This window comes from Diplotaxodon limnothrissa, linkage group LG5 (assembly GCF_057381915.1).
Source record: "Diplotaxodon limnothrissa isolate DT_005_m linkage group LG5, D_limnothrissa_male_GT1.1, whole genome shotgun sequence".
NCBI classification, from domain to species: domain Eukaryota; kingdom Metazoa; phylum Chordata; class Actinopteri; order Cichliformes; family Cichlidae; genus Diplotaxodon; species Diplotaxodon limnothrissa.
This window is the reverse complement of record NC_140600.1, coordinates 33,798,785-33,858,225: the sequence shown is the minus strand read 5'-3', so window position 1 is coordinate 33,858,225 and position 59,441 is coordinate 33,798,785. Positions and strand designations below refer to the sequence as shown.

Here is a 59,441-nt window from a genome sequence, read left to right as displayed (position 1 = left end):
GGAAGCCAGTGCATTTAGGTATGTTGAAATGGTCAAGACAACCAAGTGAAGTTCAAACTAAGCATCAGAATGGGGGGAAAAAGGGTGACTGAAGTGACTTTGAATATGGCACGATTGTTGGTACCAGACACGCTGGTCTGAGTGTTTCAGAAATTATTTACAGAGAATGGTTCAAAAAGAGAAAAGTGACCTTCGGTTTTCTAGGTGAAAATGCCTTTTGATGCTAGAGGTCAGAGGAGAATGGCCAGAGTGTTTCAAACAATTGAACATTGTATAAAAACACCCCATCCTTGCTGAGTATTGTCACTGAGCAAATCCAGCCATTTATGGCCACTGTGTACACATCTTTTGGAAGCTACTTCTAGCCAGGTGTCGTGTCACAAAGCTTAAATTATTTCAAACTGGTTTCTTAAACATGACAATGAGTTCACTGTACTTAAATAGCTTCCACAGTCACCATATCTCAATCCAGCAGAGCAGGTTTAGGATGTGCTGGAATAGGAGATTTGCATGGATTTGCACCAACTCTGTGATGCTATCGTGTCAACATGAGCCAAACTCAGTTCTAGCAAGATGTAACTAATGATGTAATGGGTGAGTGGATGTTATGTTTATGCATTTTATACAAATTTAGCCTTGAATAATAATGAAAGAAAATTGCTGCATGTTGACATGATAAAAAAGGTCCAGTTTTCAGTACTCATACTTCATATTGTCCATATATGACCAAATTCATCCTTTATGTATTTTATTATGTTTCCCTTATATCTACATAATCAGCAGTTTGCAGGAAACTTGAACAAAGTTTTTTTTATCAGTTATTTGTTTATCTATTTATTTTTTGCAGGTAAGTAGTTTCTTTAGCTGAGATTATTAAATACATTTCATAAAGGAAACATCTAGAAAAAAATATAGTATTTCTTTACTGCAGCAAAAATTATGAGAAGTCTTAATATTTTTTTTTCTTTTGCAGTCAGTTATAGTGAGTCTCACTTAACCATTCTTTTCTAGTAGCTGCTAGTGTTGCAAGAATCAAGGGCACCTAGAAACAGAGCCATGGGCAACTAGAGTTTGAGAAATCCTGCCTTCAAGCATCTTCTCATGTATCATTAAACTGGGAATTCCTTGACTTCCTTGACGCGTGACTTGTGCAGACAGTTGGAGACATGCTGGGACACTGTAAATGGGGAATGTGAAATCCCACCTAGTGACTCACTCCACCCAACTGCCCGTGGAGTCAGGTGGCTGTGCCAACAATTTAACTGCTCAGGATCCAAACATAGAAGAGAGCTCAGTGTGTTTATATCAAAGTGATAAGGCGATGAAGTAACCTGTATATCTTTTTTTTATGCCATCAATGCTTAAAACTGCTCTTTAGCTTTATAATACTCCTTAGGGATATCTCTATGTAGGCTCTTAGTCATCCAGGTCATAATAGCATCAAAAGAGGATGACTGCACTTCTTTAAGTCTAATTTAAAAATAAACTTCAGGTTCAGTACACTGAACTTTTCTTAAGTGAAAAGTGGAACCTTAAATAACAGTGGATAGTAAACCAAAGATATGTTTCGTATAGGTTATTTTTAATCTTTAAGTTAGTTAAGTAATTATTTTAATGGCTATAGAGCTGAGAGGCTTTTAATTAGAACAAAATGGACCTTATATCAAGATTATGGCCATAAGGCTTTTTTATGCAGTGTTTTATTTTTAGGACCATAAAAGAGACACTGAAAATGTGAGAAAAAAAAAGCATATCTGACCTTCATCTACAACCCAGAAAAAAAGCTTAAGCTTTGATGTGTCACAGTGTCTGTAGTTCAGACCTAGTTTATAGGTTCAGTCTTTTGTAAGTCATGGGAAGCCAAATGGGAAAGTCACACAGTTAAATGTCATTCATTGTTGAGATCTTAAATGTTTGGACTGATCTCAAAAGGTCAATTAATGTTTTTCCTTTTCATAGAATTGTTGTAGAAATTGATTTTTTGACTGTATTGCATTAAAGGTTGTACTACCACACAAGAAGATAACATTGCAGAAAGATATCACTTTGATATAGCAATTTTGGTAATATACAACCAAGTCATAAAATCTCCAGGATCTTTGTCTTCTGTTTTTCTGTTTTCAGTATTATTTGACTTCTATAGCAACTGAAAATGTCTTGATGATTTTCTTTATTAAATTATGTTTGGGAAATTATTATAGGTGTAAATTTACAGGATACTCATTTACTAGAACTAGACTGCACTTTCAGTCCTAATATAGGTCTTATCAAATAATACCTTTTTGGTGTGCCATTGTTATAAAATAGTACTAAAAGTCTTGCCGAATTTGCTTGGTTGTCAAAAGCACTGCATAAGAATTTCAGTCAAACCTCATGTTTAAAATATTAGTTTAGCAGTTCTTTTGGGACACTCATTAAAATTACTAACACACATTTTTTCTAATAACATAAGTTGTACTCACTTTTTGTTTTTTGTCGTCTCTGATCAGTTATCCGCCTTCAACTTGTGCTCTTCTCACTACCCAATATTTCAAAGGGGACACTCCTTTTTGTTCGGTGATAAACGTTTGGAGCACATAGAAACCCTTACATGGATAGTTGGTAAAAATCCATATTACAACGCTGGTAAAGGCTCGAGGCTCATCTTACGCATCTCTATGAAAGCGATCACTTTGCAGTTGTCACTGGAAATACATTATGACTGTTCATTCAATCTGGCATAGGAGATTCTGAGTCAACACTTTTCAAACATTACTGTTGAGAACATAAAAATCCCATCAGCACTGTATATTAATATGAAGATTTAAATTGCACCAGATTCAAATAAAACTAAGATGGATTCCAGCATATTCTCATTAATTACAATTACATTAGGAATGGTTATTACCATACTCCATGGTTCGAGGTTCAGACTTATAATGCCTATAATTTCATTTTATAGGCAAACTATCTAACTTAAAGGTTTTGACTGGCAGCTTCACGAGGTCTATAGTCATATGATCACTGTACTATGGACTTTATTGGTCAATAAACATTAACATGAGACATTTTATTTGGTAAAATAATCTCTAATTGAAATGAACAGATTGACTGTTCCAATAGACCGCTAAATGTATCAGCAGAAATTCTCACAGCATGCCTTTGGTATTTGGGAGGTCACACTGTGTCTGCTTTGGCATTATGGAAAGGTGGTTGCTCGTGGTGTTGGTGGTATGTTGGACTCTGTGTACTGAGCAGTGGTTAGCAGTCAGAGGTTAAACAAGCATGGCATATCAGCGCAGTTAGAATAGTTACTCTGACCTTTTTAAAGTAAATGACTCAACTGCAAGAAAACTCTGATGACATCAGGAATATCACCACTGAGCTGACAATGGAAGGAAATGCGGTAAGGACTTTTACATAATCTAGTAGACATTTACACAATTTCCTTAGGGATTAATACAGTATTCTGATTGTGAGACTGTGTTAATATAAGATCATTGCTGCATTATTTTACTCTATTCAGTAACTATACACTGCTAAATGAACAGGTTAGATCTAGTACAGTAACTATTCTGATTGTCAACATGGACTTCTTTCATAGTAGCTTTACAACACTAGATAAAATGCAAATCGATGTCTTTTTATTTAGATCTACATGAATAAGTATGTAAAGGAAATGGATATGTGGGAATGAAATAAAATGCACACTTGGATCATAGGTGCTTGATGTAGAACTGTGACGTGCATGTTGTCATGGGCTCATAAATTGGAGCCATGTGGTGCTTGAAACCCATGCAATGCTTTGTATCAGTGAAAAATAGAAAAAGTTCTCAATAAAACAAGAATAAGTGAGAAGGCAGAACACTGAGTACACATCAGTTTGTTGATTTATTGCGGTTACAATTTGACAGATGTTTTTATACTGAAGATTGCCACTTCACTCATTTTAATAGTTATTATTACCAGTGACAGGGTAACAATTGTAGATATTGCACTTCAGACACATCAAATGAGTTTGCATTAAAGCTCTTTTTTTTTCTTCCCACACTTTGTATTGAAAGTATACTATTTCTGTTATATAGCAAACCAAAAAATTCATTTTATTTCTGTATTTTCCACAGGATCTCAGTAAGAAGAAAAGCTCCACAAAGGTTTGTTGCCAATTAATCTGTTCAGGAAAAAAAGCAAAACAATTATAAGAATAAACCCTTCATCACAAACTACAAAAATATAATAATAATCTTAAATAAAGCTTACCTCTGACAAAAATTTTAGCGGAACACTCTGCCTTGCCAAAAGAGTTAACTGCGACTACCTTATATTCCCCACTGTCCTTTGGCCGAACTCGGAGAATATACAGGGAGCAGACACCAAAAGAGTTGGTGATGTAGTAATTATTGTCTGAGTTGATGCAGATGTCATTCAGGTACCAGGATACAGTTGGGGCGGGATATCCTCTAACGGCACATGTCATAAAGAGTTGGTAACCTTTAGGTGGTGTGTGGACTTTCAGAGGGACCAAGATAGATGGAGGTCTCTCAAAGGAGACCTCTGTGGAAATAATTCCATTTGAAGTTACTGGAACTTAAAGAGAAGGAGCGTTCAAAGTTAGTATTTAAAGTCAGATTTTAATAATGTCAATAAAGGTCCAAGAATATTTGCAAAATTCCTTCGTACTAATCACATTTCAAATAGCAGCATTATAACAGTTTTACATATCCAGTGCAACCCTGAACTTTTCTTGATATGTGGTAGAGCTCAATGTGAGAATACATATCCTGTCAGCTCCCTAATGCAGTCTGTGCCTGTTTGTCTGGGAAATGTCAGAGTGAGCGAATGTAAGAATAATAATAATCATCTGGAGAATCATCTGGAGACAACTTCTTCAGTGACGCTGAAGAAGTTGTCATAGTATGGCGTTCCACACATGATGCAGCTAAACAAAGCCTTTATATTGTGTGCTAAATTTGAGAAAGGACAACATCATAACTGTGATGACTCTGCCCAGTCTGCCTGATGTGTGCTTTTGAGGTTGGCAGGGAATGAGGTAAGGTAGTTTCTGAGCAGGAGCGCAACTGTTGGCTAATTGTTTTAAAGTGCATGGTAGGTATTGTTCTCTCTTGTCCCACCAGGTGAACATATGTTTTGCTTAAGTTTTATTTTGTTTTCTTTTTAAAGATGCAGGACTTTTTTTTTAAGTTTAGAAAAATTTATTTAATTAAATTAAACTCCTTTATCTATTAGGCTCAGGAAGCATAAGTATACATTGGCATATTTAATAAAATGTATCCCATTCTTTTAAGAAAACTGACAAAACACATCACACAAACAAATCAGAATAATGCAATCATTAACAAAGACATAGCAATAAAGAGAATGATGAGATGATTTCTGTTTTAAAAATGTATATACTGTACTTTTAGTTCTTAATACAGTGTATTGTCCACTTTTAACTTGCAGTCTTCAATCAATCAGAATCAGAATACTTTATTGATCCCTGGGGGAAATTATTTTTTGTTACAGTGCTCCATTTTAAACCAACATTAAGACAAGACAGACAATACGCTAACTAAGAATAGTACAATATATACATATATATACATACATACATAAGTCACTTATAAATAAATAGTTGGAAAAGAAACATGTGTAGTTGTAGCAGCAAACAGTGTGTTAAGTGGATGATATAATATAATACCCAGGCCAACATATAATATAATATGTTGGCCTGGGTTAGCCAGGCAGGTTTTAAATACACGAGGAAAACCTCAGAATCATTCTAACAGTTTGATTGTTCTTGATTGTTCAAATTATGGTACCTCTTACATTATTATTATTAATGTAGGGTGTGTCTTCAGTGATGACAATAGATTTTAAATGACACAAAATGTATTTCATGAAAATGTTTGTTTTCTGACAAATTAGCTGTTATGGTCACTGGAAAGCACCTAAATTATCAAACTAATGCACCCTATAGTTTAGTTCACCGTTATGGCATAATTAAAAATAACTAACCCACCTTTATTGATGTTGGTGCCCCATGTAGGTGACGGAGATGGATCGGACAGTCCCATATCATTCTTGGCATAGATTCGAAAATGATACTCTGTCCCAGGAAGGATGTTGCTAGCTGTGTATGTGTTAGTGAATAGACGGTCTGCTATAGTTTTCCAAACTCTGTTGAGGGAGTCATGTTGCGAAACCATGTAGTACAGGCGGTCATCAAGCTCCTGGTCTGGTGAGGGAGCCCATGATATCACTAGCTTTCCATGTACTGTTTGCTCTAGTTCCACAGGCCCTGGAACCTTGGGTTCATCTAGCAAAAAACAGAATAAGTTACAGAAAGTGGGATAATTATTTTGCTAATACTCTGGTTCAGTTCGGCAAATTGAATAACAATATAGTCTATTATATATTTCACAAAGTTCAGAAACTAGTAGCGATACAACCTGTTTTACATTAATCATAGGCTGATATCTATGTCCTTACCTGTGACTCTAAGGTCAATGTCAAATGAAGCCTCACCCACAGAGTTTTTGGCTTTAATAGTGTAGATGGCTGAATCCGAGCGCTTTGAATTGGGAATAACAAGCTGAGATGTTCCCTCTGTATTTATGATATTAATCCACGCAGATATTGTCTCGTCATCCTTCAGCCAAGTGATCTGAGGTGGAGGTTCAGCCTGAAGATATCAATATCAGATAAATTACCTTAAATGTGAGGCAAATCCTCCCTTGTCATGCTGTGGTGAACTTACAACTCAAAAAATATGACAAGGGAAGTAAATGCAGAAAATACTGGCATGACAGATTTAAGAGTTATTAAGGGATGAAAAAATACTTGGAAACCTGATTTTGGGTTCATTCATACCTCAAAGCAAATTTTGATACGAGCAGAATTTCCTGCTCTGACAACAATGAAGTCCTCTGGATCCTTAAAACAAGGTCTCACTGGATATAAAACACATAAAACATTCAAATTAATGCAGGAAAAAAAAATCACTGCTCTGGATAACTAAGGTAATCATTTATATTCACACTGAAGCATGTCAAGACTTACTGTTGGGATTCTTTGCACACACCATCGCAGATGGAGGGCTTGGATCTCCAGGTCCTGACTCATTGATTGCTGTAACCCTGAACTCGTACTCTGAACCCTCAGTGATATCTTTGACTGCGTACTTTATGTCTGGAAAAATATGATTAATGTCAAGATAAAAGAGTCAATTTTCTTTAATGAAAGGTGCTAATTGTTCTTTAGGAGTAGAAATTATTTTTGTTTAACAAACCTTCAATAGGTTCATTAACTGCATTTAGGGGAATCCACTGATTTGTGTCCTTCTTCTGTTTCTCTACTTGGTACCCAATGATCGGCACTCCTTTATCATCCTCTGGAGGGGTCCAGGTCAAGTTGATACAGGTTTTTGAGGCACTTACCACTTTAGGAGCACCAGGAGGGCCGGCGAGTACTATAAAATAGTGAGAAGTCTAATTAATTAAATACTCTCATCATTAATAATTAGGACATACTTAAATTAATCAAAGACATTTGCAAGCAGTTTCTCTTAAAGAGAGCATAAATTCCAGCAATGATAAAATGTTAGACTGCTATAGTAGCTGCAGTGATAAAGTATTTAACGCAATCACAAAAGCTACATGAAAGCATTTTCATTTGGATTTGCCGAGAAACACTAAACACGACTTCATTTTTCTACACTCACTCATTATGCCAGCCATTATGCTTTCAGCTGTCTCCAGGGCATCACTAATACCCTCAGGGTTTTCTGCATAGATGCGATAGTTGTATTTCTTTCCATGTGTCACATTCCTGTCCCTGAAGGAGGTCTTGTCCGCTGAGACATCTCCAAGTTTTGTCCACAGACTCTGTCCTGTCTGCTGCCGTTCTATAATGTAGTTGGTTACAGCAGAGCCGCCGTCGTCTTTGGGAGGGTTCCATTTAATCTCAATTATTGATGAGGTAGTTTCAACAGTCTTCACTGGACCCTCTGGTGGACCGGGTCGATCTAGGTATCATGTTAAATTTTAAACATAAGTATGGGAGTTAACAAATATTAGAAAGTTTATTGATTTACCCTTTAGAAAATCTCATTTTCACATATATTTATCTTTGTTTCCATACCAAGCACAATAAGCTTAGATGTGGCCTCTATGGCTCCAAATGGGTTTTTCAGCTGGATCTTTATTTCCCCTGTGTCTATCCGCAGGCAGTCTCTGAACAACAGGCGGCTGTGATTGCGCTCCCTCACAATCTTAACTCCTCCTCCATCTTTCAGCTCAGTGCCATCCTTGAACCAGTTGACCTCCAAAGACTCCTGAGGAGGAAAGGGCATCTTGAAAGCAGCATTTTGTCCCACTCTTACTATCACAGGTTTAGAGAACTTGTGAAGGTCATCTGGATCAAACTCAGGTACATCTATGAAACACAAAGCACAAGTCCATTTTAAAGATCTGTGACTGTTTTGCCATTTAATAGAAATGTAACAGCGAGAGAAAGTATATTATACCTCCAACTGTAACCTTCCCTTGTGTGCTGTGTTCCCCTGATGTAAACTGATAAATTCCAGAGCTGTCATCACTGCAGCTTTTAATTCTTAGCTCATGAGAATTTCCATCTTTGGTTATGGTGATCCCAGCACCTGAGTTTAACTAAAAAGGAAATTAAAAAAGCAAAGGGAAAGTACCTGATATGGCAATTTTGTTAACACAATTTGTTATATAAAATTAGTTAATGATAGAAACATACTGTAGGTAGAGTTTTCTTGTTTTTCATAATACTGACTTATTCCAAATGCTATCTAAAATTGAAAAATATAGATTTAATAATACTTATTCATTGGCTTTACCTGCTTTCCATCTTTGAACCAGGTGCCATCACTGTCAATGTTCATCTTCACTTGCAATTCAGCTGATTTTCCTCGAAGGGCATAAATATTAGAAAGTCCAGAGGTAATTCCAGGCTCTAGGAAACATAAATGCATTTAGAATCCTCTTGACATTCTTTGTGATGAAGCTTTGTCTTTAAAACTGCATGCATATTGAATAAAAACAGAAAACATACAATATTTAAACGTTTCGTTTTTATTAATTTCAGTAAATAGCTGTTCAAATAAAGGTGAGAACTTTCTAGATGTTTTGGAAGGTTTTTCTGTAATTCTTCAATAGTTTAACAAGTTTGTGAAACAAACAAGTGGCCACATCTGGGGATGGCTGCAGTTACTGGCTCTAAAGACAAGAAAGTCCCTATAGACTCCCAACTTAAAATCCACTTTAGGTCTGAGTCTGTATAAGTCTGTATAACACAGACTGAAAATCACCAGTGAACCCCTGGTAACCACCAGTTGTTAGGGAAAATGTGTATTCCCTGACCAGCTTGTGAATAGTTGCTGCTAGATGAAATCACTCACAAAAGGGCTGCTGTACCAGATACCTTTTTGGAAATACTTTGGTTGCTAAAAGATTCCTACGGTTTCCTATTGTTTATAGTAACTGTCTGCAAACACTAATGCTAAATAATCAGCAAGCGGTACTGAAAAACTTGAAAAAGTGCAACAGAAACTATAAGAAATATATGACCAGTGTACTTGTCAACAAGGGTTCCTCCACCAAGTTCTAAGTTTTTTTTTGTTTTATCAAATACTTATTTCACTCAATGAGTTCCAGACCGAGGGCGATTGGAGGCCATTTTTCTTCCATTTCCTAATAATTGCACCAACAGTTGTCACATTCTTACCAAGCTTCTTATTGATGGTCTCATGGCACATTCTAGCCTTTAGCAGGTTTTATTGATTCACTGATTGAGTTGTAAGGGACCAAATATTATTTCGCTCAATGACATGAAAATCAGTTTATAACTTTTATGTCATTCCTTTTGGTTTTTTGGTTTTTTGTGTGGTTTTTTTTTTCCCCCTCTGGATTTTTGGTTGATATTCCGTCTAATTAAAATCTATCTGCATTAAAAAAGTAAGCAGGGTTTCGAATAAAACATACATTGATGTTAATGTGTTATTTTTTACACTTCTGTTAAAGTCATGTAAGCTACTATATAGATATTTTATTAGTCTTTCTATATTGTTAGTACTGTAGTGCTTTTTCAGTTTTAAATATCTGGCATGCCTGCATATGCAAGTGGTTGATTTAGCATTTCACTACCACTGGTTTCTTCAGGTGAGTGGCCTGATGGCAATAACAACAATAAGTGATTTAAACTTGCCTGTGGCAGCTTCTCGTTTTGATGTTTCACCTATGTGCGATCAGAGACAGTATGACAATGCTATTATTATTATTCTGTGTTTGTTGATAATTTCAATGACTTGCAACTCAGTTTCAGTACTTTTATTTTGTCATAATAAAAATAATGATTTTACAACATCAAAAAAAGGTAAAGTCAGCTAAAATCTATCCTTGAAGAGGTAGTTACATAATGAACTGATTACATTATGAAGTTCAGCCAAAATATTACTGTGACCTCACTAGCAGTTTTATATTTATATTTTGGCAAATGTTTACATAAATAATACTTTTAAATAGTTAGACGTAAGAAGGACTTTAGGTCTCAAAGTAATTTTAGGATCTTACCAGTGGTTGTTGCCTCCACAACTGGTGGATGTGAACCTGTCATTGTTGGTTCATTTACCACTCCTCATCAACCATAAAAAAAACAAGTCAGAGGTTGATAGATTAACACATTATAATTACCCACATAATAACAAAAGTTGACTAACCACATAAACAACATAATATTCATATGAAAAGGTGCATCACACTTATCTAAAATGACATTTTCTCTCTTGGTTAATGTGGTTAATGTTCATTTAAAACCACTTCTGGGCATTCTTACTTGGTTTGGAAGCTGCAGATCCAGCCACAACTGGAGTGTCAGTGGGTGCAGCAGGTGGAGGTGCAGCCTCTTCAGAAGCTTTCATTTGCTCTTTTCTTTCCTCTTTCTCCTTTTCTAGTTTTGCTTGTTGCTCTTTGGCAATTTTCTGTAAATCCTGCCCAGATCCCCCTGCCCTTGTTGTTTTCCTTGCTGTCTTTTTACCCTTTTGTGCATCTTTATCAGCTGAATTGGGAAAGACAATTAGATTTGTGACAGTGTGCACTTAAAAAAATGTATTTTATGTCATGAACTCAATAATAGATTAAATTAATCTAATCTTTCAAAAAATATTGTCAGTTAATTATATCATATATTATAAAATAGCCTTTTGGTGGGAGATGATATACCTTCAATGACAAGCCAAGCACTGCAAGATTTTATCCCTGCACAGGCACAATAAATTCCTTTATCTGCCACCATGCAGTCTTTAACCAGCAGCCTGTGAATGAGCTTGTCTTCTGAAACCTCAATGTCATATTTATCTCCCTGTTCCAGTGGCATATTTTTGCCAAACCACAAAATCTTGGCAAAGGGGTTTGACAAGACACACTCAAATATGGCATCTTCTCTCTCTTTTGCCTTTACTTCCTGAATCTTCACCAAGAAATCCACCATGGGGACTAAAAAATAAGACATTTGTTTATTATACTACATTATACATGAATTTATTTCAACATCCTTCATTTTGTTGTGTCATGTGCAATTGTAAAAATGCTTACTTTTAAAATCAGTGGAAAACATATTGACATCCTCGACATCCAACTGGTACAGCCCGGCATCCTCTGGCATTAGGTCTCTCATGCTGAAAATGTACTTTTTTCCAATTTTCTTAAGGCTGTGCTTGAGCTTATCACCCAGTTCTTTTGTGTAAGGGATCATTTTACCATCCTGTGGAGTGTGTGTATATACATAGATTGTTATTTTCATATGTTTTTGTACTTGCATAGCACAATGTAGCTGCAAGACAATAACAAAACAAAAAAGTCTTATTTGATTAAATATTGATAACATTATAACAGGATTTCATCAAAAAAAAAGTAAAAACTCATTAACAAAGCTGCATAAAACCCCCCCCCCAAAAAAACCAAAAACAAAAACAAAGCTGCATATCTAATGTTTAAACATAAAAAATTAATTCAAAGGTTGTTATCTGGTATATATCATCTAATTATCTTGATGTATCTTTGCAAGCACTGGTCATATTATGGCTGTGGTATTTTGGGGTGGTCCTAGATAATGACTCTATTCATTGTTTTCTACTATTATGGTTTAGTAGCGTTACGACTTCATTCTATAACTTACCTTGTACAGGAATATAGAGCTGCTTTGTTCAATGAGGTCCATGTCTATCTCAAAGGATGCAGTGCCATCTGCATTGACCTGAATAGGTCTCAGATTAGAGAGGCTTTTGACGAACTGGGACAAAAACAGAGGAAGTAATAAAAGGAAAGCAAACAGACATTTTTTTTGCAACTAAATAGCTTTATTTATTTTTTCAAGAATAAACTTATAAACAAATTTAAGCTTGTATAGTCAACATCAAGCCTCATAAAGGAAGTTAAAAAAAAAATCATGAACCGAATCACTGACCTGTGCTTGTTCTTCCTCCCTTTCTTTCTTCATTTCGTTTAATTTCTTGAGCATCCAACGATAGTCAGTTACCCCAAACTCTGCACAGATTCTCTCATAATCTTTCTTGTCAGCGCTAAGTAAAAGCTCCCAAAATTTTGGATCCATTTCTCCCTCTTTTTTCTCAGGTTGCTCAGATTTGGGATGAACCTTGCTGGAAATGGATATAGTAAACAATTTGTAAATCTATATATGACGCATGGTGATCAGTAGACTACCTCAATCCTACCTTTTCCTTTTTAGAACAGTCTTAAAATCCCCTTCTATTGCATCAGCTGCTTGCTTTTGGGCTTTGTTTTTTTTAAAACCCACTAGAAAGTAAAAAAAGGATAATACATTATCAACTATGTAGGAAAAAGTGAAATGACAGAAATAGCCTTAAGCGGAGAAGTAACAAAGTATCAAATTTGGCAGAATCTGCATGCAGACTCAAATACGTGCAGATTTAATAACTCTATGATTGCTTTCATCACACTATCTCCATATCTATACCTTCATAACCTTACCTTCAATCACATTTAAAACAACTGTGACCATGGCTTGTCCATATTCATTTGTGGCGAAGCATTTGTAGGTATCTGCTTGATCTGGGGCAACATTTGGCATCTGGACAGTAAAAGATATACTGAGTGTAATGGACCTAGATAATTAACAACCATCCATCCATTCGCTTATCCTTTTCAGGGTCGCGGGGGGCGCTGGAGCCTATCCCAGCTGTCATAGGGCGAAAGGCGGGGTACACCCTGGACAGGTCGCCAGTCTGTCGCAGGGCCAACACACAGGGACAGACAACCATTCACACTCACATTCACTCGCACATTCACACCTAGTGGCAATTTGGATTATCCAATTAACCTATCCCCACAAGCTGCATGTCTTTGGACGGTGGGAGGAAGCCGGAGTACCCGGAGAGAACCCACGCAAACACGGTGAGAACATGCAAACTCCACACAGAAAGACCCCGGCCTGATGGTGGAATTGAACTCAGGACCTTCTTGCTGTGCGGCAACAGTGCTAACCACCGTGCCACCGTGCTGCCCCTTTACAATTTACAATTAACAACCAAATGTGTTAAATTTCATTTTGATCTAATTTATCACAATTCGTGGTGTGGAAGTCAATAATGTGGTTATTATTGAAATTTGTATAACTGTACTTTTTGTAACAAATATTATTTACCTTTGATGTAATCAAATATCTTTGTCTTCTAGATTGTCTTTACATTATCTGCTTCTCCTTTATGTGAACATGTTGCTTTAGTTTTACTGTATCACTTGCCTCAAATGTATGCTCATTGGAAGGGGAATCGTATTTACTCTGGTACCGGGAAGTATCAGACACATCTCCGTTATTTCTGCTCCATGTTACAGTTGGTGTTGGGTCTCCAATGACAATAGCTTTAAAGAAAGCAAATTTCCCTGTAAAAAAAGAAAAGAAAAAGACAGGTCACTCCCTGGAGACAGTGAAGAGATCCAAATATATACGGTGACATTTAGTATGGATATTAAATTGAAATGGGTGAACAGTACCTGTTAATGCATTCACATTACAGAGGCAAAAAGATCATTTGTGTTATGCAGAGTAGATTTGGTAACATTGTCACTTCTGCAGATGTTTAGTCACGGTTTTGCAATTCTACTGACACAGGCTTCTTGCTTTTGAAAGGCAGAGACTTTTTCTTTGGGCAAATTGAATTGATCTAATCCATTTAGCAGAATCACATATTTCCTTGGGATGTTTTTCCCCTGAATATTAATGTTTAAAATTATTATTTTTTTTGCTATGAAACATACCCTCTTGGATGGTCAAAGCAATTGGCTTGCGGGTGAAGTCTGGATGGCTCTTTCCCTCTGGCAGCGTCTCGATAAACTGTGTAATCATCACTCCTGGGACCTTAGATTTTTTCTTGATCCCAACTGTCAAGAATTGGAAAATGAAATGTCAGTGGCAATACATGTGACACTTGGAGCAAGGAAAAGGATGAAAATCATAGCCGTAATTGTATTCACTGTCAAAATCTGTTGTTTTGTAAGCAAGCCCCCTTAAACCATTGCTGAAAACACATTCTATTACTTGATATTTTAAAATGTTAATGTTACTCACCTTATCACCACTCTGAGTTATATACTAAATGTAGCGTTTGCGTTTCAGTCAGATTTACCTCTTTTACATCTTCTGTATGAATCCATATTTAAAATTCAGCCTGAGAACAGATATTTAGTAATACATACATATTCACACAAATTACATGCGTATCAAGAAATTCATTGCATATGAGTTTTTGATGCCTTCATGAGCAGTAGGTAGATAAATGGCTAACATTTTTTTTCTGTTGCTTTCTTTACCTTCTTTACCACTGTAGTTCTCTGCAGCAGGAGCTCATAAGGCATATGTTAAGAAGAATGTACTGCATGGATCAGCATAGTAGTAACATTGGATTCGACTTAAAAGTTTAACTGACCCAAAAAACAAACAAGCAAGCAAACAAAATAAATAAATTGACCTGCAGAATATTTAATGAATAGTTATGCTATATAACTATTTAAAAAGTAGTAACAATATATAATCTGCACTGTAATGGTTACAGCACACATTTCCTATTCTATATTGCTACAGCTTATCAATGAACGTGTGCTTGCTTAAACCTGTAATATTGTCTGCCTGATGTATGGTATAGTCTTAGTAATAGGAGGAATGTAATAGACAATGTACATTCATGACTAGCAGATAAATTCAGAATTATGCAAATATACCTAATTTAATAATTTTCTCTCTAGAGTCATAGTACTTATTTAATTTGGTTAACACTTGCATGTTGCAGATTGATGTTAAAATTAGAATAATAAAGCAAAAATCATTCGTTTAAATTTGTACAGACAGTGTTTTGCTAGTCGAGTATTCTGTAGTGCTGTAGACAGTTATATGTAGTGCTCACCTTGGCCAGCGGCTGTCCCGTCTGTCGCTTTTGATTTTCTAATCATCTTGGGTCTTTTGATTCCTGAATGGATTCAGCAAGAATTGGGGAGAAAAGTTAATTTATTTAGGAAACATAACACAATATTTTCAGTGTACTAATTTATTAAAATAGCAGGAGCATTTTTTAGTTTTGTATTACTGGATTATTGAGTATTATTAAGTATTATTGAAAGAAATTGTTTAAAGATTCAGTTGAAACTGAGACTCAAAAGTTATCTGGCACCGAACAGCTTAAGAGAGGCGTTGCGAGATGTGACCAACCTTTCATTAAATCATGATGTGCAGGAAAATTTGGCCATGTTTGAAAATGTTCTTCTTTAGAAACCACAAAATTGTGAGTTTTTTGTTTTTTTTCTGGGGGACTGATTAGTTGAGGACAAATTCAAAACAAAGAAGGGTTAAAAATGTAGAACCTGTTATGAGAGTTCTTAAGGGAAATACTGTGACTGGTGACAAATTCAGACTGACTACACGGCAAAAGACACAGAACATGGACATCTGTTTTTGCATGTCGTCTAACTCTTGCCCTATGCCAAGAGTAATTAAAGTAAGGAAATCAACTTTTTAAGAATAGCTGAGGGGAAAAGCCCATATTTCTTACCTCACTTTATGATATTATTGTGCAAACTATTATTAATTTGTAGTTTTCTTCGTGTGTCGTTAAGATACAGCAAGCTGACGTGTTGTTTAAATGATTACATGCTTAGCAAATTCACATTTTTATGATCTTAAAGATCCATTCACAGCAAGGATCTCTACATGGCTTTCATTACCCACATGATTGCTATACTTAGAATGACAAATGTCACTTGACTAAAATAGACTGAACATTAATTTTAATGGATTCAGTGTTGCTGGGGCTTAAGCGGATTTGCAGAAATGTTAATATTTCGTTAGAACATTAATGCATAATTGCAGGAATTAGATATTTTTATCAGTGCTGGTTTTAAGAAAGATGAGATTGTATGAAATGATACGAAAACTAACAAATTCTGTCAATAAATCCTTTTATAACCATCACTCTGGTTGAAATAAATGATAAGCTGATGTATTTATTTATTACTTTTATGGGTTTTTTTTCTTTTTTTTTTCTTTTTTTTTTGTTTCCATATGTTGAGAAACATCAGCTTGATAGATTTTATAATGACAGGAAGAGATCTGGGATTATATACTGTTTAGTATTGTATGCTGAGATTGTCAAAGCTGTCAGTCAAAACAAAGTCTGACAGGGAAAAGAAAATAAGAGAAAAAAGGAAAAGAAAAACTGTACATGACTATAGGTTTAAACATGAAAACATTGCTTGGATCTCTAATTTTATATACTGTAAAAAATATCATTTGACAGAGAAATGCTAATGTTCCCAAATGTTAAATGTTCCCTCTTACACTTTAGCAGTTTCATCATCACACCTACATATACTGTAGTTTTTAGTTTGGTGGAGAGGGAATTTTTACAGAATTTGTAAATTCCTGTTGCTAGTGTTATGAAATGAGTTGCTTTGAGTGGATGTGAGTCACAGTCGATGAAAATTTGTTTCCCAAAACTCAGTGTTTCCAGAGCACTTTAGTTCGACCCATTTCCTGTGTCCCAGGACCAGTTAAAAGTTCTGTGGGCTGCGTTGAACTTTATGTCCGAATGAAATAACCTGTTTGATGTGTCAGTGCACAATGCAGTACACAGTACAGAGCTAATGTTCTGAATCATTGATCTAACAGCAGGGAAGGGTGTAAGACGTCTGCAGCTGTTATGTCAAAATCCACCAAACTGTGTAAAGCTCTTTCACATATGTGTGAACAAGAAAAACTGTTTCTGAATGCCTGAGTAACTTGACTAATCATCATAATTTTTCAGTCTGTATAGCTCTACATTGTTGCTGATTAATTAGATACACTGACTTTATATTTCAGATGCGTGCGACATCTTTCATTCTCATGTATAGTATTTGCACAAACCTAGCACATCCCGGTATACACGTGATATTCTAGGGTTTCAGCGCTTCATGGCTGTTGAAAGATGAGAAAACTGGACTGTCATATGATAGGTCACATGCCACATAAAACTGTGAACATCCCATCTTGCACATCTTAATATGCTTGTAAATCACTTGACAGGATAATGTCAAACTGAGGTGAAACTTTTTCAGTCTAGCAAATTAAATCACTATAGATTACCACATTTTCTATCTATGGGCACCAAACGGATAACCTTCATAATCAGTCCTTTTTAATTTTTGGTGCATTTACTTATGATTATAGCAGCAACTAAATGGTGAAAAGCCTTTAACTATTTTAAAGTATTCAGTAAATATAACAGAAAATGGTTATTGCTAAGCACATTGTTGTATTCTTGTGTTCTTAGGATAAATGGGATGAGATTAAGCCCATAACTTCAGCTCCCATTGTGGTTGTTCTGCAAAGTTATTTTTTATGGTCAGAAAAGCCATAAAAAGATTTAGATTTTTTTTTTTTTTTTTACTCTAGAAATTATTTTTTTGTGTACTTGGCTTCTAACACACTCCTTACACAACCAGTGCGTGAGTTGTTTTTATAGGATATAATATCGCCTTTGCTGATGTTAACTTGTCGATGTTAATGCCACCAGCTGCTTCTCTGACTGGAGATGAAATACAGTACGGGATAGTATACTCAGAGACTGAGAGCATCATAAAGATGATTAAAAGGGAGACACCGTGAGGGGCATGTTCACAAAGCATGTGGCTATCTACGGAGATGACGCTGATGCCAGTAGCTTAGAGTGCCAGGTTTGCTTAAATTGAATTATTCCAGAATTTCACCATAAACTATTTTGTATTTTTATGCAGCTCATTTATCTATTTAAATCTTCATTTAAAACTTTTAGGGGCCATAAATTGACAAGCTGATGGATGAAAAATTAATAGAGCAGATTAGAGTAACTATTCATGAAGAAAAATTAAAGTTAGGAGTTTTAAAAAAATAACATGCTCTCAAAAGGATGGTTCTTGGTTTTAGGTATGGCTGTGATATTTTTTCTACGTGCACGGACATAGGGCAAAGTTATGAGTAGTAAGGATTTTTTGCCAACTGGCTACAATTATATACAAGATCTGGAAATCACATAAAGTTCATTTTATTTGAACTCACGTAAGCAGTTACGTTTGTATACTGATGTGCATTATTGTTGCATTTTCAAAATTTTTGAAAAACCTTTTGAAATGCATATTTAATGAAACATAGGAGCTGAGTAATTAGAAAACAACTTCACTGTACTTAAATAATGTGAATGATGGAAAATTAAACCACTTTCATGTGCACAACAAAGAACTTTTATTAAGTCAGCTCAGTTGTGTTTATAGGCAAATACTTTGCACAGTTTATCACATGGATTTACTGTTATCTTTAAGATTTAATATGGCCCAGAACTGAGTGTTAAAAACTAGAGCCATGTCTTAATACTTAACACCTTCATCTAAGACTGGTGATGTATATAAGATGAATGATGAACTCACCACAGTACTCCTGTGATCCTGTTCAGTGGTGCTGCTTCCCTGGCTGATATTCGAGTGTTGCCTTCCTGGTCTACAAGCTATTAAATCCTTACAGGAATGCCAATGACTCTGCGACAAGCTCCCACGTTGTCAGACACAGTGCCTGCCAAGACAGGGGATTGCTTTTTTTGTTTTTGGCATAAATCACAACCTCTAGATAGGAAGACGGAAAGCCAAGGCTGCCTGCAAGCCTTGTGCTGAGATGACCATAACTGGGACTTCTTGTTGACAAATACATAAGCTTCCTCAGGACATTTACTGTGAATGACACACCTAAAAATGAATCTTGTTATGATCACACATACCACTTTTACAAGACTTTACATTTTACATTCTCCCTGTTTCAGTTCCTTTATTCTGTCTCTTTCACACATTGTTACAGATCATTTAGAAATACTCAACAAAGCAAGTGTGTACACTAGTGTTAAAGTCTTCAGCCACCCCCATTACTTTATACTTTGCTTAAAAAATGGGAAATACAACTGTGACCACTACATCCTTCATACTTGCAGCTGACAGCCTTATACCCTCTAGTATTTATTCTTCAGTATTTGAATGGGCTTAATTAGCCACATGACTTGGTAGTAATGCTCTGAGAGGACTATAGGTGAGCTTTCTTCTGGGATGGTTGAACTAAAAGGGCCAAATGATAACAAATATGCATGGAAAAACAATAATATATACCAAACTATATTCTTTATATACATTGCTGCACAGGAAAGGTGCAAGCCACTGACAGATTTATTTCCTCATCTTTTGCCCCGAGAGCCTTCTAGTGGGCCCTGTGCTCTCTGTCTGGCACCATGGAGCCCGACTGGCATTTGCTATAGAATACCAGAACTGGCAGGTCCACCTCATACTGTTTACAGACATAAAAGGGTGTGGAGAAGCTGTTGAGAACATGCTGCCTGTAACATCATTCAGCATGACCTGTTTGAGAGTGTGTCAGTCATGGTCTGGGAAGTCATACTGTATCCTTTCAGGGATGCACAGACCTCTACAGATCTGGATTTTTGGGGTGTCTTTGATTTCAGACCCCCATAGATTGATCATTTTCAGTGCAGTAAATTATGTAGGATCTTTTCATTTCTAATACATTACCCATTCCATAATGGGGGGTGGGATTCCTGCGATGAAGGTGATTCCTTTTAATTGAGCAGTGTATTAACCTATAAGGACAGCTTTTCTGTTCTGCTGTCATTAAAATTTCTTCTTTTTCTTTTTTAATGAATCACCTTTGAAAGGGTGGGAAATCCTCTGAGGAATTAAAGTACTGCTCTTTCCAAAGCAACTTTTCTTGAGCACAGGACAGCAATCATTCCCACGAATTAAGACTGTATTATTTCCATTGTTTCTGTATTTACAGTAACAATGCAATTCTACATAGTTGAACTACACTGTTACCTCCAATTGATGTTATTTTATACATCCAAAAGAATGTTTAATAGGGTAATTTTGTATTGACCAAGAATTGTAAAACTACTTTTAACACATCACAGAAAATTCAAAAATTTATTTACTTTATTAGTATAAATATCTTTTCTGTTTAACGCACTTACCACCTTGGGGCTGTTTACTTACATGTTAGGAGTCATTCCGACTTATCTTCGTTGGCACTTTAGACCACTGCCCAGTTATTGTGGTACCATAATAACAGAGTTATGCTCAGTCTGAGCATGAACTTGTGTGTGCGTGTGCGTGCGTGTGTGTGTTCAAGATGTTTAATAAAAGTCGGATGTGTGACACAAGAACTATGAGGTTCTCAGACAGTGAAAGCTGATATGAGAGGCTTGATGGGCTTGGCGGCATTTATTGCAAAAGGTCACAAAAGTCAAAAGCTTCAAATTCTACCCTCCAAAACAATGATGAAACAAGCTAAAATTGCACAAAGCAGTATAGTCTGAACTAAGGTAGTGTGTTATCTGTGTGTTGCCATCACTTTTCAAAGGTTTTTCTCCCCTTTTCGTTTAAATACATAATACGTCAGTATACTTAGTATATTAGAACTACAGTTAAATGGCTGAAAGATAAATCATTTATGGCATATATTTTTATGTTCTCAAATGAGTGCTTATTTTAGGTTGTTAAATTAAGGGTATGCCTTTGTTCCTTACTGCATTACTACAGAGAATTTCTATATTTCTATATACCATTGGTATGTGTTTATAGGTTTCCAAATGTCAAAGCCTAATACAGGAAACTCCTACTAATGATGTGTGCCACTAATAATAGGATACAGTGTGGCTACTGATAATGTTTGCATGTCAAGATAAGATAACTCTTTATTGTCATTGCACAGTCATACATAGTACAGTAGTACAATGAAATTGGAAAAACTGTCCTACGTCGGCACTACATATAACACAACACGACACGATATGACACATCACAACGTAACAAACAACACAACACAGTATATTAACTTAGTATAAAAAAGAAGAATAAGTGTATGTGTATTGCACACTGTTATTATTGCACATTAATTATTATTGCACCTTGTTATAAATATAAATATTATTGTTATCGTTTTAAACATTGTTACCTCCCCCTAAAAAGTCCAGGGAGGTATCCAGTCAGGTCAGCTATTTGCATTGATCAGGGCTATTGCCCTGTTGTAAAAGCTGTCCTTGAGTCTATTTGTTCGGGACCTCAGCAGCCTGAACCTCCTGCCAGACGGCAGCAGCTTAAACACCCGGTGTCCTGGGTGTGTGCAGTCCCGTAGGATGCTGCGTGCCCTCTTGAGACAGCGAGTGCTGTACAGGTCCTTCAGGGAGGGAAGAGGATGTCCAATGATTTTTTGGGCCATGTTGATGACCCTCTGGAGTGCCTTTCTGTGTGCTGTGGTGCAGCTGGAGAACCACACACCGATGCAATATGTCAGCACACTTTCAATGGAGCAGCGGTAGAAGACGGTCAGCAGCTCCTTCTTCAGGTCCATTTTTCTGAGGATTCTCAGAAAGTGGAGACGCTGTTGGGCCTTCTTTAAGACCGCAGAGGTGTTAGAGCTCCATTGGAGGTCTGTGTCTATGTGCACACCCAGAAACTTGAAACTGGAGACCCTTTCCACGCACTCCCCGTTGATGCTGACAGGCTGCAGCTCGGACTTCCTCCTTCTGAAGTCAACTACCAGTTCTTTTGTTTTGGTGGTATTGAGGTCCAGGTTGTTGTCTGCACACCAATCTGACAGCCTCTGAACTTCAGCTCTGTATGCAGTCTCATCTCCCCCTGAGATGAGCCCCACCACAGTGGTATCATCTGCAAACTTGATGACTGTGTTGTCTGGGTGGGAACTAACACAGTCATGTGTGTACAGAGTGTACAGTAGGGGACTCAGTACACAGCCTTGTGGAGAGCCGGTGTTGAGGCTGAGGGCTGAGGAAAGATGAGGCCCCACTCTAACTCTCTGTACACGGTCTGAGAGGAAGTCTCTGATCCAGCGGCAGGTGGTGGAAGGAAGTCCAATTTCCAGCAGTTTATCTATTAGTCTGTCCGGGAGTATCGTATTGAAAGCAGAGCTAAAGTCAACAAAGAGCAGCCTGGCGTAACGGCCCTGCACTTCCAGGTGAGAGATGGTGGTGTGGAGCGTTGTAGCAATGGCATCTTCAGTTGATCTGTTAGCTCTGTATGCAAACTGGAGCGGGTCGAGTGTGGGTGGCAGGCAGGACATGATGTGACGTCGGACCAGTTTCTCAAAGCACTTCATTATAACAGGTGTTAGAGCAACTGGTCGGTAGTCGTTGAGGCTGCTAATGTTAGTACGCTTTGGCAGTGGGACAATTGTGGCTGACTTTAGGCACGGTGGGATGCAGGACTGGGACAGTGAAGTGTTGAAGATCTTAGTGAAGACCCCAGCCAGCTGGTCTGCACACTCTTTTAGGACCTTTGCGGTTACCCCATCTGGTCCGGTGGCCTTCCTGGGGTTCACTGCCCTCAGTGTGCGCCTCACCTCATATTCCTGCACTATGAGGCTTGGGCTGCTGCTGTCCGATGTTTTTGCTGCTGCTGCCTCTGGTCCCTTTACCTCAAAGCGTGCGAAGAAGTGGTTCAGCTCCTCTGCAAGCTCCGCGTTACCCTCAGTCAACGTGGTATTGCCAGGTTTGTAGTTGGTTAAGTGCTGAACTCCCTGCCATACCTGTCGTGAGTTGTTGGTGGTGAAGTGGTCTTCGATCCTTCTCTTGTACGCTGCCTTGGCCTCTCTGATGCCTCTTTTCAACTGAGATCTGGCTGCACTGTACTGCATACCATCACCGGATCTAAAAGCGGCGTCACGTTGCTTCAGCAGGACCTGGACCTCTTTAGTCATCCAGGGTTTCTGGTTGGAATACACCCGGAGACGTTTGTCCACAGTGACACTGTTGACACAGAAGTTAATATATGAGAGCACTGATGTTGTGTGCTCTTCAAGGTCCTGATGTTCGAACACGCTCCAGTCCGTGTTTTCAAAACAGTCCTGCAGCTGATGTGATGCACCTTCTGGCCAGGTTTTCACAGTTTTTGTGACTGGGGGGGCTCTTCTCCTAATGGGAGTGTATGCAGGGATCAACAGCATGGACATGTGGTCTGACAAACCTAGATGTGGTAGAGGGGTTGCTCTGTAGCCTTTTTGGATGTTGCTGTAGGCTTTATCCAATGTGTTTTTCCCCCTCGTTGCACATTTAATATGCTGTTCAAATCTGGGGAATACTGACCTTAAATCAGCATGGTTGAAGTCCCCAGCTATAATGTGCACTGCGTTTGGATGGGAGTTCTGCTGGTTGCTTATTGTCTTGTGCAGCTCCTCCATGGCAGAGTTAGCATTAGCATCGGGTGGTACATACACGGCCGTTACCATGACAACAGTAAACTCGCGAGGTATGTAGACGGGTCTGCACTTCACAGTCAAGTATTCCAAATCCGGGGAACAGTGGCTGTCTGCAGTCTTTGTGTTTTTGCACCAGCTGTCATTGGTGTAGATGCATAAACCCCCTCCTTTGATCTTACCGGAGTGGCCGTTCCTGTCGTGACGGTGAACCGTGCGGCCTGCTAGCTCAATAGCCGAGTCCGGAATTGATGGCTGCAGCCAAGTCTCTGTGAGTAATATTATGCTGCTGTCCCGTACACACTTATTGACTGCAATTTGTAATCTCAGTTCGTCGATTTTGTTGGTTATGGACCTGACGTTGGAGAGGAAAATACTCGGAAGCGGTGGCTTAAATGGCTGTTTCTTTAGCCAAGCTAGTGGACCCGCCCTGCAGCCACGCTTTTGCCTCCTTTGTTTACGTTTCCTCTTTGTCTTGCCGCTGGGAAGAACCAACCACGGAGACCCTTAGCACTTTATAAAAGATGTATAGTTATTTCACAGTTGTACTTTGTCATTCACATGAAATTGTATCACTTATGACTTTCCCTAGCAACTTGCAACACCAGAGTAAAAGGTAAATTTGAAGCCAGGCATGTATTTTCACACAGTATACACAGGTTTGTAGGAAAACTGAATGTTTTTGCAGTAAACAGTGTTTAAAAAACACATCTAATGTTATTGGTGGTTTAAAATAGCATATCTATATTGTCTTTGTTTTAAAATCCCTTCCCAGACCCACTCACATGCTGGGCCATTTTACCTCAGGAAATCCCATGAGGGTGAGGCTAGGTTTCACAGTGGGTTCACCCAAAGCCTTGGTTGATTATGACCCACACCCGTTTTCACACCTTGGCTCGTGTGATTAGGTGGAGGATCAATAGGGGATCCATGCCCCCCTTGGGGGACACTCCCACAGGGCTTAAAAAAATCTGGGTCTCCACCATCTGCTCTTAGAGCTGAAGAAGCTTCTTGAATGAGAGGTGAGGTGTCTTGAAGAAAATTAAAGAAGTCCGGATCCTTTTCTTTCAAAGCTCTTTAGATTGTTTGTGGGGGTTTTCACACCACTTTTGTTCAAATGCAGCATTTTGCGATGTTCTAGACTTCAAGTTTCTCAAGCGTATTAAATGAAAATATTAAAACAATCCTTATATTATAATTGTAGCACAATTATTATTTTTTTGCACAGTGAACTCTGAGCCAATGTTTAAACATGAAAATCTAAAAAAATAATATTGGTAAACTATATAAACTATAAAAGATAAAAGCCTGAAATATTTACTGATCTGTCTTACCATCAGACTGAATCAGAATCTTTAATTTGGAACAAATACATTGAAAAATGTCTAAATACTGATTAGATAAAATTTGAAAAAAAAAAAAAACACAAAACAACTTCACATTGCAAAAAAAGTTTCATGATTGGAGATGGAATGACGCAGATCTTGAAAATAAAAGAAAACATTCACATATTGAACTAAATTGTTCAGAGTACTATCAGGACTACTAATATTTTTGTTTTGTAGTTGTAGTTTGTAGTGTGACAGTTGAATGAAAAATTGCATTTTCTTCATTTTTGTGTCTAAGAATTTCATGTTAAAAAGTATTTTACTTGCTTTATTTTACAATATTGTGTAATTCAACAAGATATCATTCAGAAGTTGACTTTTGCAATTTCAAGTTTTTGATTTATGTATCCTCAAATATGGGACTTTCAGTAGTGCTGATATAACCAATATTTAGACATTTTTGATACATTTGTCCGAAATTACAGATTCACATTGATGGTAAGAAAACACAGTAAAGATTCAAGCTATTATCTTTAATGCTTTTTGAGATATTCATGGTCAAGCATTGCCTTAGATTTCAGTGTGTGAAAAATGGGTCATTTATTTATTTGTATACTGGCTACGGATACTGACTACAGAAAGAAGCAATCATCACCCACCTCCTTTACATGGATGACATCAAGCTGTATCCCAATAGTGAACGAGACATCAATTCACTGAGCCAGACCACCAGGATATATACAGCAACGACATTGACATTTGAATTGGAGAAGTGTAGTCAGATGATAACGAAGAGAGGGAAGATAGTCAGAACTGAGGGGATTGAACTACCAGAAGGCAACATTGCAGACATAGAGGATAACTACAAGTACCAGGGGATCCCACAGGCAAATGGGAAGCATGAAGAGGCCGCTAGGAAAGCTTCAACCACCAAGTACCTGCAGAGGGTGAGGCAAGTCCTGAGAAGTGAACGGTAAGAACAAGATCCAGGCTATCAACACCTACACCCTGCCTGTGATTAGGTACCCTGCTGGGATAATAACCTGGCCAAAGGAGGAAATAGAAGCCACTGGCATCAACACAAGGAAGCTCCTGACCATGCATGGAGGGTTTCACCCAAGTCCAACACCCTGATGCTGTACGCTTAGCGGAAGGAAGGAAGCCGAGGACTGGTGAGTGTCAATACCACATTCCAGGGTGAGACAACGAACATCCACGAGTACATCAGGAAGAAGGCCACGACTGACCGCATGCTCAGTGAATACCTCAAGCAGCAGCAAACCAAAAAAAGAGGAACAAGAGGAGGAACTATCATGGAAGGATAGATAGAGGAAGTGGCTGACATCCACAAATCCTACCAGTGGCTGGACATCCACAAATCCTACCAGTGGCTGGACATCCACAAATCCTACCAGTGGCTGGACAAAGCTGGACTGAAAGATGTCTCAGAGGCACTAATCATGGCAGCACAGGAACAAGCTTTGAGCACAAGATCCATTGATACTGGTGTCCATCACACCAGGCAAGACCCCAGGTGTAAAGATGCCACTGAGCTAATCCAGCACATAACATCAGGGTGCAAGATGCTAGCAGGTAGGGCATACATAGAACATCATAACCAAGTGGCTGGCATAGTATTCAGAAACATATGTGGCCTGGCAGGTCTCCTGCCATCCCCTTGACATCAGAGACTGGCTGTGTGCACTATGTCCAGTATCTCTGGGTAAAGAGCTGTAAGCCATATCATCCTTCAAGCCTTCACTGTAAATCTGTATAACACTGCCCACAGTTCCTAAGTGCTGACATGGTAAGGGAACAGTCTTGTAGTGTCGTCTTCTTGGGATGCTCAGTTTATGGCCTATCTCTGACATTCCCCATTATTTGAAACTTGGCCTTCAATTTGGATGCAGCCATCCAAATTGAAGGCCAAGTTTCAAACTACATGAGCTTTTTTTCTTGCTCATGTAGTTTCCTTAGCATCCAGCAAAAATCAGTAGTTCAGAACAGATGCTCGTGTAATCTTTCTTGCCTGCACTCATCAACAGTTTGCAAAACTTGCCATTGATTTGTGGCTTTGTCTTTGTTTTCAATGTCAGCCATCCAAAAAGAGGAAAACATGTCTTAGAAAATAACGTTGTATCTAAAAACATAAACCTGTCAAACCAAAACAGAACAACATTTCACCTGCTGTTGTACCTGCATGGTTCTGTTCTCCATAACTGAAATTGAGGGCATTTGCATTGTTATGTAGCAGAAGACGTAGCACCATACTTACAAATGAATGTAGAAAGAAAAATAAGATTTAGATTATAGATACTTTTGGCAATGTGTTTGCATATTTAGAAGATTCAAATTGATTGTTCTCATGTAATGTCAACAATATGCTGTATCACACTGTATCTCAGGGAAAAAGCAATGTGAAAGCTGCTGTTCTCAATATATTTATGCTCAGTCTTCCTTCATTTATATGGTTCAATAGTCCAATGACAGTATATTTGATAGCTACTTAAGCTTTCTCTATTAAATTTAATTAAAATTAATCATCTGGGCTCTGTCAGTTAATAAAAGGCCTACATATTTAATGGGTTTGTATGCTTGGTGTACTGTTGTGAAGCCATATTTATTAGTTGGCTTTTGAACGCTGTTATAAGTGAACTGATTGATTTATAACATGGACGTGCATATCATGTAATTTTCCCTTTTCCATTTGAAAGAATTTTAAAGTTTCAGAAAAAAGGTGTAAAAATCTAAAGAGCAATATGGTAAATATAAGCATATAAATGAGTGAGCTTGTTCTGTGTAGTTTATCTGGTTCTTTTCTCTCATGAATACTATTAACAATAAATTTAGTCAATTTCTCTCCATAATGACATTAGCATGAGTAGCAATATGTTTGTTTTTTTCACAATTATGCTTTTATTAAATGGTGAATATAAATAACAGCAATGTGGTTAGTCTAAAATAAATGAATAAATAAATAATCTCTTAACAAACTGACTTGCCCAAATGAGATGGAGCCCAATCTATATACTAATGTTTTAAAGGATTTTAAACGAAAAAGGGGCAAACCCCAGAGTCAATAACTAAATTTAATACAAAGACACATATCACACAGAAAGCTCAAGAAATCTTAAATGTGAAAATAAGTTGGCAGCATTAAACCTTATTCTGTATCTGATTTATATGGTTGTGAAATATAATTAGTAATACTAGAGTTTTTCAATTGTGTGTTTGTGGACACGATCATCACAGTGTTCTTGGTCATTTTACTTACCGTATTTTCAATTTCCATTGTCTGTTGTCAGCTAGGTTTCAGATGATTCTTGAGTCTGGGCTTTCTTTTTGAGATGCAGTAAAGCCTTTCAAAGACCCTCAGAACAACCTTTAACCACTGTTTTTTACTTTTGTTTGTTACCATAGTTCTTGGAGGTTACTGACTTAAGCCCTGGTATTGGATTCCTATAAGTTCTTGAAAAGGTGACAGCAGATAAATTGCAGCATTAAGGCACTAATATAATCCTCAAAACTGGAAAGTCAACTTTAGAATGGCAGCAGGGTGCTTCTGTGCTGTCTTATAGGATCTGATACAGAGGGTTGTAGTGCCACTGGTGGAGCCGCCTTGGCATTGTCTGATCTTACATGTATGCTATCTGATATGTATCTGAACATATAAGAAAAGGAATACATTTTTATTTGTTCATCAAAACAAAGCAAGATAAACCTCATTCTAAAATTAGGGTACCAATGAGCGACAGTTATTTTATTGCAGGTTTAGGCTGAGCATGAATATGAGCAGATTTAGCATTTATATTAATTTCAGTATTTGAAACTGAGCTGTGTCACCCTGCATTCAGAATTTATGTATGGCTCAGGGTTTACCTAAGCCTCTAGTTCTTATTGACTCTAAACTTGGAATGATGGCTGAGCCTTTCAAAATATGCTTAAAAATGTAATATAAGAAACACTGGACATAAGTTATTATTCAGAAAGTTTCATGAATGTGAACAACACACATGAATTTCAATACTTGTCTGCTATGCTGAGGCTTGACCCAGGGCCACAATAGTCTATAGTAACAAAAATCTGTCCGGTACATTTTTATTATTATTTTCAGGTCAAAGTGACTTGCAGGTCACATTAAAAATTCACGTCACGATGCTGTTTGAAATGTTTATTTACATCAAACTCACACAATTTTCATATTGATGTCATTTTATGACAGCAGTGTCATTGTAATGTAAATATCCTGTCAGTTCATATATTTTCTCATATTAGTTTTATTCTGGGGTCTTCTACAAACACCTACTATACAAGCCAAAGATCCTTGCATCTAAAAATCTGTTAAGACACAAGTAAGTTGTTTCATCACCTTCAGACTAATAGCAACTAATCTAATAACAATCAGTGCTGTGCAGAGATAAAAACTGTATATAGTTTTCACAGTTATATTTCAGTATTTTATTTCATTACTGCTATACCCTTGAAATCAAAATAGACACATGTTGGTAACTTTTATTTAAGCAATTTTTGCAGGCCTAAGGCTTTATTGTTACTTTAACTTTAGATGATGTTTGTTTTGAATTTGTGAATCAAATAAGGAAGGCATCACTAGCATAATTTAAAAAACAACAAAGGTTTCATTCATGACAGTTCTCACTTAACTGCAAACAATGTGGCATTATCATGAGCTTGATTTATGCTGGCATTATAAAGGAAGTCTGCCATCTTCGGTGTGTCCAATTATTCTGTGAAGAAAAGGTAAAGCAAAAATAAACACATTCTGGAAAGAAACTGTTTGAAACTGGTGAGAGGAGCCTGAAGTGAGCATTTTGCCCACAGGAATTATTTTTCCTTTATTATTTAAAACATGAAGAGATGATTTACATCATACTAGTATATACATCTGATATACTGATATAGATATATCTATATCTATATCAGTATATTACACTCATTATGACAGCAAATGAGGAAAGGCATAAAATGTCTCTTTGAAAGGCTTACCTCTGACTGTGAGTTTAGTTGCAGACTCTGCCCTTCCCAAAGAGTTTTCTGCAACAACCTTGTACTCCCCGGTGTCTTTCGAGCCAACCCTCAATATGAGCAGAGAGCATACTCCACAGGTGTTGGAGATTAGGTAGTTAGTGTTTGTATTCAGACTGACACTGTCGCGGAGCCATGTGACATGAGGTGTTGGATCCCCTTTTATAGCACAAGTCATATAGCATTCATACCCTTCAGGAGCTGTGTGGGTTTTCAGTGGGACAATGAACTTGGGAGGACACAGCAGATTGCACGTCTTTGATTCTGGCATTTTCACAGTGAACTTTTCTGGAAGAAAGGAAACATGCAGTGCATTCTAATTGTATTCATCTAACATTAGAAAATGTGTCAATACTGTCTTGATGATGGCGCTACAACAGAATAGGGCTGGGCCATATTATACCATTCACGGTAATACCGGTATAATGTTAGGCAACGATAGGAAAATGAAATATCGCGATAGAATATGAGTACAATGCGCATGCGCAGTGCCTTTGTTTTCATACGCACATGGCCGATTGTTGAGTGAAACAGATGAACCAGATTTGGTTTGTAAAAATGGTGCAATTTCAGTGATGTGGAACTGATTTGGTGTTTGTCCGTCAGATACACGACAAAGCACATTTTTTTGCAGAACATGCAAGTGGCCGTTGTTACTGTCGGACTAAGATGCTCTTAAATCTGTGAGTAATCTGGGTCCTAAACTCCGTATGCTTCAGGTCAAACGAACACTGCAGCATCACTGAGAGTTTAAAAACTGTCTAAATTCTTTCATCTTTAATAAAACGATCAGCATTGCTGCTTTACCAGGTGTAACTATGAAGTTTAACTTCCAGGCATCCATGAAAACAAAATTTATTACATTTAACGGAGTTAGATTTTAGCAGGAAGCTAGCAGAAGTTAGCTCGCTAGTTTCGCTAGTTACCTAAGCATGATATTGCATGTTCTGACTGAGAGATTTCTGAAAAAATTCAAACGTACAGCTCTACTATCACTTCCAAAATAAATGACGACAGGAAACTAAACAGCAGTGACGTTTGTAGGGTTACTGAAGTTGGGCTAACTGGTATATAATGATGTGCTACGTGATCGCTAGCGACACAGCTATGTTAGCATAACATAAACAGTGAAGCTGGAGGACGAACACTAACACTTTTCCATTTATAAAAGTTAACGTGAAGGTTCCTGATAGTTAGAGACAAATGCAATCGCATGGCAGGTTGCTGTAAACGGACCAAACTTCAGTCAGGAGAACAACTGAGATAATCCATCCACAATACAAGGTTAGTCATTAATATACTGCAACAACATGGGAATAGAGCAGCTGCCAGAGAATTCAACATTAATGAATCAATGGTACAGCAGTGGAGGAAGCAAGAAGAATGAGTTTAATAAAGTTTGATTTATCTGACTGCTTTGTTTTGCTTAATGCACCTTATAATCCGGTCCACCTTATGGTCCGGAAAATACGTACTGCACACTGCAGTTTAATGTTGCAAAGCACCTCTTTTTAACTTCAGCGGATATTATACATGGTTATGCTCAGGATATGTCAGCCCATTTCTACTGGAAATGCCTTTTGGTTAAACTTTCAGCAAGGAATTTGCATTTGCACTGTTACATTTTTATAAAGCTTTAATGTACATAAAAACCAGCTTTTTGTTTAAGTGAAAATAAATGGAAGGTTGTCTTTTTGCGCTAGTAATGTTGTGGAGTTGTATTTTGTCTCGCATCAATTATATTGTCAGTTATACCGTTATCGTGATAAATATTTTTGGCCATATCACCCTGCTCTACAACAGAATTATTAGAAAATGAAAGGAGATACTAGTCCTGTTCGTGTACTAGAGTTTGTCATAATCATACAGCAAAGCAAAAGGGAAACAAGGTTAAAACTCTAAAGTTTTAAATATCAGTGGATAAGTCATAAAAACAAATACAGATAAATACAGCAATGCATACCCATTGTCCACATTATTTTTATATATTTATTTATATATATATATATATATATATATATATATATATATATATATATATATATATATATATATATATGAGACACACACACGGCCCTATGACATCAGTGTCAGTGCAAATTAAGTAAAATAGATATGGTCACAGACAGTTAAACTTTATTTTGTAGCTAAAGAGTCATTTAGTTGTTAATATTTAATACTAGATTTTCTTAAAGCTGTACTCTTAAAAATTGCAGTTCTTCTTCAAACTAACATGTCTTCCAAAAGGACAGGCATAACCATGTGCATACCTTTTTTGGCAGGAATCAGCCACTTGGGGGATTCAGAGGGTTTGGAGGAGCCCATGTCATTCTTTGCATAGACTCTGAACTGGTATTCTCGTCCTGGCATTATGTTACATGCTGTGAATCTGTTGTTGAAGATTCGATCTGCAATGGTGTTCCATGTTCTTTTGCTTGAATCACGCTTGGTCACCATGTAGTGCAGCCTGTCATCACGTTTCTCATCTGGAGATGCTGTCCATGAAATAGTCACAGTACCATGCACATTTTCATCTAACTCCACAGGACCTGGAGGCTTGGGCTCATCTGGAGTTATAAAGAAAGTTTAGTTTTTTCTTTTGTCCACAGCATATGAAATGGAAGTTTTACAATTAATACAAGATTATACCAAACACACCTGTGACTCTAATTTCAATGCTGATTGTTTCTTGCCCAACAATGTTCTTGACAATGATTGTATAGACTCCAGTATCTGAGCGCTCAGCAGAAGGAATGAGAATCTGGGATGTACCCTCTGCATTACTGATGGTCACTTTTTTAGACACTGGCACGCCATCTTTTAGCCAGATTACATCTGGCCAAGGAGAGGCCTAGAAAGAATACAAAGATGTAATTTTCTTAGTTTGTAAGAAGATAAAATAAGATCCCTATATGTCTGTTGTCACAAATATAGTAATCAAGTTATTACCTCAAAGTTAATGTTGAATCGTGCTGAATTTCCTGCTCTCACCACCATAAAACTCTTAATTTTGGCATCAGTGAATCGGGGCCTCACTATGTAAACAGCAGGATGAAAGTTTGTCAGAACAAAATTTAATATTGGGTAAAAGTTACAGGAAGACAAATCTCGCAAGTAGGCTTTGGTGGTAATAATTTGGCACAGAAGATGATATTTATACATGGAGCAATTCAAATGTACCATGAGCAGTGGAGACACTGGGTGCATTGATGCTCAAGGAAACTACCTCAGATTTTAATCTGGTATGTATTGCCAAATATTGTGGTTGTACCTTTTATGCTGGTTATTAGATTTCTGAAGTATGCAAAATTCTGGTAATTTCAAGTAATTGAAACTATATACTTAACTTGAGTCAAGCATTGCTTAGTGGAAACAAAACAAAGAATAATTACTGAATTTATCATTATTATGTTGCTTTGTAATCATGACATTAAATATAACATTTGGAAATTTTCTCACCAGGAGGAGGCATAGAGATATGGTAGTTATCCAGTTCCTGTGGCTCTCCATGGCCTCCTTCATTGATAGCAATGACTCTTACCCAGTACATAGCCATTGACTTCATGCCTTTTACTGTATAAGACGTCATGGTTATTGCATTCAAATTACAGCGATCCCACTCTGTGTTTTCTGCAAGCCTGATCTCCACAAAATATCCCTTTGCTTCATCTTCAACCCCCTCAATGTCCTTGGGTTTTGTCCAAGACAAGGAGATGGTTGTGTAAGTGGAATCTGTCACTTTGAAGTCACTGACTTTACCAGGAGGTTCTGTAAAATATGATTCAAAGACAAACATTATTTTTACACAAAGCTAAATATAGTCTAAAAATGCCAACCGTATCAGTTTCCACCTACTTTTAGGGTCTCTGGCAAACACGAATTCTGAAGGGGAGCTGAATTCACCGGCTCCAGAGTTATTGATCGCAGACACACGGAATTCATACTCCATGCCCTCAATTACATCTTTCACAGCAAATTGCTTCCCTGTAAGGGAAAAATTTGAATTGCAGCAATAAATCATTAGGACATCACTGTTGTGCTGTCAAGTTATTCTAACATAAACAAACAGAAACTGGCTGTGAATAAGAAACCTCTAATCATCTCATTGGGTGGATTGACAGGGCCCCATAAGTTGCTGCCCTTCTTGCGTTTTTCAAGGTTGTATCCCAGAATACTGGTTCCTCCAGTATCAGCAGGGGGAGACCAGGAGAGAGTGATACAGTCTTTGAAGGCACTGACAACCTTGGGTGCTGATGGAGGTCCAGGGTATGCTGTATACAGAAAAGAGTGGGACTAGTATGTTTTTCATTTATATTTTTTTGTCTAAAGATTCATTAAAAAAAAGGTTGTCTACTTTTGAGGAACTCTGAGAATGACACAAAAGCTGAACAATAACTTTATTTCATTAGAAACCATAGTGGTCAGTTGGAATTAAAAGATATTCTTTGCATTCTCTTCAGTTATTTAGCTACCTTAAATTAGAAGTCTTGCCACATGAGAAATTAGCACAGCAAAATGTTTCCATTCATTCTCTTGAAATGTACACAGCTAGATTTATTACATTGTTAATGAAAGCTTCTGCCTGACTTTTAGTTGTCAGTTTTTTTCCCTAATTCAACAAAGATTTGAATAGAAAAAAAATGTATATGGGAAAATGAAAATAAGGTTGTTCAATTTATTGTCATAGAAGTAAGTTTGCATAGTTTATTTAAAATAAAATAAACAGTGAGTGTCCTATCTCGCAGCTGTCTGCAGACCATTCCCATTTTCAATTTGTGAAAATTGAGGAAAGTCAATTTTATGGTGAAGCACTGGAGGAAAAACACAAAAAACAAGTACCTGAGTTTTTCAATAAAAGGTTTTCTTTTTTTACCTGTAAGATTTGCCTTTTGAATGTTGATGACCAGATCGTTAATACAGTGGTATTTTGAGAAGATGGCATTTAAATAATTGTTATCTTAGTTCACCTTTTGTACCAGCTTGAATGTCCTCTGTTTCCATCAGTTCACTGATGCCCATTTCAGTCTCCACTCTGAGGCGATAGCAATACCTTCGGCCATGGTCTACATCCGTGTCCCTGTACTTGGCCTCAGGACCAATTGGCCCCAACTTCTTCCAGGTGTTACGGCCAACTTGTTGTCGTTCAAGGATATAGTTTAATATCTTGCAGCCACCACTGTCTTTTGGGGGTCTCCACTTGAATTCAACTGCAGAGGAGGAGGCTTCAACAATCTCTAGAGGTCCCATTGGAGGAGTAGGTTTATCTGTTTGAAGAGAAAGTACAATACAGAATATTCATCTGTGCAGAACCAAGATTTTTAAGTGTATTAAATCCAGTGTCTTATGCAAAAGTGCTATACACACACACCCAGTACAACAAGTTGGCTGAGAGCCTCCATAGTGCCAAACTCATTTTTGAGTTTAATCTTGATTTCACCACTATCTTTACGCTGAAGCTTCAATAGCAGTAGACGGCTAGACCCCTCTGAATGCTCTATCTTGATGTTTGCCTCCTCCGAAAGCTCTTCACCCTCACGGTACCACTGAATTTTTATAGGTTCCCGTCCAATAAAAGCCAAGTTGAACGTAGCTTTGTGTCCTTTTTTCACAGTGACAGGAGTTTTGAATGCTTCCAGATCTTCAGCATTAAATCGTGGTGGATCTAGAATGAGTCATAAAAAAACAAAAACATATTTCAAGCACTGTTATGCTTTGTAGTTACTGTATGTACAATAAATAAACTTATTTTGCACTGCTCTTAAAAATTATTTTTCATCATGAACTAAACACTCTGCTTAATGAATGATGCAGACCTTGTGAGCAAGAAAATAGCTATTGCAATACTAATGTTTTTACCTTCAACAGCAATCTCAGCCTCTGTCTTACGCCCGTCTGCTTCAAATTTATATTTCCCTGCAAATTCTTCTGTGACTTTATGAATTTTCAGTCTGTGAAATGTTCCATCCTTTGAAATAGTTAACCCCTCAGATGACTTAATCTGGAATAATAACAAAATAAAAATGCAGACATAAGTGTACAAATTAGTTTTTGATTGCAAGTGAAAATTGTTTTCTTTTAAAAATAACTTTCACTGAACACAGGCAATCCCTCAACATGTTTGTACTGTCTGCTCATATTAAACCATGTTGTGCTTTTTAAATAACCTATTTTAACATTTCGATGCATTCTCAATCATCCAGGAAAGTAAATCTCCAAAAAGTTGATTCTGTTCATCTGGACGTAGCGCTTTGTGGGAGAAACGTTTCGTCACTCATCCAAGTGACTTCTTCAGTCTCAGCTGACTGCAGGTTTCCCCAATCTTATAAACATTTGCATAATGACTGAAACCAGCCCACTGAAGGAACAATGGGCTGGGAGGTCAATTCCTTAATCTTAATTATGCAAATTCTCATAACCATTGATCAACAACCACTGACCAAAACCCACTGATCAATAACCACTGATCAATAACCACTGATCAATGGCCACGAGTACCATTCACAGAGAGTTGGGGAATGGCTGCAATCACAGCATTTTAAGATGGCGAAAGATGTACCCTTAGGCCCCCTCCTCGATTCAGAGATGGTCTTTTCCTTTTCACATAAATGGCCTCCTTGACTTCACGCTCAAACCAGCGTTCCTCCCTGTCTAGGATGTGTACATCCTCATCCTTGAAAGAGTGTCCACTGGCCTGTAGGTGTGAATAGACTGCAGAGTCCTGGCCTGACAATGTAGCTCTTCTGTGTTGTGCCATCCGCTTCGCCAGAGGTTGTTCGGTTTCCCCAATGTATAAATCCTGGCAATCCTCCTGGCACTTAACAGCATACACTATGTTACTCTGTTTGTGTCGGGGGACCTGATCCTTGGGGTGGACCAGTTTTTGGCGCAGCGTGTTTTGGGGCTTAAAAGCCACAGAGACCCGGTGTTTAGAAAAAATGCGTCTCAACTGCTCCACTCTTTCAAGGATGAGGATGTACACATCTTGGACAGGGAGGAACGCTGGTTTGAGTGTGGAGTCAAGGAGGCCATTTATGTGAAAAGGGAAAGACCATCTCTAAATTGAGGAGGGGGCCTAAGGGTACATCTTTCGCCATCTTACAATGCTGTGATTGCAGCCATTCCCCAACTCTCTGTGAATGGTACTCATGGCCATTGATCAGTGGTTATTGATCAGTGGGTTTTGGTCAGTGGTTGTTGATCAATGGTCATGAGAATTTGCATAATTAAGATTAAGGAATTGACATCCCAGCCCATTGTTCCTTCAGTGGGCTGGTTTCAGGCATTATGCAAATGTTTATAAGATTCGGGAAACCTGCATTCAGCTGAGACTGAAGAAGTCACTTGGATGAGTGACGAAACGTTTCTCCCACAAAATGCTACGTCCAGATGAACAGAATCAACTTTTTGGAGAGACTATTTTAACATTGCACTCAGCAACAAACAAATCCTAACAAAAAAGTAACTTCAAGGGTCAAATTGCATTATATTTCTTCATGTCAATATACAGTGTTGTGGGACTCGAGTTTGAGACCCCTGATATAGCGCTTTGTTCTATAATAATATCTGCCTGTCATCCATGGCCAAAATACAATGTCTTTAGATAGTGGGGTGAAGCCAGAGTACGCAGAGGAAACCCATGCAGATAAAGTCTAAATGCAACATGAACAGATTTAAGACCATGAGCTTACCTCTTCCCCATCTTTGTACCAGACTCCCACACAGTCTTCACTGCTCACTTTACACTCCAGCTCTGCCGCTTCTCCAATAATGGCTTTGCAGTCAGAAAGCCCAGCATGAAAGTGAACTCCTGGGTCTGAAGATTTATCAAACATTAAGTTAGTAATTGCAAATACAGTTTCTTTTATTTCATTTTTGTAATTGTACATTTAGAATTTTAGTGATTTGAAGATTTCCATTCATGCATGCAGGAATGCAATTGTGGACATACTTACCTATTTTATTTTTTACTTATAAAAAAGAAGTTTTTATGACAGAAATTTCAGATTTGTAGTAGCTGTTTAATCCAAGTTGGTAAATGATGCAATAAGAGTGGGTTTTTGGGGAAAAAAATTACTTGATGAAGATCTTTTTATTTTTTTTAAAATTTGTAGCTTGTCTCATATGGCATTGGTCTTCGTCAGCTCAAGCCAACTCTTGGCACAGCTCAGGAATGTCTTCACAGAGTCGTCCATTTGTATCTGTTCACTTAATTAGTCTTGGAAAAAAGAAAGATTTACTATTAAGATGTCCCACTTGGGATTGACCTTCTTGGTCAGTGAAGGAGTATGTCGTTTTTGCTGGCATAAATTCAGCATCAAGTGAAATATGGAAAAAAAAAAACACACCCATGAATCTGGTTTAGGACATAGTCATCCTCCAAGGTCAGTCCAAGTTGTCTTCCATCTTCCAGTTACGTAAGAGTGCAACTACACAAAGTATTTAAGTGACCAGTTAAAAAATAAATTACTCCAAAGCACTGATTCATCCTGAATTAACTTTTAAAATGAAAAGCAAGATTGTTAACACAGAAAGCACAGAAAGCACAGATGCATAAAAACCACATACACACACCACACCCAACCTTCAAATACATAAAAAGACACATGTAGACGCAAATAAACAAATTGTTGGCAGCTAATCCACCTGTAGGTCAAAAAAAAAAAAATTAAAATTATATAAGTAATGGTGTTCTGTTACCTAAAAAATATGTGAAGTAGTTTTAACAATTCTGGGACAATTAAGCTAAAAAAGCATTAGTGTATCAAATTTAATTGATGTTTCCTAAATAAATGCATGTTCAAAGTTAAATCCACTTGTCCTGACCTGTAATCATTGTAGGAGGTAATTTATCCAATTAGACATTAAATCTGCTCTTCTTCTTAATGATCACACACTTCTATTAAGTCCCAAGCCACTGGAAATGTCATCAGCTCATCATATGACTTCACAGAGTCGTCCAGAAGTGAGATTGCTTCCCATGCAGCAGTTAATATAGCACCTGTAATCTTACCACAAAGTGTCTCGTCAAACAGTCAGCCTTGCTGTGCACTGCCTGAACGTTTGCCAGCTGCTGCTGGCTCATCATCATCTGCACCCTCACCATTTTCAGGAGATTCATCACTGCCTGCTGATGGTCCAGTGCCATTATCACCATTGGTATCTCTTGCTTCTCAGTTTTTTGCTTTTCAAGTTTAAGGAACATCACCATAAATACCATCAATCCAGTATTTCTCATTTGCTGTTGGTTAAGCCTTACAAATAACATTGATAAAGTCAGTAATAATAACAAATATTTACATAGATAATAAAAACAAACAGCAATCGGTACAACAGAGTGGTGGAAAAGGTGATCTCTAAGTTGAATAGTATTTCTTGGTATATGTGAAAAATAAATAGATGAAATAACCAAAAGCAGTAATACATGTGATAAAAGTGGTGATCCTTTTTAAATTTTCTAGTGCTTCAAAAAGTGGACAGTTCATGATTAGATATGTGAAGTTGTTTGGGTTTTAATAATCTTTCCTATTTGCCTACTAAATAGAAGACCTCAAATGATTCAAACATGACATTTATACAGCATAAAAACAAACATGAAAGCACAATACACATAAAACACAAATACAGATCACTTTCCATATATGTGAAAGCTTTAAAAGAGAGTTTAAAATGTAAAAAACATATATGCTAGTTTTCAAGACGAGACACAAAAACAAAGAAAAGCAGGCATAATATACAACAGTTTTTTTCTAATTTATTAACTAGAGGTTTTCATTGTTTCTGGACTGAAAACCATGTGATCTGTAAATACATGGTTGCACTACAGATGACTCATTAAATGACATTATATTTGAATGTTGGATTGTCAAGAAGCAGTAAACTTAACCCTTTAGCTTGTTTAACATCCCAGTGTTCTCTTACTTACTGAGTTCTGGAATTTGTTATTATTATTATTATTTTTAATCCACTTCGTGGGGCTTAATTTTGCAGTTGACATAGCAGAGTACTGAAAAACTTTGTAAGATATCAGCTACTGCTTACGCACCTGAATCTAAACTGAAGTATTTAGAATTCCCTACAGGTATAATGATAGCGATTTTCATTCCCAATGACTTATTTGTCAATAAACTACAGCATGCAACCTTTACATTGCTTACCAATAAAAGGTTCTTCAAATGCCACATTTACCTTTTTTCAGTGTTTTTCTTTTTCACAGGAAACCACAAGTCTCCTCATTGATTTGTGGTTTCCTCATCATTTATATTTCTAATTATTTTATAGCACTTTTATACAGAATAGACTGCTAGTAATATTAACACCGTAAATGAAAAGTTGTGTAATACAATACAAATTAAATAAATTGAAAGAGAATAAAAATGGTCAACTCTTTTTTTTATTATATAATTCTGTGTGTAGTGCAGTACAGTATTAACAACTTACCTATTACTGTATCTGGAACCAGAGGACCAGCTCTCACACGTTTTCTGCGTTTTCCTCCTTTACCTCCCCCCTCTCCTCCTACACCCCCTTCTCCTCCCTCTCCTCCTTCTCCTTCCTCTCCTCCTCCTTCTACACATCCTTCTTCTCCCCACTCCCCTTCAAATGAATCATATTCATCTTCTCCTTCACCGCCACCGACTCCTACTCCAGCTGCGCCTTGAGCTCCACCTTTTCCAATGGCTGCAGCTCCATGTCCACCTTCTTGTCCACCAGCACTGGCACCACCATCAACTCCATTGCCTGCACCCCCTGCACTTCCTGCACCAATACCACTGGTACCACCAGCACCTGCAACTGCAGCAGCACCACCAGGACCACCTGTCCCGCCAGCACCAGCTGCACCCCCGGTACCAACAGCACCACCAGCACCCCCGGCACCAACAGTTCCATCAGCACCACCAGCACCGGCAGCCCCACCAACACCAGCAGCACCCCCGGCACCAACAGTTCCATCAGCACCGGCAGCCCCACCAACACCAGCAGCACCCTCGGCACCAACAGTTCCATCAGCAGAGGCCGCGCCACTTCCAGCACCGGCTCCTTTTTTCGCACTTTTCCTTGGAGCTCCGTCTTTACCAGCTCTTGCCGCAGCCTTAGCTTTAGCTTTGGCTTCAGCAGCTGCCTTTTTAGCTGCTACTTCATCCTCTTGGGCTGCTGCTCCAGCGGCTTCTTTCTCGGCTTGGGCTTTCTTTGCAAGTTCCAGTTTTTCTTGCAATTCTTTCTGATATTTTTCTTGCTGCTCCTTTGCTATTTTCAACAGCTCCTCTTCGTTGCTACCTCCAGCCATGGTGGTTTTCCGAGCCACCTTTTTGCCCTTACTTGCAGGATCTTTGTCAGCTATGAAAAATATATCAGATATATTTGTAACTTGCAGCTGGTTTTGGAAAAATTTTGGAATATTCAATTTTTTAATGTGAATTTTGTGATTTTTTTTAAATTATATATATATCTATATATATACATGTGTGTGTGTGTGTGTGTGTGTGTGTGTACATAATTCTCACCTTCAACTATAAGCCAAGCGTTGCAAGATTTTATTCCTGCCACAGCAGCATAGATACCGGCATCCAAAGGCATGCAGTCCCGCACAATCAATTTGTGGATGAGCTTATCCTCAGATATAGTAATTTCATGTTTTTCACTATTTGACAGCAGAGCACTTTTGCCATACCATTTGATCTCGTTCTGGGGTGCAGTTAGGACACATTGAAAGAGGGCGTCCCCTCGTTCTTCTGCCTTGACTTCTTGTATTTTGACAGCAAATTCGACTGGAGTTACTGAAAGGTTTTAAAAAGACACAAAAGAATCAGAGAAAAACGCAATCCATTATCTAAACTGCTTACCCTGTTCAAGAACTCTTTCATCAGAGCTGCCCGAACTTAATGAGTTACATTAATTTAAGCTATGAGTACATTTCAATCAAATGGAAAAACACGATTTATGGTTAACAATTGTATAAGTAACAATAAAAGAAGCTGAATAGACCTAAACCTTATCTAATCTTAATACCTGGATTAAAGACAGACCTTTAAAATCAGTGGAGAACACATTGACACCCTCAACATCCACTGAGTAGAGTCCAGCATCTTCTACTCCTAGTTTTTTGATTTTGAATATGTATTTTTTGCCAACTTGTTTCAAACTATGTTTCTGCTCATCAGCCTCATCTTTGGAAAATGGAACCATGACACCATCCTGCAGAATTTAAAGATGTATTAACATTTTGATAATACGTTTAAAAAGAAAGAAGCAAGACAAAACGTAATGAGCAGTTAATTTCTTACCTTGTACAGGTACAGTTTACTGCTAGGATCCTTGAGGTCCATATCCAACTCAATTGTTGCATAATCATCATCTGTGACCTCAATAGGCTTTAAACTGCTGATATGTGTGACAAACTATGGCAGAGATATATCAAAAATTATAAAAAATGGTCAAGCGACAGTATACAATACAGCAAATTTAAAGAAAACATTATAGGCCTCTCTGAATAAAAGCAGTTTTGTTGGAGAGGCTTTTGATTAAATAAAAGAATGCCAGAGTTCTGTACCTCTGCGACCTCCTCTTCTCGTTCTTTTTTCATTTCATTAAGTTTCTTTAGCATGCCACGGAAGTCTGTGATACCATACTCAGCACAGATACTCTCATAGTCTTTCTTGTCTGCACTGAGCAGAATTTCCCAGACCTTCTCCTCTGTCACCATTGGCTTCTGCTCACGTGTTCCATCTGGATTACTGTATTGACAAGCAGCATTAAGTTAGAATTCACAGCTGTAAAGAATACAAAAAGTAAGAATAGTTCACAAGCTATAAAAAAGCTCACCGTTTTTTTAGTGTCTTTCTGAAGTCAACTGTATCTGCGGAACCATAAAAAAACAAACTTAAAACACAAATTTGTCAGTCAATATAGAAATATCATAAATGTGGGAGGCTCTGACCAAAGGAGGCTCTAGAAACTAAACCACAGCATAGCTTCATAATGGCAAGCGTCTGGGGGCTGAGGTTAATATTTTCAGAAAAAGAGTCACTGATGTCTTAAGTGGCAGTGCATAGTGAAACTGTGCTGATGTGACAGACAGATTTTTCCAAATAATTCAAATCACTAAGTAAAATGTCAGCTTGCAATTAAAATTAATGGGCAAATTGTGTAGGAGAAAAAGTGAACCACTCTATCTAAATATTGGTAGATTTAAAGAAAGCCCATCAATATCCATTTAACTTATCTTGCCAAGTTCCCCAAATGTCTTCTGTAAAATCTAATAGATGTTTTCTGAATTACATTTATAGTTTGGTTGTAATGCAGTTTGCTTATTTTCTAGAAAATGTTTCAGAAGCGCAGTAATGCATAACTTGTCCTGGTCTGATAACAAACAATTCAATTCAGTTTTATTTATACAGTGCCAAATCACAACAACAGTTGCCTCAAGGCCCTTTATATAGTAAGGTACACCCTAAAACAGGGGTGGGCAACTCCAGACCTCGAGTGCCGGTGTCCTGCAGGTTTTAGATGTGTCCTTGATCCAACACAGCTGATTCAAATTGCTAAATTACCTCCTCTGTCTTGAAGTTCTCGAGAGGCCTGGTAATAAACTAATCATTTGATTCAGGTGTGTTGACCCAGGGTGAGATCTAAAACCTGCAGGACCCCTGCCCTACAATAATACATACAGAGAAAAACCCAACAATCATATGACACTCTATTGCAGGGGTAGGCAACTCCAGGCCTCGAGTGCCGGTGTCCTGCAGGTTTTAGATCCCACCCTGGGTTAACACACCTGAATCAAATGATTAGTTCATTACCAGACCTCTGGAGAACTTCAAGAAATGCTGAGGAGTCATTTAGCCCTTTAAATCAGCTGTGATGGATCATGGACACATCTAAAACCTCCAGGACACCGGCACTCGAGGCCTGGAGTTGCCTACCGCTGCTCTATTGAGCAAGCACTTTGGCGACAGTGGGAAGAAAAAAAACTCCCTTTTAACAGGAAGAACCATTTAGTGAAGGAAACACTAAATGCTTCTAAGAAAACATTTCAAGGTCATACAACACCAAGTGTTTATGAGCTCTTACCTTCGACTTGTGCCTTTTGGAGTTCTTTGGTCTTGGAAAATCCAACTGTGAACAGTAAACATAGTTATTTATTTATTAGTTTTGTTTTTAATTCATCATAAAGATACCAGTTGCTCATGAAGATATGTAATTCAGCTTTAACACATCTGAAAGAGACAGTATTTCAGAGAATAAAAGTCTTACCTTCAATAACATTTAAAACAACAGTGCAAACAGCCCTTCCATATTCATTTGTTGCAAAACACTTGTAGGTGTCAGCATCTTCTGGAGAAACTTTAGGGAACTAATGAAGCACAGAGCTGATGTCATTTTTATTATGTTTGACTGCATATTAAGTGTTGTTATTTATTTCAGCTCACAATCACTTGTACCTTGAAAGTGCTATTGTGGAGCTTACCTCAATGGTGTGTTCGTGGGTTGCCTCATCATATTTTTGTAGGCACACAGAAGGATGAAAAAGTATTTCTCCATTTGCTCTACTCCATGTCACAGTAGGGGTTGGGGTTCCTACTATTATGGCTTTAAAGAACGCAAATTTACCTATAATAGAAAAAGTTGAGGATTGTTTAGTATTGAAAAAATAACTTAGTAAATGGAAATGTTCCAGTTACAAATGTTCCAGATCATGTTAATACATTAAATTAAGAAATTCTAAAATGATTTCTGTTGCCACTGCCACTGAGTGTGCAGAAATGATAGGTTTGAGGCTTTTCCTAGTTTTCTTCATTTTTATGATATTTATTTCAACCCAATATTACAGGAGATGTTTGGCCATAATGCACAACACCATGTCTGGCAAAATCCAAACAAGGCATTTCAGCATAAACGCCTCATACAAACTGGCAAGCATGGTGGTGTAGGGATGATGATTTGGTCTTGTAGTTACTGACAGTGACATAGTGTAGTATGTCATGTGTTTTTATTCAACTAAAAAAAACAAAACCCTCCCAGTACATAAAACCGCAGTGGTCAATAGCATTCAGTAACCCAGATAAGAACACGCAATACCCCTTTTCTTCAAAACTGGATTAAAAAATCCCATCCTTTCGTGAACCTCGGGACCAAAAAATGGTCCCGCCCCAAAAGTGCTCTAAAAATGTTATATATCAATATTTTTTTCTACTTTAAATTAGTCAATCTTTTAAAACTACTTCTGCTTAAAATATCCATGTCAAGTTTTAATTATATTTTCATTGTTTTAACCCTTTAAATCCCAGTTTTATTACATGAGCGCCCTGTTTTTTTAGCCCCAAAAAACAAAAAAACTAAATATTTTCCAAAAAAAACATTTGAAGTAATATTTGTTTGTTATTATAATTAGGCCTTTAGATGGACTAAAGATTGGCACCAACAGTCATTTCGATCGCCTTTTATTTTTTTTCCAGGAGCGCATTTCATAAAATGCACACTATCGACCACGCCCAAAAAGTGCAATAAAAATATTAAATATTCATTTTTTTTTCACTTTAAATTGGTCAGTCTTTTAAAACTACTTCTCCCTGAAATATTCATATAAAGTTTTAATTATATTTTCGTTGTTTTAACCCTTTAAATTACAAAAAAACTAAAAAAAAAACTAAAAAACTAAATATTTTCCCAAAAAAACATTTGAAGTAATATTTGATTGTTATTATAATTAGGCCTTTAGATGGACTAAAGATTGGCACCAAGAGTCATTTCGATCGCCTTTTATTTTTTTTTTCAGGACCAGAAAATGGTCTCCAGGCGGCAAATGCTCCTCCTCTAGGCCGAAATAAGTGCATGTTGCCGGGGTAAGTCGCGACGATCACCGGGGCACGATCACCGGGGACTGCTTTTTCCAGCCCACACGTCCGATACCACGTGACAACAAATACGTCATTTCCTGTTGACTAAAAAAAAAAATGCACCCTCTCATGGTCCTAGGGACCAAAAAATGGTCCGCCCGATCAGCGGGCGAAGCCGCTGCTTCACGAATTTGCGTGTCATCCTTGCGCAGGGGCCATGCTAATCTTCTCTGTATCGTATCCAATTTAGCGTACGCGCTTGCCGAAGCAAGCAAGCTTGGCGAAGCCGCTGCTGCACGCCGGAAATGAGGCTTCATTTCCGGCAGGTCTGTCCAAGCAGCCTGCTGTTTTCCAGCAGAGGTCAAATGTGAAGCAAGGGCGCCACCCGGTGGACAAATAAAAAAATTACAACTCTAAGGCCTGTAGTCCAAAACGAAACCTAAGCTGGAAACCTGACGATCCCTTTGACCGTAATTTTTCTGGCGTGAAAAATAGCGTTTATAATGGGTTTCAATGGGGCACAAATCGGCCACGAGGTTCGATAGTGGATGTATGCCTTTTATTCAGCCATTTAAGCTCATTTAAAAAACTCAGACTGAAATTTTAAAATAAAATGGGAAAAAAATACATTTTTGAAAATTTGGCTATACTCCATTAAACACAGTGGAAATGGCGTGGAATTGAAAAATGCAAAGGCCACGAAATGGTCCCAGGTTTTACTGAGGTTAAGAGCTTCTCAAAAACCTGATCACAAACATGATCACATGCATCTAAAAAGTTTCACTGGAATTTATCTTTGTCATCTGTTTAATAGATACTTTTGTTAGTGACTTCAGTTTAATTACATCACCAGAACAATTAGGACTTCCCAGTATTTGTCAGTAATACTTGTGTAGGTTTAAGGTGTAGGTCAGTGTGCAGCACATTTTTTTGTATTGTATTGTGAAGCATTTGAGACATGACATGAGACTTACCCTCTTGAATAGTTAGAGCAATCGGTTTGCGGGTGAAATCTGGAGTTGTCATTCCCTCTGGAAGTTCCTCCATAAACTGTGTTATCATGACACCAGGCACTTTTGACTTCTTCCTGATGCCTAACCAAATCAAGGCATATTAGGCAATTAGGCAACCCTAATATTTCAAAGCAGACCAGATATATACAAATTTGTGTGATCCAGACTGAGGATAATAGATCACTTAAAATGTTAAAAAAGCAACTCTATAAGTCTAAAAAACAGTCATATTTTGATCAAAAAAATAACCAGCACATTTAAAGAAATTAAAAACCCAAACCAGAAAAAAAAAGAGGTCAGGGTCAATTGCAAACACAGTCACATTCTGACGTATGAATCAAGTATGTGTGAAGAGAATGCATATTCTGATGTTAAAATGCCACAATACACGCTCAAATTTCAACTGCTGCATGACAAAATGGCTAAGAAAAGCTGCATTTTATAAGATTATCTACCCCTTTTTCTTTACAAACTGCAGGTGCTTATTCTAAGGGAAGGAATAATACTTTAACAGTCAGCTTATTTGGGAATGAAATATGTCAGCTATCAGCTAGGATAGTTTCATATTGCTGAAGGTTTGTTGAACTTGCTCCCGCAGTTTATCCAATTCCTAGTGCTGTTTAAGTAGGATAAAAGCCACTTACATAGAGAAAGGTGAACAATCATAAACCGTTAATTACAGTGAATGTATAACTGAGATATTTAATTAGGTTTTTTAAGTAACTTTGTGAAAGAAGACAGAGTTGCCTATAACAATTTAACAAACCTATGGGCATTTGAAGTAGTTGTAGTAGTAAGTGTGTAGTGTTTAGTGATATTAGCATGTGCCATATTTATGGGCTTGAGTCTCAGACAAATATTTGTGTGAGTCTCAAGCCCAGTAAGATCATAGTTGGTGCTATTATAACAATAAAGTCAGTCTTTTAGCATAAAATCAGCACTTTGGTCATGTGGAATAGGTTATGCTTGTGATTGTGATTAAGAGTTTTTTCTTCTCAGTCTATTTCAATTTAATGCATACATAATCTTAAAAAAACACATTTATAATTTACTAAAACACTTACAGCTTTAGTTGTATTATTCTCAGCACAGTTTATTCTAAATTTGTGAGTATGAGAAAAGATAAAACTGAACAAAAAGGTTGAGGTTAGCTCATGCATTCTGTATTTTAAAATATGTGTCAACAGAATCAGACATGGATCTACATATATGTGCTGTACTATTAGAGTATTCATATGAACTAACCCTCAGCAATATCGAAGACTTCATCACTGATTGCTGTTCACAAGGATAAAGCTGGCCCAGGGATCCCTGGTCTTTAATTATTTTCACCTTGCGTGAAAGACCTGCAATAGGCAGAATATTAGCTACAAAATATTTATATTTTTATTAAAGATTGTGAGAGCAGAATGCCCCACCCAGCATTTTGCAGTCTGAAGCACACTGTTAAATTAGTTAGTTAAATTAAATAAGTTAAATTGCTTGCAGCAGGGGTTTCTGAATAGTATATATGGTTTGTATGCTGCACGGTGATGATAACGTTACACTGGTGTTGCTGCTGTTAGCAAGCTGGATGTTCACACTGTGGAATTTTTAGAATGATGCAACAATAAAAACAACATGTGTGCATGAAAATGTTGATCAGCTTTTCAAAATAAGACAGTGATTAGAATGACATGAAAGCCAAGCATTGATATCATAGGTCAATTTGCAGATAACATTTAAAAATAATTAGCATAAATGTGGTACGAAAAGGTTTAATTCAGTTCTGTCATTCTGAAGTAGATTGAACAAGACGTATGTTCTTGATTAAAAACAGGGTCTTTCGTAAGTCGAAAATTTTCGTAAGTCGAAGCCCCCATCGCACCTTTTGAGTGAAAGATAGGCTATAGGCTAATTGCTAACTGCAACGACGGAAGCGCAAGTACGAAAGCCAAGGGGGTTGTCACATGATTGGGAAGGCATTGTGGGCATTGTAGGCATTGTGGGCTCAGCCAATCAGAGCCAGCGGATTTTGTTACGCGGGCATTTTGCCGTAACACGGGCAGAAATATTGCCGTTAAGTTCCTTCGTAACTTGAATTTTTCGTTAAATGGGGTATTCGTAAGTCAGGGTTCCACTGTATATTATATCTGAGTTGTCTTACATCTACTTTTCTCAACATCACATCCCTGATATCTTGTTTTTTTTTACTTAAATGATTGCCTTCATTGAAAATTTGCACTACCGTCGCAGTGGAAATGTCCCTGTTTTGTTTGAATTGTCTACCAAACACAGATGCGACAGAATAAATTTTCCTTTTGTGTGTTTTTTGCATCTTCATCACTTACAATGAACCTCTTTTTGGAATGAATTAGTAATAATGATAATAACTGTACCATCTGTTGTTAGAGTCTTTGTCCCTCAGTGTTTGCTTAAAAGCTGGAAAACAAACTCATAAAAGAGATTCCACTTCATTTTTTTTTTAAAAACAAAATCTACTTTTAAAACTTAAGTAGTTATACCGTGCACCCTTACACCCTGCAAATGAATGCAGGAGGATAATGCATTTATCTCGTTAATGTCGTTCTCCTTTTACCTTGTTTCTTTTTTTCTCTTTTTTTAAATGAATATTTTTCCCTTTTTGTGTCTTTGTGTCTCATAAGGCTCTTGTTATTTGAATGATGTTTCATACACTTGGCTTTCCTCAGCAAACAACTGTACAAAAGAATGAATGATATGAATGAATAATGAGTCTATTCAGGTAGACTGTCAAAACCTGCTCACTCTCCAGTTTGTTCTTATTTTTGTCAGATGTTTGTGTTCTCAACAGTACAGTTTCAACCTTTTCGTCAGATTAGACTGACAGGACTGAATAATGTATTTTCTTTTTCATTTGTAGATAAGTAGTGCTGAACTGTTTTTATTTGATACTGTCCTACTGTAGTTAAACTCTATAGTGCATTTTTTGTTTATGTTTATTTTTTTAAAACCTCAACTAAAAAAAACCCTGGAAAATGCTCTCTAATCCTCCAAATTATTTGTTAATTTATTGTTAAATCCCCCTGTGTCTCACAGGAAAATGGCTTTGCATACGTTTTATCTTGTGAAAAAGCTCTGATGAAAAAACATTTTGGTTTATTTTTGTTTAATTTGCAGTGTAGAGATGTTTAAAGATGTTTAACTACACATTTAATCTCTTAGATATCTTAAAATAAGATCAAGAAGTGCAATTTCAATAGCACATCTCAGTGTTTCTTTTTACTGAAAACTATTTTGAAATGTAATTGTTTATTTATTACTTAACTACTTTGGTGTAGCATGACTGGCTGTGGGGGAGGTCTTTATCATCAGGAAAAGCTGTAAAACCTATAAAAAATACAGTTAAAGGCCCACAAATGTTGGCCTGCTTCATATTTTCTAAAGCTGTCCAGCGGGCCGATTTGACAGGCCGATTCTCACACCTGTGATCTGAAGATTGAGTCATTAATGTCTGGTTTCACATGCAAAATAAGTACAAATAAATATGTGCAACTTTAAACGCAACTATGAGAAAGGATTTGTTGTGCTATTATTGGATTAATTAAGATGTCATACTAGAGGTTATAGGAAGATTGAGTGAGGATGATTGTAGTACAACTGAGTACACTTTGAAATTTGGATTTAATTTAGTGTAAAATTGGTGTTGTTACTAGGGTTGCATTTAAACTATATTACATGACATCACCACGACATCACTAAATACTGCAGCAGAATAAGTGACTCATTGTGCTTATCGATGTAAAACTTGTTAGCTGTTTTGGTACTGCAAAGTTTCTTAAGAGTCAGGGTCAGAGTTGGTCAGGTCTGCTGAGTAGAACAGGCCACTAAACGCCATTGCACTAGTCACAGTGTATAAATTGTGAGATTTGCGGTAGAATATGAGTTTTATTTTTATTTATTTATTTTATACCTTAGACTGAGTAATGAAATAATACATTAAAGGCCCAAAAGTCCCAGGCCACTTACATATTTACACCTATTGGAGCTACTTGGCTATAGGAAACCATGCCGTCAGTCTCCTGTTGCACAGTTTTTGTGCTGAAGTTAACACCAGAGGAGGTTTGTAAATCTGCATCTTTACATGGTCTATAGCAGAGCTGAAGAAATTTCATGAACTCTTTTGTTACAGTGTTGTGCCATACAGTATTACAGTAGGTCTTTCTCTTCCACTCATTGTAAAGGTGGACTGCAGGTGCGTGATTTTATATTCCTCTAGCAATGGGATTAAAACTCTTAAATTCAAAGATAGATTAAAGGTTGTTACCCAGTGCTTTTGTCTGTCGTGTACATTAAATGATACTGAGAACTGTCATTTTAGCTGGTTACCTTGACATTTCACAGTTGAGCAGGAATACAAAGGTCAAAATATTTAAGAGGGTACAGAATGGTCCAAATTAGAGGAAAGTACTCAGATATAATTTACTGGTAATCTTTCTACTTATACCAAATGCACGCCATTTGCAGTTTAAAAGTAATTACAATGTAATTATATTAAAGCTTGATGAAATTTGCACTTTTTAAGGGTCCTTAGAAAGTGCAAAAATCTATCTAATGTGACAGGTGCCAAGTTGCATTAGATAGATTTTAGGAGACATTATGCCATTCCTGTAGAGCAAGTTCACTTATTTAGACTGAACTGTGCCAGCATATTGTACAAGGTTACTTTGCATTTGAATACATCTTTAAAAGTGGCATTTTTTTTTCTTGAAATTACAAGCTACAGTCAACAGATGGCAATCAACCGCAGTGCCCTCTAGCAACAGCCTGCAGACACTATTCATATGAGGGGTTTGAAAATGTCACAATGAAATGCATCTGTTGTGACACTGAAAGTCATATCATCCATTCTGGATGACACCTTTCAATGAATGATGAAGATCATATCATACATGCAACTCACCCATCATGGAATCATGCATTTACAAAGATGAATCGTTCAGGTAATTCGATTTTTTCTGTTTTGTTTTTTGTCTTTCGCTCGCATACCTTTGTCGTCTGGGTGAACTCCCTCAGAACCTTTTTTTCAGAACCGCCAACTTAACACGTAATGTGAAAGTGGGAGAGGGAACAGGACAGGTAAATATTAATCCTGACAAAAGCACCATGTTGGGTTGGAACTTCGACAGGATTATAACATATAATAGACATAAAACACCACAATATACAGTATATTCCCAGGAATCAAAAGCACAAACAGACAGACTTGAGCAGACCCAAATATTTAGAGACACATTGCACATCAAATCATTAGTCACAGACAAAAAATAAGACAGAGGTTAGCAATGTGTTGTTACAGCAAGCATGTAAATGCTGTACTGTACAACTGATGATTAGACATAGCTTCACACTTTCTTACGCATTTTCTCATGGTAGACATCTCAGGATGTTTCCTGTGCAGTGCTTGAGAGAAATTATGTATAAATAGAAAAGCAATTTGTGGAAAGATGATTTCAAATAAGCCTTCATTTTGTCTTCTATCAAACAGAGACACAATTTCATTTTCAGCTCCCTCTTTATTTGTGGCAGCTTCAAGTGTGTGTTGAATTAATCTTCGATGATCTTGCTTTGATCTTCCATGTTCCCAACGGTTGCATTGCCAGCATTGCTTCTCAGATGAATCCTGAGTATTCTTTGTCTTTGGTCATGAAGAAATCTTTTTTAAACATGATGAGAGCTTGTTTGCATCTTCTCTTGTGTTGTCAGTGATGCCGCTGATCATTTCTTTGATCGACATCTTCATTCGAGTGGAGAAGCTAGTGACTGAAAAATGACTTCTCTTCTTAGACAGAAAAAAAGAAGAAAAATAGCATCTGTTTTCTCATTGCCACACAAAATCTCGATATCTTGCAGGGATCTTGTATCGACTGCTTCCACTGAAGAAAATAGGCAGCTGTATTGTTTATCTTCTTTTTAAGTTGTTGGTGATGGCCTTCATATTACACATTTTATTGTAATTTTATTCTTTAAGTACCATTTGGCATGTCATTTTTACCTGTTGCTTTCTTGTCTTAATTATTCTTGAATGCAGTGTCACACAGCTCTTTAGTTTTAATAAAGTTTAGTTGTTTGCTGTCTGTGAGGAGGATCCTGTTCTTGTGTGTCACTGCAATAATAGAACGTACAGGGTGACAAGGTTGCAATACTAACCGTTGACTGGCTTCTTTACTTACCCGCCTGCCCAGTGGCAGTCTGATCGGTCACCTTTGACTTCTTCGACATCTTGGTTTTCTCTTGAGCTCTGCTGATTCAGAAGGCTCTGCACTAAAAGACAGAATAGGAAATCTAAAATCTACTGTACAAGTGTGGCTCAAATCAAATCCCTGATATAAGACATTTGTGTCAGAGTTTGAGGTGTTAGTCTTTTAATTTTGGGATTGTTTTCTTTTTGAAAATTTAAGCAGACGCCATTTAAAAGTTTTAATAGAGTAATGTAGTGCTTTTGAAGCAGACTGCTCTAATTACTTTTCCAGTGGCACAAAGTGATCATCAGCACCCGTTCAGCCAACGTCATTTACAGTGAATGTCAGACTTAACATGGGATTATTCTGTGTCTCAGGATTCCTTTGCATACATTTGTTAATTAACCGAGGTGCTCAATGAAACCTCATATAAACATGGAGAAGATTTGGAATTAGATTGATAATGCTGCACACTGTACAGCAATAATTATATGATCACCCAGTTAATGACAATAACTTACATGCCAGTGTAAAATTTATAATTTTACAGACATTATACTGCAAACATTTTTAAACATTTTACTGTTCTTAGAAGAGTTCTGGGATCTTCTGTACAATTCTGGACGAAGTCGGTGACAAGGATCAAATGAAATTCAAAGGAAATTCTTTATATTTAATTGCTTAGGATATATGCTTATGACTGTGTAATGCCGCAAAATGATTTGAGGATAATTAATTTGGTGTGTGTGTGTGAAAATATACATCAAAGTTTTCCATAGTACTACATTTAGTGAGATTTCTTGAGCAACAAGGGTTTCACTGGCTCAGAGTCACACCACCGTGGTCAATACATCACCTTTTTTTTAGCTCTGTAAGTGTTTGAAAGCTGAAGAGATGAAGCTATAAAGGAAAATTGTTTTTCCATCTTGACTGAAACATTGTTTCAGATGCTCAAAAGTTAAAAGTTTCTTTGTTGTTTTGGGGTTGTTTTTTTTTTAGAACATCAGGTGCAACACAACACTTTACAAATTAGCATTCGTCACAGTTCTAAAAGGTCATGCATATGGATTTATGCCATTACTATTTTTTGTTCTTGTAAAATTTGAACCAAAGAGTCATGTTAAGACGTCTTAACTTCCTCATTGGACAGAGATTCACAGTGGGTGTGGTTACTTATGGGTAAATAATATTATTGTCATTACTTTGTAGCTCAACATGGATTTTTAGAAGATAACGTTGATGTGAAGAGGTAAGTCTTGTTCACATATATATGTATATATATATATACATATATGTGTGTGTGTGTGTGTGTGTGTGTGTGTGTGTGTGTGTATATGTTACCCCTGGTTCAGGATGTGTTTGAACAGTTTTTAGTGTTTAAAACATGGTTTAGTTCCTGTGTCACACTCTACTAATGAAGAAACAGACATAACCAAAATGCTCATGACTTTGAAATGTTGCTCATGTAATTCTTAAATTTATGCTTGCTTTGTTATCCTGCTTGTTCAATGTTGGTCTTACAGAAATTCAGGCATTCAGAAAGCATGTGTGCTTGAACCTATATGAACTCCTCTAATCATTTGAAGGTTGTTAGGCTGGGTGAATTGAAAGCTGGTGTGTGGTGGATATGGGTGATCTATTGAGATGATCTTTTGAGAGACTGACTGATTTGGATGTCAAATAATCTCCACATTAACATTTCCACAAATAACTGTTTTATTTATAGTTGTGCACATGCTCTAGCATATGTTAAAAAGGTTCTGGGCTCCAGCAGTGATCTTGGCACTTGGTCTGTCTTGAGAATGAACAACACATATGGTAAAGGGAAAACAGCACGAAAAAGGAGACATCTTGCAAAAGGCAACGCTCTCATCTTCTCTTCCACTTAATAGTTGTTGCTGTGCTAGCTCTTATCATTTACTGTTTTGCTGCGGCTTGCATCTGTTTTTTTTTTTATTTTGACTTGTGGGGGAGGGGATATTCTAGACATTTTTTTTATTATCAATGCATTCCAGAATAAATCTGTCTTAGTCACTGTCCCAGAGATTCACGGATTTGTGCTGCAGGCTGCATTTCATTAAATGTTGTTACTTAAAAAAAATAAACAAAAGAAAAAAAAACATGCTTCAAAAAATCATTACATATAACCAGTATGTAGGCAGGCTGGCTGTCACTGCAGGCAAGATAACAAGCCGCCACCGCTGAAATTGGAGATGGACTATCTGAAATGCTGGGCCACTGCTACAGAAAAGTATTGGTTGTTGTTGCCTCATGTTTTCCTGTATACTTCACTACTGTACTTATTCATTATTATGTTCTTCATTTTAATTAAAAGTGGTAAAAATAGCACTGATATATTTATGATGATTGTTTTTTTTATTATGTAATGACATCTATGTATTTCTTTTGCTTACAATACTGAAATGATCTCTTTCTATGTTACCAACATGAAATGGAGTCTCAAACATATAGAAATTTGTAAAGAAGACTCTTGAGAAATTTGAGAAACAGCAGACAACTAGACTGCACCCAATACGTAGGAGCGCATGTGACACCTACTGCAGATGACTGCACCGCTGACTACATATTCTGGAAATGGCATCTGGTAGCTTCTCAAATGTCCCTCACTGCACTTTTCTACACATCACTGACTGCAGCTGAGTGCACAAGATGCACAGCTGAAGTCACTTTCTAACACAAAACTGAGTCTGATGACATGTCTTTTAGTGTCCAAGTGTTAGTGGTACTATTTGAGCCTCCCAGTGGATTTGTTTATATGTTCGGTATTCAAAACATGTAAGAAATACTTAGCCTACATGTAATATGTATGTTGTAATGAGTCTGCTGGTCTTTGTCTATTTAAGCTACTAACTACACTGAATACAGCATTTTGCTTTGTTTTTTCAATCTTTAAATGCAAGAGAGATGCACCGTATGTGCTCAGTGTTAGGAGGATTTGTACATTGTGAACTGTAGCCCTGTGAATTCATTTAATGTAAAAATAAATCCAGTTCTCTGCCAAAATACAACCCACTCCCTCTATGCAGCTTCTTGAATCTTAGGTCACATATTGATTTGATACCTCCTTCTAAACTTAGTCATCACCCAACAACCTCACAGCTCTGACCATACTGCTATGATGAGCTTCCCAGATTTAAAGCTATGAAATTCAAACTGAGAAGCCTACATGCCTTGCTTAAGTGATTTCATGCAGCAACATCAATTCTGTCCTCTTTGTAATTAAATCATGTCCTGTAAGTTTTAATGTATGTCTGAATTATTAATATGATAGCAAACCCTGCATGCACTGTAATTTTAGAAACTGAAATCAGATACCACATTCGTGACTTACAAGCACTTTTAAGCTTCAAGCTCAGTCTTTGGATAGGAAAATAGAAACATCTCTTCATGTCTCATGCATTTACACATTAGCTTTTCTATTGCAATGTTAAGCACCTGTTTACAAAGTACTGACATCTTTCTGATATAAACAGTGATGGTAGACATTGTATTCATGCAGATTGCGCTCCCAGCTGCAGACTTACAGAGGATAGGCTTTTGCAATTCATTTCTACATTTACTTATCCAGCCTTCATTTTGAGGGCCACCTACCTGCTCTCAGTCCTCTTAGCACTCTTCCCTTTCAGACAGCAGTCTGGTCACACTGTGCCTTCTCCTAATTTTTTCAGTGTAATAGATCCTTCCAGCAGTGTGCAAGTCTGAGCTCAATGCTCCTCTACTGCCCAGACCCAGTGACTGCCAAAAGCTGTTTAGGCTTTTTTGTATTAGTCGTGACCCCAAAGACATTGGAGGTTGAGTGGGTGGTGAAGTAGGGAGGTAATGTGAAGGGGTGGGGGGGTGGCAGCAGGTTGAACACCTATTAAAGAATTTTTTTTCGTTAATCCAGTTTCTGAAGCCTGAATCTTTCCCTCTCTTTCTGTCTCTTTCTAAAATGTGTGTTTAGACAACCAGCATATAAAATGATGGACAAAAAATTAATCACCATACTATTCAACACAATTTAATTATAAACTAAACCCAAATATCACCTGGAAAGGGAAGTTGCAAAACATTAAACAAAACTACACGTTTTCAGTGCAGAGATGATGTCCTGTCATCCAGTGCATTATAACTTCATAACCTAACTCTGGCATTCATCAGAAGCAATCCATTCTTGACTGCTGGGACATAATAATTATCACCCTGTCAACTTTTATTAACAAAATAGGGAGTAGCTAAATGGCTAATATTGATGTGGCAACTGGAGTAGAAATATGTATTCATGATCATCTTAAATGGGTAAAGTATGATATCCAGAGAGGGTTGTTTTCAAAATCTTCATAGCAGATTGGCACATTAGAGTTGATAAGCATCATCATGTAATATCTAACAACAGGTTTTCCATTAATGTGTTGTTGTTGTTTATCTTTCCTATTTAGGCCAAGTTTAAAGGCTGCAGCTATAAATGCTTTTGTATCATGTCTTTTTAATACACACTAGGATATTGCAGACTGAATGTCATGTTTAGAGTTGTGGTATTATTTTAAGATTTGCTATAGAAGTTGCCAGACACTGTCTACAGAGGATTAAATAAAGAGATGATGTGTATTGTAGGTGTGTCATATTGTCCCCTCCCATTGGGTGTTCTGCCAATCACCAGGCAGCTGTTGAAACTTGCTCATGGGTGTTGACGAGTGTTAGTAACCGCAACAAAAACATCCTTACCGGAAATGCATACACACTAATACCATAATGAATTTAATGATTTAAAAATTCTAATATTCAAAAGTAGTTACGCCAAAAAATGTTAACACATGACAATATTTCCTTAAGCTTCCTGCCTTGACAGCAAACTTTGACTAAAAATAACTAAAGGTCTCCAGGCAAAATATACTAATATATAGGCCCACCACTATTTGACTTATGCTTAAGTAAATATATAGTTCATTGTAAAAATGAGAGAAAACCTATTCCAGAAAATAATTCCACTACAGAATAATCCTGCATGAGGATTTAATTTGTCATAGAGTGAGGGAGCAGCAACTTACTTGCTTCTACATATTCTACATACAATCATAAACACTTAATAAACATGCATACATTTGCATCAGATACTTAAGAGGTTTATGCGTTCACTCACATGGAAAAACGATACCACCGGCATAATTTATTGGCTGAGGTTAGACATGTCACTGGGTCAGGTCGAGGTCTGGAAAGGTCTTATGAAGACCACAAAAACTGCCTCTTGCTGTTTTTGGATGCTGTCAGCCAGCAAAAACAGTATTAGTTAATAGCAGTAGGCTCTTTCAGAAAACAAATTATGCACCTTGCGACAGTGCAAAAAATGTTCAGAATTGATTTGAGGAATATGACATTCAACAGATGTGGTGTCAATGCTCTTATGGAGCCACTTTTGCCTTCTGTTCCTTTGAAACTATTTTGACAAGTTACAAAACAAAAAATTATTTACTGTTATAGTACACTGGATAGGATAATTCCCTGAGAAAGAAAGTCACGACAAAAGAACATCAGACATTAGCAGCCTGCTACGACTTTGAATCACCTGGGAATTTCTCAGAGTGCATCTTCTCATATGTACTAATATCAGTGATTCCAACTTTGGGCCTTGCAGTTTTATGACTCTGTGCCAGCTTTTGTGGCACAAGGACACCTTAAGAGGTCTTTTGGAGTTCATGCCTCAGTGGTTCAGAGCTGTTTTGTCAGCATAAAGGGGAGCTACACGGACTTTTTTAACAACTTTTTTTTTTTTAACTCCAAGTAAAACACATCGCTATACAGTGCCTACCAAAATTTTTTATTGAATCCATATTAAATGAAAGGATGCCCCCCAGGTCATATATTAGATTTAACTTATTCTACATTATATAAAACTTCAGTAGCTGTTGAAAATATTCAGAATGAGAATCTCTGATTATATAAATTGTGTTTACAGTGTTTTGTTTTTTTCTCAAAAGTGTCAAAAAGAAAGCAAGGAGACATAAATAAATAAATGTATTTAGTTTTTCCCAGTGTTATATAGGCCATGCTTTGCAAGTGACCTATGGATTTCATTGCAGGCATAACATACTGTAAATGTATGTCAATAAGAAACTTGAATCAGCTTCTTTTAATATGAACATTTCTCATCTTGACACTTTAAATGAAAAAATTACAAAAATGCTTTCAGTCAAAGAGATGAAGAATAAAATCCACTGT

At 37.2% G+C, this 59,441-nt stretch overlaps 2 protein-coding genes and 1 non-coding gene across 4 annotated transcripts; all 3 read right to left on the bottom strand.

Annotated features, from left to right (window-relative positions):
- Positions 1 to 4,145: 4,145 nt before the first annotated feature.
- On the bottom strand, positions 4,146 to 15,488 carry igfn1.4 (immunoglobulin like and fibronectin type III domain containing 1, tandem duplicate 4). Its single transcript, XM_085353546.1, has 22 exons — positions 15,443 to 15,488; positions 14,301 to 14,423; positions 13,786 to 13,925; positions 13,014 to 13,113; positions 12,737 to 12,818; positions 12,469 to 12,661; positions 12,181 to 12,294; positions 11,598 to 11,766; positions 11,226 to 11,498; positions 10,840 to 11,061; positions 10,578 to 10,640; positions 8,846 to 8,916; positions 8,507 to 8,648; positions 8,122 to 8,415; positions 7,703 to 8,005; positions 7,271 to 7,450; positions 7,042 to 7,170; positions 6,853 to 6,932; positions 6,472 to 6,664; positions 6,002 to 6,298; positions 4,240 to 4,566; positions 4,146 to 4,150 (listed from the first exon to the last, which is right to left on the bottom strand). The coding sequence occupies exons 1-22, from the start codon at positions 15,486 to 15,488 to the stop codon at positions 4,146 to 4,148; spliced, it is 3,546 nt and encodes a 1,181-aa protein (XP_085209672.1).
- A 13,732-nt stretch (positions 15,489 to 29,220) lies between these two features.
- On the bottom strand, positions 29,221 to 57,023 carry igfn1.1 (immunoglobulin like and fibronectin type III domain containing 1, tandem duplicate 1). Of its 2 annotated transcripts, XM_085353442.1 has the most exons (24): positions 56,838 to 57,023; positions 53,217 to 53,307; positions 46,987 to 47,106; positions 44,644 to 44,786; positions 44,430 to 44,529; positions 44,247 to 44,291; positions 42,999 to 43,032; positions 42,727 to 42,910; positions 42,461 to 42,574; positions 42,203 to 42,371; positions 41,681 to 41,953; positions 40,617 to 41,513; positions 37,868 to 37,992; positions 36,036 to 36,177; positions 35,548 to 35,841; positions 35,147 to 35,443; positions 34,271 to 34,450; positions 34,035 to 34,163; positions 33,639 to 33,947; positions 33,129 to 33,214; positions 32,838 to 33,030; positions 32,450 to 32,746; positions 30,141 to 30,467; positions 29,221 to 29,881 (listed from the first exon to the last, which is right to left on the bottom strand). In XM_085353442.1, exons 2-24 carry the CDS (start codon positions 53,263 to 53,265, stop codon positions 29,877 to 29,879), a joined length of 4,512 nt encoding a protein of 1,503 aa, XP_085209568.1. In that variant the 5' UTR covers positions 53,266 to 53,307; positions 56,838 to 57,023; the 3' UTR covers positions 29,221 to 29,876. The 2 variants fall into 2 exon arrangements, with proteins under 2 accessions (XP_085209568.1, XP_085209569.1); XM_085353443.1 differs by lacking the exon at positions 56,838 to 57,023 and having other exon boundaries at positions 29,222 to 29,881; positions 48,271 to 53,284.
- Positions 46,184 to 46,285, bottom strand: LOC146632687 (U6 spliceosomal RNA). Its single transcript, XR_014906237.1, has one exon. It is a non-coding gene; the product is annotated as a U6 spliceosomal RNA (small nuclear RNA).
- Positions 57,024 to 59,441: the final 2,418 nt, after the last annotated feature.

Bases quoted from the DNA above. Each gene is read 5' to 3' on its own strand.
- igfn1.1 (XM_085353442.1), bottom strand. From the start codon at position 53,265: ATGTCGAAGAAGTCAAAGGTGACCGATCAGACTGCCACTGGGCAGGCG. The intron at 33,031-33,128 runs GTAATAACTTGA...TATTCTTTCTAG, and splicing joins GATTCAACATTAACTTTGAG to GCCTCTCCTTGGCCAGATGT. The intron at 30,468-32,449 runs GTATGCACATGG...CCTTTCTTCCAG, and splicing joins GCTGATTCCTGCCAAAAAAG to AAAAGTTCACTGTGAAAATG.
- igfn1.4 (XM_085353546.1), bottom strand. From the start codon at position 15,488: ATGATTAGAAAATCAAAAGCGACAGACGGGACAGCCGCTGGCCAAG. The intron at 12,295-12,468 runs GTCAGTGATTCG...TTTTTGTCCCAG, and splicing joins GGGAGGAAGAACAAGCACAG to TTCGTCAAAAGCCTCTCTAA. The intron at 4,567-6,001 runs GTGGGTTAGTTA...CTTCTCTTTAAG, and splicing joins GGGCACCAACATCAATAAAG to TTCCAGTAACTTCAAATGGA.